The sequence below is a fragment of the Rhopalosiphum maidis genome, chromosome 4 (genome assembly GCF_003676215.2).
Source record: "Rhopalosiphum maidis isolate BTI-1 chromosome 4, ASM367621v3, whole genome shotgun sequence".
Lineage (NCBI taxonomy): Eukaryota > Metazoa > Arthropoda > Insecta > Hemiptera > Aphididae > Rhopalosiphum > Rhopalosiphum maidis.
Window position 1 is genome coordinate 26,281,991 of NC_040880.1, and position 57,106 is coordinate 26,339,096.

A 57,106-nucleotide genomic window follows, 5' to 3' on the forward strand; every position below is an offset into this window, starting at 1 on the left:
CGCATAGGGTCGGTTAGAACTCTTTTTTAAACACACCGCATGCATCCCCATAAATACCTGAGTATGTAAACCTAATTAGTGAATTAATATGCAATGATTATCCGCGTTGTTATAATTGCATACGTTTGGGGTATTTATTGAATTACGTCGAAATTCGCGTGTATCGTTTACTCTGTCTCGAACAACATATTACTACTACGACCGTCTATACCGAAATTTACACCGCCGCCGTCACCGCTTCATTATTCGTATCAGTTTTAATCCGATCAAACGGCCGAGCAATAAATTTATTAATGCACATATAATGCGATCACAATAACGCGTCGGTTATATTGTTATTGGTCCCGGTCCCCCGTGCCGCGTTATAGAACTCTACCTATATATTTCGTGCTTTCTTTCCACCGCGTGTAATTTATATACATATATATATACACTACACCTATACACGTCTCGATAATTGCAGTTATGTAAATATCTCTAATATCATTGTACGCGTCTGATGTTGTTACTGCACGAGACGTATACAACGCGGAGAATTAATTATGATCCGTGGCTAATTGCATCGAGATAGATTTTTTATTTTACGCGCCTTTAATCAGCCAGCAAGACATTTTTAACATTATTGTTCATCGAATTAGACGTTTCAGAGCCGTATAGTTGTACAAAGAAACGAATCTATTCATTACATGTTTTAATCTGATTTAGACGCATATAATAAAGTACAGAGTTGTACGGTACAACTGGTACAAGTGTATAATTATTAAGTATAGATACAATTTGGAATAATTCGACGATTGTTATGACTGAAACTCAGTTGTGTTTTACGTGGACGTTGTTTTGTTCGTTAGATAGCGTGCAATAACGCATGACATGCGTACAGTTTATAATTGATAAAAATTGCGCACACAACACAGCGTATTGCGTGTAGCGCGTATACAATGATCCGTTTTTAAGCGACTATACTTAGCACACGCTCTATACGGCGGTCTATGTGTGCAAACTAACCGACTTCCTAGTTCATACACATGTACGTAATTTATGAGAATACAATTAATTACGACGAATAATTGATAATATAATATTGCCTAATCGATTTGTATTTATAATATTAAAACTGTGAAATTAGCATTAAATAAAATAAAGAACGAATATACCACAGAATCTGTCCAGTGTCGATATTGCATTGTCGCCGATAACATGGAACGTACACTTAATTCGGAAACGTCTAAAGTGTATATCGTTTACAACTGATAAATTGTCCACCTGGTGGGTGGTCCTCTGTGTAATAGGTATAGCAGATGGATAAGTTTACACGCGATCGGTATAACATATTTTAGTTTATATGGGCAAGACTACGAGAACCACATACATAGTTTTGTAAACATTAAAATACTCGAAAATGGATATAATGATCAAAAATATGATTTCGATTATGCGTCTAATCTTTAGCTCCGCGGCTGCAACGTATAATATTTTATTTGAGTACCTATAATAGTACTGTACAGGGTTCATCTATTGGCTATTATAGGTACACCGTCGAATAGCAGCGAAAACCATTAAACGCGGCACACGTGTGTATGAGTTTTCGCCAGTTTCTTTCTATTTTTATTTTTTTTTTTTTTTTATCTAGAAAACCTTTCATTGTTCTTGTTTCCTTATATTACTCGCCCTCGTGTTTTTTATTTGCAATTGCCGATTTACTGAAACCGGGTTCAAAAGCGTATAATAAGACAAGGTTTTAAACGACCTATCCCTTTGGGAAATATCATGATCGTGGCTTTTGTGTGCAGTAAACCCGTCGATGGTAATTTACAGTAAGCTGTAAAAAAAAAAAAAAACAGGGGGTATTTTCTGTGTCGGGGTACAGAATATTACTACATAAAATCATAAAAAACGATTCAATACGTCAGCAGAAGAAATAAACTATATATATTGTCGATAGTAAATGTATATAAATATATATACATATAGTATAAGCCATAAATTATAATTGATAAGTTACTAAATAAAATAATCATGCTTCTATCAATAATTATCATAAACATGTATACTAACATATTTTTTATTTTTATCAAATTGTATATTAACATACATATAACATATTTACTATGGTTTTTATTTTTTCATATCTATATTGACATTTTTATTTTCATTTAATTATGTAATACCTTAATAGTGTATTCAATATTGTTATAATACTAAGGATTTTTTTTTTTTTTTTAATGGTTTTCAAAGAATAGTACATCAAAATAATATATTTACATCAAACTGCCTTTAAAATCTAAAAGAGGTTACGTAATGTAGATTTTAATGTTAGTTTAAAATAATTTAAAAGAATTCCTGTTAACATTTAAGTACACGTCATTTATACGATATACTAACCATTGTTAAGTCTTGCGTTTTAGTATTTTTAATTACGCTATGAGATTTAAAATTGAAGATGTAGCACAATGTGGGATAATATTTTGCAGTAACAAAATACAAGAACAATTGAAATGTTTTTATAGTTCTGGATTTTAAAATGAATGAATACAAATGATTGCATTATACAAAAAAAATTCAGATATTTTTTTCAAATTACAACATAAATTCACTAGTGAACAAATAGTAAAATAGTACAACTAGTATTGTAAACATTTTGTAAAACGCTATGCATATATTCATCGTATTATTATGGTCATTTTTTTAAATGTATTACACCGTGTTATGTTATTTTAGGAAAAAAACACGACTGCTCTCATATTCAATTTAATTTCAACTCCTAATTGACTCGTTTTTTAATTATTCTACATTACATAATAACGAGCAATGCCTTTTCGTTTTTGCTGTCTGATCATTCAAATTAGTAATTAAGTATTGTTAACACATTCGTTTACTATAAATTATGTATAAAATGTCTTCATACATAAAGTAAATGTATAATAGCTAACGGAGAACATATTATTATCTTCGCGTATATTAAATCGTAATTATCTGTATTATTAATAATTTATTTTATGTATCTAAGTCTGCGGACAAAATTCCTGGTAATGTATCTTCCTGACTAATACATTATACATTCCCGATATTATGTGATATCTTCAAGGAATATAATATTAACTTTTCGCATGATAAACTACACCGATTGTATTATTAATATTAGTATTATAAACGAAATTATTATCCGAAAAGTATTTGTCATCTTTATTATAATAATCTGATACAAGCTAAAAAATATGCGATAATTAAAAAATAAAGAACAATAGCACTTGGTTATCTGGGTTAAGAGGATGACTGCAATGTACGTGGATAAAATTTGTAGCTTTGGATGCCTACCTACCTATATATACTGTTGCTAATTAAACACGATGATGAATAATTTGCTTACAGAAATAAAAATTATAATAATGCAAAATTAAGCGTTGCACACATTATTTTCTTCATATTAAGTAACATTATTATACATTTATTTGTTTGATTAACAAATTTTAATAAATCATAAAATAATTTAAAAAAAAAAGATCCCTACCCTTGAGAATTAAACGCAATTTAAGTTTTGCATAGAAAATTAAAGGCGACAGATAACAATATTATAGTTATTATTATATTATAAGGACTACCATAATACTTATCATATCTTACTTATTATACATTACAGTATTTGTACTCATCAACTAATAAAACTGTTTTCATAAAAAAAGAGTCTAATTGAATTATCATAATATTATTTTACCGATAAAATATTATCTAATCGTCGAATAACACTCTTTGACCACATAATATAGGTTAATAAAATTATCTACTACTATTTTAAGTAAGTTATATATACTTTAACAACTTATTAGCTAAAACATTTTTATTTTTCGTTATTAATAACAATGCTGAAAGAGAATGATAACAAATAAAATTTAAAAAGCAAACGATTACTTACACGACAGTACAATTAATTAAAATTATTGTATACAATTACAAAAATGGAACGTTCTGTAATTATTTCTATATTCTATTATATTATGGTAAACTATTCATAAGTGTTACTGTAGTAGATACGTATTATATGGCAAAATCTCGTGTTGTATAAATAATTGCTTCAGTGCATAAGTAAGACAATATACTACAAACTTACCCACGTTAATTATAAAACTTAGAAGACTTAAGTGTAAGGCAGCATGTTCCACGTGTACTAAGAAAACAGTTTATGATTCGCCTAAATTTTCTTGCGTACGTTTGTACTAATTCGCAAACAGTTATGAAATAATTAATTTATTTGTTATTTTGAAAATTACTAACTATTTTTGATTGTGTTCTCCCGGCCCTCAAAACACCAACCAGATCCAATTAGTTATCAAAAATCAACTTCAAAGTTGAAGGTTGAAAAACTTTTACTGCTCTAAATAATAATTATAGACACATACACGAAAAAAACTCATAACATCATTGTATAAGCCCTATCGGTACGATAAGTACATTTATAAGAATCTAAAATATATTAGGTATCTACGTCGATTGTTCATTCAATTATAAAAAGGTGAACAAGTTATTGGTACCGATCTGCTGTGCGGTAGGTATGTAGTGGATCATTGTAACAGATGTATTAAAATTGAATTCAATGATAAATTACCATTGCATTCGAAAGAAAATTGTGAGTGGAGATGGCTTATTAGCCTATATCATAAAGTTTATTTCATATTATATTTTACTATTAGTAATATGGTAGGTTGAAGAAGTTAGGTCAATCCCAAAACCACTCTCAAATTTGAAAATAAAAGATTTTTTTAACTACTTATATATGCAAAAAACACATATTGTCAAATAAATACAAAATCTGCAATATCTAAAATACAAAAACAAAAAAAACAAAAAAAAAATCCATGCTATCTTATAAATGTAAACATGTTAATATAGTACATTACATATTTTTATATTATAAACATTCTATATTATTTTTACTTTTTAGTATCTACGTTAATAAACATTAGGTATTGCAATAAAAATAAAATAAAGCTATTGTCATATTAAATTATTCATTATGCACAATTCGAATTAGGTCATGATGGAACCTACATAATCACCTAACCTATTTGTATATTATTTTATTTTTCACGTGATCAAATAATTATTATGGCAATCAAAAAAACAAATAAACTATAATTACTTTAAATTAAATACTAAAATTCTCTAATATTTGAAAAATGTATGTATATTTTAACGCCCTTTAAAAGCTGATGATGTATATTTTTATTCGTTTTCGATTTCAGGATACATATTTGATCAAAACGTTTAATTTCAATGTAAATATTATGACAACACTTCTTATTTATATTCTATATTATATCGATATTTAATATTTATGACATAGGTGTAGGTATGTGAAAAAAAAATGTGAGATAACTCCAAACACCAGGAAGAATTTTCGCAATTGTATAATACATCACACACATTCATAGGTATTGAATTTCACATTTTTTTTCTCTCTTCACATATAACATTTATTATTCATCTCGCGCGTTACTATACAGGACATTTTTTAACATATTAAAAAAAAAAATCAAACGATATTGTGTAAAGGATTCTCATGTCAGTCCGCCGCGGCTGGGTAATAATAATAAATGTTTCTGTTTTATTTATATTTATCATCATAACACATATTGTAATACATACAACCGAATGGCATCCGATTCGTTTCATGTATCATTGTATACGTTTTACATAAAGGAAAAGTCACAAAAATAACGTACCGCGCTGACCGTATGTGGTCTACGCGTGTGCATATACATATATATGTATATGTATATTTATGTATCCGTATGCACCTATCCGTTACATCACGAATAGTAATATTGCACGTATGTACACTATACATTATATATATATTACATATATTAATATACGCGAGTGTTTATTGTAATACCGTTCGTGAAAAACGTGAAATTAATTGTTCGATTTTCGTCGGCGTAAACAAATTTAATATATCGCAGTACGGCCGTAACCGACGTACCCGAGAAATAAATATGTATCTATTATACATCAAATATCATCGTACGATGTCCCGCTGCAATGATGCGCGAGTATAGGCGCTATGGCGTTGTGCATATAATATATCGGCACAGTTGCGGACTACTGCGTGTTTGTTTGGGACGCTTTTCCTTCATTATAGCACACACACACACACACATACACACACGCGCGCGCGCGTCTCGATATATACCCGTCGTAGTCATCTTCGAGTGAAAATCAGTCGACGTCGATCGAATTGTGTTCTCGATGGATAACTTCGCGATTGTATATCATTTAAATACGGTTATATTGTATAGTTATACGCATGCTGTACATGTGTAGGTACATATTGTACATTTATAGGCATATTAGCAAATCTCTTTAGTGGTGCAAATAGTAAGGGTGTTTAGCACCGTGCATTTTAATGCGAGCGCCCCGAATCCCGTTATTATCTTAAATAATAATTACAAACTTCGGACACATACTACAATAAGTCGAGGTATACTAAATTTTAATACCATTTTCGTCGGTCCCAAGACACAGATGACGCTTGCTACTTTCGATCATACTTATTAATATTACTATACAGAGTTTGGAGCTTATTTCACCAAATGCGTTTGAAATATGCAATTGAAATAAGTAAATTATCAGAAAAACCTTTAAAACATAGATATTTAAAAATTAACACTAGTATATGATACAAATAATTATTAAAAAATGCTTTTTTGTGAAGAGGTAACGAAATATAAAGTCACACTTTGTATTAATTTCACAATTTCATAAAACAAATTTGTCTTCTCTGGAGTATTCTACAAGCGCCACAAAAAAAATATATGTTAATGCAAATAGTTCCGAACCCTATTGATGACATGTAAAATGCATATGTAAATTTAACGTAGACTTGAAAAGTAATTTTTGCTATATAATACGACAGACAATCCACTCGTAGGAGAAGTTAATTTTGTTTTTATAAATAAACCAGATAGTATTATAATATCAATAGGTATTACGTGAAAAGATTCGATGAAATTCGACCCATCACTGTTTTTATCGAAGTATAAAACAATTGGTCCCTGACTTCATTTTAGAAAATAGAATCAGCAATCGTGGCCGATCGCGTATTTACGAGCAAAGGTGTGCAATGTGAGCTAGAAATTGTCCCCTCCCCGCTCCTCATAACACTAACAGTGAAGTTTGTTTTACAATGATTTTTATTTGTTTTTTTTTCGATTGAAACTTTTTTGGGTTCATAAAAAAGCTCAACTCAAACAGTTTTATGCAACTACAAAATAGATTGGATATCGAATACATATACTTTAAAAAAAAGTCATTTTTATGACGGTCAGAATATGTTCACGGTGCCAAATAGCTTAGTTTTCGAATAACAAATCGTAAATGGTACAAAAAGAAACAGTGAAAAAAATATAAGCAATCAAAAGTTTTTATCCATAATATAATATTATTATATAAGCCTTTAGTTGTAGCTCAGCAACAAAAACTATTAATTTAAAATAATGAGGTATAATTTTCAATTTTCGTTTAAGAGATGAACTTATTTACGATAGTAGTACGCACACGATTAAAGAAAAACGTAAGTATAGTAGTTGTAGGTCGAAGGTGTACGAGTGTGTATGATAATTTATGAATCCCAAGTAGCGGGTAGGTATACGATATCCATACTCTAGAGTATACTGTATACTGTATAATATATGTAAGTATAGTACTTATGTCTTATATCCGGTTAATCTAATATCTAGAAAAATTCTATTGATAAAAACTAGTGGAGTGGTGAGTTTTACGCAACATTTTAATGATGCCTGATAATAAAAAATAGTTGTCATCATTTTTACAACAATTATAACGTGAGTATACACTATTGTTATTTTTATCACCATGAAGAATGAGTTGATTTAATGTTTAATTTAAGTAAATTTAAATCAACTTTAAGGTAATTAAGTACCTAAACCGTGTGCACTATGAAAGTTTCTGACTTAATCGTAAATTATTAACTTATTTAATCATCACACTATTATAAATTAGGAAACCAATGTTGGTATATCTTATGTACATATAGAGTATAGGTATAGGTACTCGTTTTTAGCATACAACCTCTTCCTATTTCCTACATAATTATATTTTAAGAACGACAATATTATAGCTCCGTGTTTTCGAGTTGTTCCGATTGTTAAAATTTTTTTCGAGAATGCTTAAATCAAAATGATTAAACATAAACATCTGTAACGTGGATGATGATTAACAAGCTTGTTGTAATACGCCAATAAGTCGTATTTACTATAAACATTTTAACTAATCATTACTAGGGTAGTAGGGTATTTGTAGTTTGGCCTTATATATAGGTTATCGAGATTCACCAATTCCAGATTACGCTTTTCTGTTTCTGTTTACATTTTAAACCGTTATCGCCGGAAGTAAAATATTCACCAATAGTGTATAATAGATTAATTGGTGATGTATTCAGCAGCGTGTATAAGCTGCAGTCGCGCGTCGTTAAATCGCGTTCGTCGTCCACGCGAACGAAACAAAATCAAGACGCATAATAAAATAATATAATAATATATAAGACGGAAATGGCATTGGCGGCGGGGAACTCGACAAAACCACCATGGCGGAAACGGTACTCATTCAAACGACGGGAGATTAAAAATGAATTTTTCATCGCGGCCCGTCTCAAACTCAGCGCTGCATATGTGTATAATATATATTTTAATGTTAATTTATGGTTTACGGTTTTGGGCAGAACACACCGAGTCAATGGGTAATTTGATGGTCAAGCGATGTCCCGCGTGCGGTGGTTGTGTATAGAGTGTTGCGCAATCGCGTCGTACACTAATAGATTAATTTGTCTTCTAACGGCAACAACGAGTGCAGAACGGACTGCGGAGATAATGCGCACGCAGTGAATAACGGTTCGCATCCCAAAATGGAAAATTAAATGCGCAGAATGTGTGTTGTACGACACACAGTGAATGCTTTGAACCTTTTCACTTGTTATTTTGGCGTGTGGGCGAACCAAAGAGAACAGCCGGAAATATTTAAAAATAAAAATAAATAAATAAATAAAACCCATTATCTAAGCTATTCGCAGACATATTATACTTGAGACGGATAAAAATGTTGCACTATATATCATACAGGTATAGCGATGTATTTCGTTTTTCGCAAGATGACTATTTTTTTTTCTTGCAATCGCTGTACGCCGCATTATGACTCAATAGAAAACATTTAATTTTACAATATTTGTTCACGAAGAATTGCGAATACTTATACAAATTACTGTACTCTCGGTGTACCTATATATATTCTGTTTATAGGTGGACACAATACGTACAATTGTTCGTAATTCGCCTGGCGAGTAAATTGAATACAATATTCAATTGATAAATATAAGAGTACACAAAGTGGGGAAGATCATCATATAACCGTGCATGCATAACTAATGGGAAGTAGAGAGGCGCCCGCCGGCCGTGCGCGTGTCTCTCTTTAGTTTTGAAAGTATATAATATACTTATTACTTAAGCATCTAATTTGAATTTTTTTAGAAAAGACAGAATAATAAAACTAATTTTAAAATTCAACGAATATAATTTTTGAAATCGCTTAAAACGGAATGGTTTCTTCGGCAAAACACGTGGATAATATGAATATGGGCGATATTAGCTTATATCACTAATTCTATACACCACACGCATTATCCGTATGTACTATGTGCTTTGCTTTTATTATCACTTCAAAACCAAATTATGTATAACTTACTAAAATATATATTATTTACATAACTTTAATCGTGTTTGATATATTTTAGTTTATGATTTTATAACGTGAAACACGTTATGAATTTTATTTGTTTCTTACATCAAAAATATGTTTTCTCGAAGTAAGCGAAAATTATTCGAAAACAAAACAAAATATTAATTTTATATAATTAATTTTATAAATACTAAATAGTAATAACTAAAAATGATGCTCGTCCAAGATGAATTAACGTTAAAGTCTTTTAGCATCAATACAAAAAAAAAAAAATATAGAATAGTTATTTCATATTTTTCTTTTAAGAATATAATTATTTTTCCGTATAACTTTGTAAAAAAAAATTACATAAATAATGCGTTTTTTTGGCAAAGATAGATACTACTTCCCTTTAATAATACACATAATATATTAACATTATTAAATAAAAGATGATAATAAGAAGAATTACATTTCCATAAACAAGCTTTCTTATTTAAAAAAATTATTAAATAATATTAATTTTATTGTTTAATATTTTGTATGTGGATATTATTTCCCTGGATGTTTTTTCATTTGGTTACCTTTTTACCGGATATTAGTTTGTTGATATTATTTCCGATTACCGATGAAAATTTCAAACCCTTTGACTTTTTTTTCTCTGACTCCATGCTTCATTTTAAAGACATTGGTCTTTAAAAATCAATTCTTTCCGTATGTGGGATGAAGGTACTGCAGACAGTAGTAGTAAATACTTATCATTATTATTTCTTTTTGCGGTAAATATTATTAAATAGGTAGTAATAATGAGCATCAGTTGAAACTCGGTTTTAAGTACGGATGAACGACGGACGTATTCGGTGAAATACGATAGCGATCGACGGAAAACAATAATAAGTATCGTATATTCGTATGCAATTCTGTACTGAATTATTTAGAATAACGACGAGTACTTTAAATCACAATATTATAATTTATATCGTTCTACCGTATCTAATTGACAATAGTTCTATACTATCATCGACCGATGTTGATATAATAATATTATATTTAATTGTTTATGATATGCTACCTGATATACTACAGACGCATATAACATGAAAAGTCCAAAAACATCACATCTGTCGACTACACAGTCAGTAGGCACACATTATTATATTATTTTAGAGGCACAACTATAAAGATGACATTTTGAGGGTACTAAATAACAGTATAACATTCACAAAACCACTGGGGCTTATTATCCTACACCATTTTGTTGATTAAAATCTAAAAATACCACTCTAACAACGGTAATATAGAAGTAACTATGATATTATACAGGGAGATTAGGTACTCTCCTGCCTATAAATTAATTAATTTTATTTCTAATTTCAATTTACAAATTATATCACGCATAATTTACGGTGCGTTGTTGTACTCTATACACGTTTAGGTACAATAATACAATGTGCTGTACACTTATTTGCTTAAAACATGTACAATACGGTTCATTTTGTTTGGTTAAATTACGTTGGTACTGTATTCGTACAAGACTCGAATTTGTAAACCGTCGCTGGTCCTTGGTCTGTTTTTTTTAATGACAAATTACAGTATGTCAAAAAAGGGTCTTTTTACAAGTGAACAAATTCACTTTCGATTTATTTATTTATTTTATACAACACGAGTAAACCTAATATACAATATTAAAATAAATAATAATATTTACATTTTTGGAATAATAACAGGAACAGATGTGTTTATAACGATGATAGTTTGAAATTATTTGAAATAGTTATGGATTATGAAACACTTCATGGATGTCAACATTTTTTTTTTTTTTTTTTTTGTCAGATGCTGCTAATTGATTTTCGATGACCAGATATTAGATATAGTTTATAAAATTAGTTGGCGCATAGCTTAAGATATTACCATTTATTTTATCCATATAAAAAAATCAACGGTATCAGTTAAAAATGCCGCAACTACACGAAGGCGCATAGAATTTTGAATATTAACATGCGTTGTGATAAATTAAAATGAACGGTAATCGTAAAACAAATTAACATATCGCTGTGTTCGTATTTATGTGTTTATGCGGGATAAAAATACATATTTTTATTTTTTTTTTGATTTCTTAATATCTAGTAACTGGATAACAATACCCCACAGTATCCTCCCCCCACTCTACCATCCAACACCGAGAAGCCAGAATGTACTGTAAGTATAATTGTGTGGAAATCATAATGCATTACATATAGTGATAACAGTCCGGGAGAATTATATCAAATATCTGTATTCTTTTAGTAATATAAAATATATATATATATATGTATATACATGATCTCAAGCTGTATCACGTAACTCTGTAACTATATTATAGTATTAGCGTTTTTCCCAACAAGGTCGCCACCGACACCGCCACCGCCGTCACCAGCATAATCACTTTCTTCTCCCTCTCGTCCCTCACAAAATCTTTCTATATAATACGAATTTTCTACCGTCACCTGTCTAATATCCATTTGTAGCCACTATGTCGGGATCGAAAACCGTCGAATTCTCTCTGCCGTCCAAAAGCGTTTGATTGCTTTTCGTTGTTTTTTTTCTTTCATGTTTATTCTCGTTTGCGTCGCGCTCACCGTTTGCCCAGTGTCGTAACGAACGATAAAAATATAACTAAAATAGGTACAACACGTACCGTTATTCTGCATTTTAATGAATGTTTGATTTTTATTTTATTTTCGCGTCTACAAAGTTAAAATATACTTAATGTGAACCAAGGATAACCTAAAAGATTCTTAACAATAATTTGGATTAGACATTTACAGTGAGTATACAGTTATTGAGTTCAGACTTACATAAGTAAACTTGCTATGATAATATATTTTAAACTTAAACAATCGACTACAAATTGATTCTCTAAAAGTTTTTTTTTTTTTTTGAAGATTTCAAGACTTTATATTTGTTTAAAATATTAATTATTACTACTTTACAGCCAAAAATATTTTACTCATATTAAACTGACAGCAATATTATCATACATTTACTTTTGTATATTATTTTTTATTTTCAACAAATATAATAGTAAATGCAAAAAGGTTTTTAAATTATAAATTTAATCTATTGAAATATAGGTAATGCCCGCGGTCAATAAATATTTAAAAATATTTAAAAATTAATCATTTTATTTAATATAATATTACATTGAAATATAATTACAAGTCAAAGTATATTTTCAAATTGGAAAAAATGTATTCGTTGATATAAAGTATTCATTAATTTAAATATCTATTAATGAGTGTATTATTAAAAAATTGACTAAAAGAGAAAGGTGAAAATTAATTATGATGCATAAAGAACTGAATAATTAATTATTTTCAACTGGCTCTTATTTAATTTAATGAATTTAAAAAATCACTCCAATATTTTTAAAGTATCTCACTTACATTTATAATATAAAGCGATTTATTTACATTTATAGAGCCTTTATATTATGTATAATATTCCATAAGTTGATAAGTTATAACTTTAAATTAAAGTAAGACATAAATCAACCAATTATTTTATTATTACATCAGAAGACTTTTGTTATTTTAGGAGTAATAAAGAAATTGTACTTATTTTGACATATTTTATATGTTATAAACAATCAACTTAATATTACTTACGCGTAATTATCTATTCTTTTAATTTTTAAATTTATTATGAATAATTAACATTATAATTCGACAAGTGAAGTGTAACTAAAAAAATATTTAACACAACAGTATTTCAATTCAACTCGAAACTAATACATAAATTAAATATTTGACAACATAATTGCATTGCTAAATATTATCGTACAGCAATTCTCGTAGCTTACTGCGCCACAACATGACGTTCGGAAACGGATAATCTGTGGATTATATCATAATTATTTCTGTATACGGTCCAATAAATAATTTGAATCAGTATCGTTTTAGGTTTTTTTTTAGTAAATCCAAGTTTTATATAATCAAAAAGGAGGTTAGATATAAGCGCTTTCATTGTCAGTAACTCACGTTCACATTTAATCGAATATCAACCTTCCTTGTGAGATTGAGCTTTGATTTAAATTAAAATGAAACATGATGATAATAATTATTATTATTGCTATAATATTATATTAAAATGAAATAAATGACAAAACTCATTGTTTTAATAAATTGTTCTGCTTAGTACCGAAATATAGAACGATAGGTACTTATTCATTACTCGTATTATGATCATGTTTAGAAAACAATCGATAAATATTAAATTATTATTTTATGCTGTATAGGAAAGTGCGTGAATATTCTTTAAAATTTCAGTAGACATTAACAAAAATTTGTTTAAAAAAATTACTGAATAATTTAAGTGTATCGGATGATTTTAGTGTAGATTTAGAAAAATAGAAAGTGGAAATATTCACTTCAACTAAATCTAATTTTGTTTAAATTTTTAGATGAGGGCGTATTTGTTGGCAACGGCATGTGCGATTTTCTTGAACTTGGCTTTAGCAGTCTTACCGAACAAACGAGATGGTGAGTACATACTAGAACCGTTTAAAAAACTGCTTAACTATCGAATTTCTTATCTTTCTCAAAAGAAAATCCAACCAGCTTTTGGGAGATCTATTTACTAAGATTTCATACTAAATAACTAGTTTCAAAAAATTTAATTACCTTTACTTTTATTAATAATCACTTTTAAATTGTATTTTTAGTTTATATATAGGCATGCTTTTTAATGTGAATTATTATCATTTATTATAGTTTTTATTTTTATTTTTTTACACACACACTAAGAAAATTGTAAAAAAAATGCGAATTATGTCATTAGTGTTAATAGATTAGGTAATAATTGAAACTGAATTAAAATGTACATAAATAGTATTTTCATTTAAGATTAACATCAATAAATTGTTTGAAAAATATGTGCCAGAATATTATTACTTTTGTTATTATATTCAACCTAACCAATGATAATATACCATTATAAATCAAAAACATGTAGCATATATTATATTATAATTTATATCTATCGTCATTTTATGCAAATTTAAGCTAAATTTCGATTAACAGCTAAATTAGTTATTGTCGTGATTGACACAAAATAGCGTAAATCCGATCGTGTATAAAACAATAACCGAATGCTAACGTACTTTACAGCGAAAAAAAATGATGAACATCACAATACCATACTATAGCATTAACAATGAATATTATTATACAAAAATTCGATGGTAAAAATACAAATCATCTGCAATTATTTTCTCCATACCTATATATACCTATCTCGTGATTGATGACAAAAAATATTTGTTCGTTCTAATGAAATGCTTGATAATAATATATAACACGCATCTCACGATGTGTTACTATGATAATATTATACGTCACACAATTGGAAAGTCTTACTAGGTTGAGAAATCTACACTTTAAATCGATTTCTGGAAACTTAGCTACTTGTATTTAATCCTCAATTTTTGGTTAATTTTGTTTTATCTCACCATTTCAAAAATCAAAATGAAGTTTTCGTAAATTTCAAAATAACAATTTCAAATTTATTAAGTACTCTGCAAACTTAATAAAAACCACAACACGTCAGTCCGTTATTCAATGAAAGTTATTATTTTGAATTATTCGATTTATTTAAAGGTTAGTTAAAAACGCGCAGCGGCTTGGATTCGACAAATGCAAGCGATTTAAGATAGCATTTTATTGTAATGATTAAGCTAAGTGTGAGACGTGAGTACTGTAATGTTTATATTTGTATGGATTTGGTATTTGATAAGAAATCTAATTCCATATCCGTTAACGATTGGAAAAATTAAAAACAGTGTTAGGTAACGTTAAAAGGGTGTAATGAGTAATTTTCTGAGCAACCCAAGTTGTAATGTTCAATTTAAACCGTGACTTATTCACATCTTTTTTTCTATAGACAATATTAAAATCAGTTTAAAAAATTGTAAAAATACATACTGGATTCCAAAACGATTACTGATGTTTGAAACGGCGGCCGGCGGGTTTTCCGGAACATACCATACGTATTTTGACAGATTATACCGAAAAGCCATTAATTTCCCAACTGCAGTGCGTCGATAAGGCGAGCGTGAACTACAGACTTTCCAATTCTGAGGACGTACCGCACCGCAATGCGTGAGACGTGGAAATACATATTATAATAACGCCCGATGATAATAAGAATAATAATAATAATAATACCTATGTAATCTTCGCCTTCGGGGCGGACAAATGACAACGTGACAATAACGTGTATAATGTGCATACGTTGTAACCCATTTATTACCCATATTTAATGCACAATAGACGTCACGACAACTGCGACAACAGCCTGTGCGTTTTCACGTACCTATACATAAATATTAGATATACATAATAAATATATGTATCTGATATACTATACTGTATACATACATAATATATATATATGTATTATACACGTATTACATACAAGTAAGGTATATATATATATATAACGAGTGCAATTGTATTATTATTACTGTGAGAACTGTACGATTTGACACGGGACGGATCGCTACGGCGGCGTCACTTCCTACATTCGTTTGGTGTGTGTGAACCTGCTAAACGTGACAATAATGCACGAAATACGCGACGACGGCGACGGTGACGGTGACACGAAGCCGACCCGTCAGTAAATAATAATAATTGGTCTTACGAAACAATAATAAGGTGCATCGGTGACCGGAAAGCCGCCGCCGAAAAATTCAATTGTCGGAAACTGACCGCCGTCGCGATACCCGAAGAGACGCGCCGTCGTCTGGACGGTCGCCTGAGTGGGTCACACGCCGCCGATCGGCGAGTCACGGTCCGTCGCCCAAGAGAGGTGCTATTTTATAATATAATAATAATAATAATATATGTAATACTATGTAACGTTCGACGCGGCGGAAGGCAAATATTACGACCGATTATAATAATGTAAATTAGAATATAATATAATACGCGTGCACATTTTTCGGTAGAGAGTCTAAACACGATAAACTGCACCGGCACTACAATACATATCAAAACCTCTAAATACCGAAAACTCTCTGTCGCCAAAATTTTGTTTGCTGTTCGGAGGGTTTGGTTAGTTGTTTTTCCCGAAAAAAGTCTGCAATTGTAGGTACCCGCTAGAGGAGGTTTCACTGTACGCGTTGTATGATTATAGCAGGAGATTACAATTATAATTGCATCATTTCAGTACTTGTGTGACTATCGTATAGAATAGGGCAAAATTATCATACGATAAATTAAATTATCCGTCAAGCCGACTGAATCGCTTTTAAAGTCAAATGATGTATTCACGATGCACGTATTATTATTATAATAATGAAACGATCTAAAATCTTGACTAGGGTTTGGCGAAGAACGAATGCGATTGATTATTTAATATTTTGTTAATTGTAATAAACAATTTATTTTCTAATTATAAAAAATTATTTAAAAATTACATTGATTCTATAACTATTTGAATTTTTAGCGGTCAAAGTTTGATCGATAATTATAAAATGTAAATGGTTTGACTTATTATAGGTAATACCGTTAAAATCATTGAATATAATATTATATAGTATAGTATCATGCTAAATGATAATATTAACTTTTATACGAGATCTTACTAAATATTTGTTGATGTGATGTTAAATCAATAAATTTCATAAGACCAGTGTTATAGATACCATCATACAAAATTATTGTAGGAAATATTGTTTATCAAAAAACTAATTTACAAAACCTAATGTTGGACGAGAACAACGTCAATTTAGTATTGATACAGATAATTTATGTCGCCAATAAAAATTAATCCAAATTAATTACAATAAAAATGGCGTATCAACATTGTTAATGAATTTGATATTGAAATTCATCGCTATAATAATATTAATAAAAATCACACCGATAACTCAAAACTTTCATATAGTTTATCTCAATTAAAAAAAAAAAAACCCGCGATTAGCTGTTTACAATTTGTCGTATTAAAAGTAGATATAACATTACTTGCTTTTTGAGTTCATACATGATATATCATTTTTATATTTTTGTGTTTACTACTATGGCATGCCGCATGTCTGCGGTGACGTATACATTTAGTAATTATTGGCATTTCGGGTGACTCATGATGTTTTGTACGAAATTTCATATTATGTTATATTATGCAGTTAATTTTCGATTTTTCATTTTTTCTCCGCCCTCTGATCGATGTTACAGCACGTTCCGCATTTTCTCGACTGATCCAATAACAAACGTTTGTCATACCTTAAATAAATACTATATTATAAGATCCCTAAACTTATATAATGATTGTTCAATGATGATGCACGATTCTCCGTCGGTCAATCGATATAATATTACCTATTGGTTATTATAACCCAGTCACTTGACAAAATCGATATTATGAATTATCTTCAATTTGATATAATTTTCTACATTTTGAGATTTTAATTCATCCATGACAATATAATTATTGTCCAACTACTAAAAGTCATCGTCTACCCGCAACGGTACATTATTATAATGTAATGTGATTATTATTCCTAACATATATTTTCGTATTTCAAGCAACAGTCTTTTATTCATAGCAGTATTGTATTGATCGGTTGATTTGCTTGCTATGTTGTTCCGGTATAGGTACAACCATTGATTATATAAGCCTGATAGGTTAAGATCATTGTATACCAAGTTATACTATTTCTCTGGTAAACGGTATGAAAAACTCAAATTAATTTTGTGTGAACGAAATTCGTTGACAACAATTCAAAGCTGAACTTCAGTATAAATTCGTTGCTTTTATTTACTTGTAAAACTGAAAAATGTATCCTGTATGTTATACTATACGATATTTTATTCCGTCATAATGTACTAGTCAAAGTGCCCTACTTACTACTATAGTACTATACTATAAATATTATGTACTATATTCATTTTCATATGTATCTTTTATAATATTTTTCTTTCGTCCTCTGCGCTGCTGTAATTCATCGCCAGTTTCTTCTGGATTAATGGTTTCCGTATTATGGTCGTGCGTGCGTCTATATATTCATTAAAAATATGATTTTTTTCTCTCTCACGTGAATAGATACACTCTATGCACGTTCAAGTAATAAAATATAATACATAACATATGTATACATACCTATCTATTATACTTATAAGTAAGATTTCATTCGATCGTCATTCCAAAAAACAGCGTATGATTACAGTGTTTGCAGTGAAAAGCACGCAAGTCTAATGTTAAAAAAAAATCAATATCACAAACATACTTTTAATGTAAATGGTACAAATATAAAACAACAAAATATAACGTATAATAAGTGTCTCTACACAGGCTTTAAATAATTAATATCGTTACGTGAGAAAAACACTACCTACTTGCCAGTGATCGTTAATTTCCCAGTTGTGTTCCGCCGTCTCTGGAATAATTCAAGTGTATTTGCCGGTGGAGAAGGGGATTATGGTAACTTCACGGTATCTACCAAGGAAAACAAAAGTGCAAACACCGTGAGACGACCTACTCAAAATTAACGTATAATAATTCATATTATTTTTTTCCATTTTCTGTGAGTTTCGTAATCACGTAATATTTACGTATTAATAATGTACAGGTCTAATTTTAAATTAGATAAATTTAATCAATCGAGGTTAATTCATACCAACGTTATACAATAATGACTACGTTTAATTTAAATTTATACTTAACACTCATAACAGTAAATGCTCAGTTAAAAAAGCATTCGTGATTCATTATCTATAAAATATAGATAGCAATAAACTGTACAACTACTTTTTATGATTTTATGTATTTATTTTAAAAATTATACTTCATTAATTCTAACACGTACATCTTTTTAAACCCTCAAATATAATTTAAAATATAAAACATCAATAATTATATTTCCTTATTGGTAACTTAAATTTAAATAGTTATATTAAATATTTAATTAAACATCATACTAATTGAAAAACTATAGTTTGAAAGTGTATAGTAAAGCAATTTTTTTAAGTTTAATTTTTACTTCTAAAATATCTTCAAACTGAGAGAAGTTATATTATGACGTGTTGGTTTTTGATAAATGAAATCGATCATTTTATACATTTATGGTCGTACCTAGATAAAACAAGTCTTTATAGTTAATGATTCTTCACAGTTCGTAGTTTTATTTTTCGTAATATACTCATACCTCTTTGAGTTATGATTATTATAAACTTATAATTTAAAACACATTTAACTATAAAATTCCTTTACTCAGTCATTAAATGTTATGGTATTTTATACAAACTTATATATTCCTCTTACTCTTAAAGCTGGTTATTTAGAGAAAATTTTCAAATTGACTACCTACTATTTGTTTTTATGTTCAATGACGAGAATTCTTTTAAATCAAATACAACTTAATTATGCAAAATGTTTTCAATAGTCTTTAAAAAATCTAAAATGTATTGCTCTATTGAAACTTAATTATAAAAAGTGTTAGCTAACGTAAAATTAATAATAAATTAATATTGTTTTAAAATTATTTTAGGCATCATAAGGACAATAATTGTTTTTTATTAAAAACTTCGATAAAATATTTTACAGATATAATTAAACCAGTACCTAATCACTAGTTTTTACAACATACATTGTAATTTATAAATAAAATTGAATTGTGTTTTTAATTTTTTATATTTTTTTTTAAGTGTATTAAGTAATTATGCATCACTTTAATATTGTTTTAATATTTAAAACCAATATAAAATTAGTTATCTTGATAAGCCCAATACTTTTGAAGTAACGCAATAATTAATAATTTTAATAACTTTCTTTTATATATAAATGAAAAATATTGTATTTAAATTAGATATAAGTTAATCTAACCTAACCTAACCTACTAATTAGAAATTATTTTATATTTATTTCAGCATCATCTTATACTCAATCACTTCAAACTCCTTTTCAAAGTCAACCAACAGTTAGCATATCATCTAGTACAGTTGGTAATGGACAATCTTTTGATTTTGAAAATTTTAACACACAAGACACCCAAGGTGATTCTTCTCAAGCACAGTTGCAGTCATTGCAGAACTATGGACAATCTCAACAAGTATATACCTCTTCACAACCTCAACTGCAGCAAAGTTATAGCGCTCAAATACAAAGAATAATACAAGGTTATAGTGCTCCACAACAGCAGCCACAACAACAGCCACAACAGCGGCCTCAACAAGGTTACTTACCACCACAACAGCAACCTGCGACGCAACCGCAACCAAGCTATGGGGCATCAACACAAACACAGCCACCAGTACCACAACCACAACAACCAATATCACAAACTCAACCAAGTTATGGACTATCACCACAACAACCATCGCCTCAGCCCCAGCCAAGTTATGGACCTCCACAACAACAACAACCATCTCTACAGCCCCAGCCTAGTTATGGACCACCACAACAACAGCAGCCACAACAACGACCACAACAAAGTTACAACACACCTCAATTTCAGCCAAGTTATAGTCCTCCTCCACAACAACAACCAGTGTCACAACCCCAAACTCAGCCAAATTATGGACCTCCTCAACAACAGCAACCAGTGTCACAACCACAACCACAATCTAATTATGGACCTCCTCAACAACAACAACCATTGCCACAACCTCAGCCAAATTATGGACCTCCACCACAACAGCAACCATCACCTCAACCCCAGCCGAGTTATGGACCACCACAACAACAACCATCGCCTCAACCCCAGCCGAGTTATGGACCACCACAACAACAACCATCGCCTCAACCCCAGCCGAGTTATGGACCACCACAACAACAACCATCGCCTCAACCCCAGCCAAGTTATGGACCACCACCACAACAGCAACCATCGCCTCAACCCCAGCCAAGTTATGGACCACCACAACAACAACCATCACCTCAGCCCCAGCCAAGTTATGGACCACCACCACCACCACAACCACAGCAACCATTACCACAATCACAGCCAAGTTATAGTCCTCCTTTACAGCAACCTCCACAGACAAATTATGGTCCACCAGTACAACAGCCCCAATCGTTTCCACAGCCAAACTATGGACCACCACCTCAACAGCAGCAACCGCAATCGAATTATGGTCCACCGCAACAACAGCCTCGCCCCAATTATGGACCACCCTCTCAACAACAACAACCATTACCACAATCCCGACCAAGTTACAGTCCTCCTCAGCAACAACAACCATTGCCACAACCACAACCAAGTTATGGACTTCCACCATCACAACAACCTTTACCACAACCACAACCTAGTTATGGACCACCAATCCAACAGCAACAACCAATACCGAACTGTAACTATCCACAGCAGCAACAGCCATTGCCTCAGCCACAACCAAACTATGGATTACCGCAACAGCCACTTCCACAGCCACAGCCTACTCAACCTTCAACATCATATGGTGCCCCAGGACCAAGTGCAATAACTCCTCAACAAAATTTCGGTCAACCAAAACCATCCAATACTAATATTCCTCAATCTAATCAACCAACTGTAGTACAGTCAATCAGTTTTGGAATACCATCACAATCGTTTAACACACCAAATCAATTGTTGGGAACGTCACAAAATCAGAATGGATATTCTTATAGCCCCCCAGCTACTCAGCAACAAAATAATCAATTTCAAGGTTATTCTTACAACCAACCAAGTACAAGGCCAAATCAACAGCCACAACAGCCACAGCAACCCAAGCAGCCCAGTTTTACTTACACTACATCTCAAGTACAACCTCAAAATATACCTCAACAGGTCGGTTATTCATACAATCCACCACAACCAGCTACACAGCAAAATAATGCAAAAGCCCCCTCATCGTCACCACCTCAACCAACGTATGGGATACCACAACAGCCTCAAACATCCCCTCCGTCAAACAATTATAGCCCTCCCAAGCCACAAGCCCAACCAAGACCACAAGGCAGTTATATTTATACTGGTGTTCCGGTATCGAGTACACCAAGACCACAACCACCTCAGCTAGGATATAGTTATAGTCCAACTCAAATTCAAATTACTCAGGTGCAGTTTAAACCACAGCAGACCACAGCAGGACCAGGAGGATACAGCTATAATACTCCATCAATACCGTTTCCAACGCCGGCTTCGCAAGCAAATCCCCAGTTACAATTCCCGTATAGCGGACCGACGCAGTCTCCATTACCGACGTTCACAACGTCTTCACCAACACAAACTTACAGCGCGTCTGTAAACTCACCTTCCATAGTGGCACCAAACGGTCGTAACTTAAGCTATCAATCGTCGCAGCTTACGGTACAACCGAACGGATCACCGTCACAGTCGTCTAGCAGCTATTTGACGGCGAAACCGGGCCAGTCAAGCACACAGGCCCAATTAGCGGGCTTTGGGTCGCAAACACAACAGCCGACGAAAATACGATTTGACGAATTTGCGGCTCCACAATCCGAATCACAGCCGCAACCTACGTACGGCTGAGAGTAAATTCTAACCCGTACCACGAATTGGTAGTGTGCGTACATGGATGCAGTTTACCATCTAGTCCGCCAATATCATTAGACTGTTTAAAGAAATAATTTTTATCAGCCATAAAAAAAAATATTACATATTTATAGCATTTAATGAAATTAAGTAGTTTGTGATGTTCCACAATTTTTAATCAACGCATTACAGTAAGAACATCGGCTTTTAACATGACATAAATTTTATTATGCTACTTATAACTACATATCGACTAGACAATTCCATTGTAAATACATTCCACTTTAATATTTCATTCTAATTATAATATTATATAACAACTTTTTTGTTACTTGTAAATATTACGCTAAATTGTCTGTCTGTTTAACGATATACATAATATATTTAAATATGTATAAATATTTTGTATATCTTTCACTAAAAAAAAAAAATACAAATAGGGGGCTTAAAGTATTACGAAACTGCAATATAACAAAATGTTTCGTTGTGTGCTGATATGTTTATGTTACTTAAAACTGTAATATAAATTATCGATTTGAGGATTCGGTCGCTTCCAACTATAAATTAGTTCATCTAATTTGGCTTAATTTAACATTTGAAAGTCAAACAACAGTAAAATTATTTAATTATAATATTATGTGTGATGAACAATGAAACCGACCGAATATCATCAAGTAAAATATTATTAATTATAAAAGATGTAATAATTCTAAAATGTATTTATTTTATTTTTACTATTTTTCTAAAGGTCAGTCATGTATTGAATACATATAATGATATGTAATTGTCAATCTTAACAGTAAGATAAAATGATATGTATCATTGTACAAGTCCTTTAACAAATTCCCGATAATAACAATAATAGTGGAATTTTAAGTTTTATGCTTAAAAATATACATAAAAGCACATAAAATCTCTGATTAAATTTAAACGTTTTTAAAAAAAGCTCAACAATCACATTAACAACTTTATCAATTAATTAATTAACATATTCGAGTTCTAAAATACTAGTACTAAAAAAACCGTTAATATCATAGTGTAATATAAATTTATCTTGTTAAATTTAAATGCCAATTAATTTATTTCCAACTACAGACCATTTAAATTGGCGTTTTTATTTAATAATCCTATATATTGTGTTTATTCTATTCTTTATAATTATTATAATTATTATCATTTAATATTAGTTATTATTTTAATTAATTTTTTTTGGAAGAATCGACAATAAAAGTATATTATAATATAACCTTATAGATCTCAAACGTGTAACAGGTACAGTGTTTTCTAATACTGATACATTAGGTATTCAATTTCTAATTCTATATTCTTAAACAACAGTCAAACAACAAGTGTTGTAGTGCCCATGATATTTCACTAAGAAAAAAAACCACGCAGGGATAAATAGTAGCTTGGGACAACAGAATTGGACACAGTTATATTATGATTTATTGATTACAACACATTTGGGTTCATAACAAATTTATACCAACCAATTTATAAAACGATTAGGTACACGTTACATATTTGGATACGCATTAATGCAATACGTTTACACAATTTAGGATGGTTAATATGACAGCATTTACATGTACACTGCTGTATAAAAATCAATATAACTAAAAAAATTTGTTTAATAATTAAAAGAAATCAAGTACAGATTTTAACTTTAAATCTGTGACGAGTGAGTAAATATTTTTCATACGATACAAAGCCAACATAATTGTGGTGTCTCCTATTGGTATGCATGGGTAGTTAACCAATTACCAAACACTAATTATTGATGATCTTATATCAAAAGTCAAAAATATAATTGTTTGAAAGAAAAATATTTAATACGTGATAAGTTAATAAATAGTTAAATCTTTAATATGTCATCAGTTCTATAATGCGCTATAAGTTATAACGTATTTTTTCGAGAATCATGGTGTACCCAAGCTTATTGGATTTATCGGTAAAATTATACGATTGAACATATTATTTATAATTTCCAATCACTTTTTTTGCACTATTATCGTTGCACACACTAAATTGTTAAAAATTTCAAAATATTTTCAAACTCTTTTTTTTCATACGAATGGTTGAAAAATGAATTATAAATATCTATCAATTTGCATTCTTAAATATTATGATATGAATTTATGTTTTTATTGTTATTTACTCTTATCAACTTCAGAATCATAAAGATTATATGATGGCAGTATTATTAACAGTATGAGTACACTTCAGATTTATTATGAAATAAGTAATAACCCAAACAAAAAATTATTAAAGATTCATTTTTTGATTTAGTAATACAAGTTTAAGTTTTTACTTAAATGCCTACTTGGAATTATGTCCATTAATATTCTTTAATTATTAAATATTTCGAAGTATATTATTTCCCGTTTCTAAAATGTTTTGAAAGTTCAGTGTATACTATCTTTCATATCATTTGAGAATGATTTAATGTCGTATGTATATGTATGTCTGAGTTGGTAATTTTTTTTTTATTTTAAATATATATTTAATAACTTTTTGTACGAAATCGTACTCGACCGTGTTGTTTAATTATGGTATATATTGTGCAGCTAATAATTATTTGTCGCATGCTTAATATGTAGTACTCGAAGTAGTAAGTACACCTAAAAAATACGGATGCGTTCGATCGTACGATATATACGTATTTTTGTTTTTTATTTGTACCAATCGCATAAGTACCCAAACGTGTTGCAGTCGGTCCACTGTTGCGAATAAATAGATGATATGGTTATATTAGACTTAAAGGGTTTTCGGTTATACAATAAATTGCGAATAGAGGGCTACTACGATAATACTCGTGATCCTACCAGAACCGAGGTACGACCGACTCAAAATCCGGTGGTCGTCTGCTCATACCCCTGCTTGTACACCTTTCCCACGACGCTGGCTTTCCTCTGAACCGCGGTTGTGGTATTAGCGACGTCGTCGTTGATGTCCAGCGCCGGGTTGATTCTGCCGTTCCGTTCGTCCTTGCCGACCAGACCGGTGGTAACTGCAGCGCCGTACTGTGCCCCCATCGGACCTGCAAAATAAGCGTGCGAATAAGCGACCGCGCCGGTAAACGAAAGTCGAATCCGTGACGATAAATTATTTATTATATTCCCGATCTTACCCGACGTGAGCGTGGTCATCTGTTCGCCCTCATGCGGCTCTCCGACGCGCACCGCATCCTCCGGTATGTTCACCACGCAATGGAACCAATCGTAGTGCGGTGCCAGCTTTCCGTTGATAAACAGCCACCTGCAGGCGCAAAATTCAAACGCGATGATGTATTCACATTATTATATGTAATGAACAGAGTGACGTGCATATACGGAGTTCGAAGTACGAATAATTTAAATACAACGTTATGAATGTTTTTTTTGTAATTCAATCATTTTTATTATGCGTAACTATTATAATATGTAATTTTAATGGGTTTTTCGTCTTTGACCATGTTATTCGTAGTTCGTGTAAAAATTGTACAATTTTAATACTTAAAACTTTCATTAAATAGATTATTATTTTTTTTTCACGAGTTCCATTTAATTATTTTACAAAATATTAGGACTATAATTTCATGCACGTTCAACATATTATTATTTATTATGTTTAAAAGGACTAATTTTTATGCGTCTATCCATACTAATGGATAAATGTCGCTTATATACCTACGTGCCTATAAGGCTATATTATGGTATAATACTTAGATAATTATAGTAACATATTCATTATTCAACCATATATAAGTATATTAAATGTGTAAAATAGCAATAATTAAAAAAAAATAAAAATTGCCAAATATTGTTTTTATTTATAATTATCAGAAATGTCTAAACACATTTTGGATAAAACATCGGAAAGAAATTTTTAGTCAGTCAAATTGGTATTTAGTATTTACAGTAAATAATTTTTTATCGCATAATGTCCTCCCCCCCTTCTAAATTTTGTATAGCACTGATCGTGGATATTGGAAGTGCCTACGCGTTATACAATAATAACAATAGTATAGTAATATACTCACTTTGTAAACCACGAGACGAACACCAGTGTAAACAACGAACAGAGCATAGCTGTGGTCCGGAACGGGAACAGTTGCTTTTCACCGTCCCATCCAGGGAAGTATATCATTGGCGACAGGCCCAACAGAGGTTCGCCGCCAGCTATACGTATGTAAAATGCGACTATGTACGCGGCTAGTGACCCGTATGTATTGCAATAGTGTTTGAAATGAACTACCATAGTTAACTGTGGGAATAGGATAACGTAAACTAGGTCAGAGCACATGGACCACAGGCCGTAAATGGACGGGATAGTAATTGCCATAGTCGTAGCAGAAATAGCGACGACTATGATAGATAATCGCATGACCCACACAATCTCCATTTCTGATGCCTAAAATGATTAAAACGATATTTTATTATTAGCATGATACATATATACGATATACCGCGTATTTTAATATTTCTTACAACCTAATCACCGTCAGAATTTAATCTGAACACAATATATATATATACATAAAAAAATTATTGTAATAGGTAAAAATATAGGTATTTCATATAAACATATTTTATTTTATAATAATCATGTGATATTAGTAGTGGCATTTGAAATTTGCTGCAAAAATAGGTAGGCATATGTACTGGCCAAGTATTCGGCTCGGACGGTGTTCGTTATATTATTATTAGAGGTATGATGTTATGAAGCGAAATACTCCAGCAATATACAATTTAATATATTGTATAAAATACAATCTGTGCTTTTAAAATGTATATTATTAATGTATTGAAAAATACGTGTATGTAAAACTTACGCTTTGTCGTAGTAACATTCGATAAATGTTTCGCGCAAACATAGAACTGGCTGACAGAACACTGGAATCGGCCGAAGACATTATAGCTGCAGAAATCGCGCCCAATGCGAAGAATGCCACCCAATCCGGAGTTAAATACTGCATAACCATTGGCAACACCATGCTAGTTTCCTTCTGAGTCATTGGCATCGGTCCATCGTATTGTGTTTGATTCCAATCTGTTTTTCGTGGACCAAAACATAATGTATGACTTACTAATTATGATATATAAGTGTTTTTTTATTATTATTTACAAAATAAACAAAACGACTAAATAATGAAAAAGTGATATTTTTTTTTATATTATGACCCAACTACGTTAATAAACAAGGAACACGTTATCTAAGATCGAATAATACTCGAATACTACAATGTGTAAAATTGAAATTCTACCTAAAGATCATCTGTTTGGTTTCACGTCTATTTACAAAATAAAAATAAACGATTGCGATTATAGCATGAACAATAAAATCATATTTTTTAATTTTTAAGAGTTAATGGGTAATGAGTCATAGACTCGTTGAACCCCCAAATACTTTGAACTTTAAGGTATTTGAGCTGTTCGAGTTAGTGCAAAATTAAAATTCAGCTAATCCCTGTTTTTTAAATTAAGTTTATTATGTAATTTAACACTAAAATTTAATTATCTTTCAAGCTGTAGTCAAATCAATAGTCATCATAAAAATGTATCGATACTATATTGTACTGTTCAGTCAACTATACTGACATTTAAAATTGTATTGAATTAAATATACACACCTGTAGCCCTTGCTACCATTCCAATGATTACCGGTGGTATTGCCATGATGAAACATCCAAAAGCAGCGACAAATGAGAGTATCTGGGCTTGTGCAGCAGATTTACTGGACAACACCCTCTGGAAATAGACTTGCCACGGGATTCCGCCGAACACCAAGAGCAAAGCGTAATCTATGTAACTTAACAAATCCTTTCCCTGGATCTCTCCGACCATATCCAAACCAGGCTTGTTAAAGTCTACTTTCTTGTTATACCACGCAAACGGCACACTCAACCACTATAACATTTATAAGTTTTTTATTATATTCGTGCAAGTGCAACATTTTCGACATCATATTTATTTATTTGCATATATATTTTATAACTGTACAGGTAGAAGCCCAATGAAACAATATAACCATAATAAAAGGTAAAATGTATGAAGTAAACAATATGACTTAGCTAATAATTTAAAATTCAAAAAGAATAACTAGGATCCCAACTCTTTATTTTCTAATTTCATAGTGAGTCTACTAAATAATTAGAAAAGCAAAAGGGAACATAGATAAGAAAATTGGTTATCGTTGGACGAGAGAAAAATCTGAAATAAATATTGGATAACAATGTACGGGAATCAATATTATCTGCTTGAAATTTTCTTTGAAAGTTTAAATAAGTATATCGTCTTCGATCTGATATAGAAGATAGATGTAAAGCTTTTTGAACGGAAGAGTAATCATCAGGAGAGCAAACAGTTTCCAATATATAAAACTTTGTGATTTATATTGTACATTATATATACCATATTAAATTAGGGGGCAAACTAATGAAGAAAAAATAGTTTTTTTATGAAGAACGTATAATTTAAATTTGCATAATATTATATTCAATGGGTAAAACCAAAAACTTTGATCGCTGCTGTTATATTAAATCTATTATATATAAGCTATATTGTTGGTTTTTTCCTTTTTATGTTGAAATAAAATATTAATGTGTCATACCAGTCCAATGAATATGGCGAACAGTTGAATGACATCTGTGTAAGCAACACTGGCCAGTCCTCCAAAAATGGTGTAGAAAACGGCAATGCAACAACTCAAAATCACACTAGTAGCCTGGTCCAATTCGATGATCACGCTCAACGTAGCCCCTGTATATTATATTATGTATTATATAGATTGATGAAACGATATCAGAAAATAACGTACATTAATACCTAAATGTTTGCATACATACCCATACAAATAACGTGCAACGTGCACTTTTAAATATTTAATATTTTAATATACTGTAATACGATACGTACCCAAAGCAGACAATATTCCGGCGGACCAAAACACTTCACCGCACAGAGCTGGTAAAAACAGCAATCCTCCCATACGCTCTCCGAAACAATCTTGAAGCGGATCCAACATGGTGACATACCCTTGTCTGCGCATCGGATCGGCGAAAAATATTCCACCTGATTTTTTTTTTATATATATATATATACAATTTTATCATCAATATTCTAATCATCACACTATATTGTACAGCATATTGGCATACCAATAATACATTTTACCGGACTTAAGTATTAAAGAAACGGGTAATCAAATTGTTTGCTTTTTATTCGATTTAAATATATACCTATACGAATCAACTATGCATAATATGTAAAAGCAAATTTATATAATCACTCTAGAAACTGTAAAATCCTATACGATCAACTTAAGTGAGATAATATTTTATCGAGTATTAACGCAACATTGATTGAAATAGATAGAACAGTTAAATAGTATTCGCCACACTAATATGACTATAAATTTGAGTAAATTGTCTAACCAGAGTAATTTTTTTAACTATATGGTAAAGCATCATAGACACTATGCAAAATTGAATGCTGAAGACCATTTATAAATAGAGTGATATCGGATAATATAATACTATTGGGTACATAATATAGTTAGTTTCGTGAACAACGTATAAATATGATAATTATTGCAAAAGCATATCATTAAAATACTGCATCTAAAATGTATTACTTACCGAAGACCAAACTTAGAGCATATCCGAACGGAGCTTGACACCATAACAGCCCTGACGTGTAAATCGCTTCGGCCGTCCCATTAATATACCCACCACCGACCCAGGTTGCTGAAACGTGGACAGTGTGTAAATAGCACACGTTAGATCGTTAGGTTATACACTCGTATAAATAATAAATGTGTAGTTTTCATTTTTTTTTTTTTTTTTTTCATCGCTATAGTTTACTGGTCAATATTTTATTCGGATATTAAATATTATACTATTAAAAATAATTGTTAAAGTCAATCATATTTGAACCACAGAATAGTGTAGAAAAGCATGTACACTTAATAAATAATAATTTAAAAAGTTAAATCGTATAATAGCCGGACACGCGGTATTGCGATAAAGAAAAAAAATCGTCCTGTTTATTTTATAATACTATTCGAATATCGCGATTATAGTAAGCAAAAACCTCACCCGTCATCGTAAATATTCCGACGAAAAGTCCAATGTTTCTGCCAGCCAACATTACTTCTTCCTCCGAGTTCCCGGTGTGTTTCTTCTTGCCGGCCCATAGTCCGACCGACAGGATTAGGCAATAGAAGAAAACTATAGATATGATACCCACGACGTTCATCGTCTACAATTGCAACGTTAAAACAATCATAATATTGTATGCGAATTTTTGTACCTGATTTATTATATCGTACAAGAAACGATTATTCGGGTTAAACGATTAACACTCACGGATGGATTTGTTGGACGATTTGGTTTTCTATGTAATTAAATTGTCCTCTGAACGACTGTTCTCGTTTTTGTGTTCAAATAGTACTCTCTGGTTCAGCTTTTAATAACACATTTCCGGTAACAATATCACCAACGAATTGCTTTTGTTAGGTATTTTTTATTTTTTCAACACAACAAAAATATATCAATAAAAATGTATTTAACAAAGTTTAAACAAATATAGGATATGTATATCGAAATACTTTTTGTTAACAGATTAGTAAAGGTAACTCTTATGAAACGGAAAACTTGACTCGTAGTAACAAAAATAAAAATAAATGTAAGCCGATTTTAGTTCTCTATAGGCTTTTAGTGCAGTTGGCTCAAAACAGCGGACAACAATCGCCCCAACGCAATGACGTTTTCTGCGATGGACTATTGCGTGTTGTGAACCCTAGGCTGCACATCAGTCCGATTTTTTGATTCGATCTTGGACAGGAACATTTAAAATAGATCCAAGGTCCCCTAAATATGAAAATAATAAATAAATATATTAACATTATGTGTATATATCATGTATGAGTACTCGAACCAGTTTAAATTTATCATAAAATAGTTAAGTGATTCCATTTAGTACATTAGTTTATAATATTATATACAAATGTATGCAATTAATGATTTGGTTTCCCTCAATAAAAATGATAATACTTTTAAAAAAAAAGAATACATATTAGTTGTTTTTTAATATATTCTTTAGAAAAAAAACAAATTATCCTAATTTTAATTTTAGATAGTTACAACGTTTTAATTAGATGCAATTTGATGACAATATAAATTACTCAGATATACAATTATTCGAAGTCACAATTCTTTTACATGATATTCACAATGCCTATGTATAATAATAATACAAAAAACATCCCAACAAATTAACAATATTTGGATAATTTATTTACCAAATAAAATAAATTTATTTTATCGGAAAAAAGGTTTAAAAGAATAATATATACTACAGCTGCATAAAAAAGGGTACCTAATGTAATGACTACATATAATTCTTATCGAACATAATTTTACTTTATTATGATTGTGTAGTTTTATTTGCCCTAATTGTAATGCAAAGTTAACACGACATATACCCTGACCAACGTATATGAAATGTATGAGTACGTGTGTTATGTTGAATGTGCCTTACATGATAATTTTATTTTAATATGTTTATGCTTTAATTATTAATGTGTTTAAAAAAGATTTTCTACGTTTGTACCTACATGCGTATATTGCTATGTGTAGGTACATTATTTCAATGTATTGTACACATTTATTTCCATTAATAAAAACCTTAAAATCATTACATTTTTAAGGAATTTATTTCTTACTTCAAAATACATGACAACTAAAACATCCACCAACACATATACTGTTTTATTCAATCTAAATATGCATACATTTTTAATATAAAATCCAAGCTAATATCTATTGTAAATTTCTCGCCAAAATAAATAAGCAATTTCAAGTGTATAGTATATAAATTATTATATTAGTATTCGTATACCTAAATGTGGCCAAATAATAAAAAAAAACAGGGATTGTAACCCTACTACAAAACCACAAGTAAACCGTAAATATATAACCCGTATAAGTGTGTAACGATTAGGTTAGGTTTATGTATTTATACTATAATTCGTTATAATTCTTACTTAACAAAAAAATTAATAAGATCCAAATCCTTACAAAACACGATCAAAAATATAAGCCTAAACCTCGATAAAACAAAAAAAAATCGAACAAATTATATTTTAGTATCACCATAAATAAAATTTAGTAAAATCTCTACAAAATTACGTGTCTCTTCGTTTTTAATAGCTGCGTTAATTTTTAAAAAATAAAATAGATAGCAAAAAATCAGGATAAAGAAATTAATTTTAAAAAACTTTGAAACTCAATATTTCTTCTATTTTTGGATAATCGAAATACGTAGCCAACAAAAAGTCTTTTCGGTTTTAATACCAATCAAAAGCGCTCAGACATTTTTAAAAAAAAAACTACTAAAATGTATTATGTATGAAAAAACTTTTACATGGATCATTGACGTCATAAAAAAAAGACACTAATAGATTTATAAAAAATAAAAATCTAATATCCCAAAAGTTTTCTTCTTTTTTTTTTTGCTAATAATCCACTGCCAATATAAAGTAATATTGTAAAATATATTTGAAAATACAACACTATTGGCTCAGATTTTAGGAAAAAATTTGGTATTTATTTTCCATCTCATATAAAATACAAACGTTTTTCTTTTATTTCTATAATATTATTATATTCTCCGAAAAAATAACTATCAAACAACGTATACAATTAAAAATAATAAGAAATGTTCACATCAAATGAAAATAAAATGTATTGTAGTTAAGGCTAGATAACGGTTTATTATCCGTCATCGATCAAAAATCACAAATCTCAAGCGTAATACTCTGATTTGGTAGACTGAATATGGATAAAAACACCAAACTATATATCGTATAGCGAATAATGAGTATAATGTTTCAAAAAAAAAAAAAAAAAACACTGAGTTAACTCTAGTAAGTTATCAATTAATAGCATCCTGTAAACGTCTCTAGACGACGTGTTTCAGTGCTCGCTTTAAAGACAACGAAGCATTTCCGATGGGAAACGATAATGGTATTAGAATAATTATACTCAGAAGATTTAATTTCAGACAACCGTATTATATACCCTATAAATGAGTTGTCTAAGAATGTGTAGATAAAAGTATTACTATTGTATGGAGTTGATTGTAAAACAATATTGATGTTCCAAACATAAAATAATTCCACAGACAATTTTAAAGGTGTTATTTTGATCAGTTCAACTATGTAAGTCTATCAACCAATCGATTCTCTGAACCAGTATAACTGTAGACATTGATTTGCTTTTCTTTTTATTCATTGTTGTTTTATTAATCTCATTCAGAAACCTTATAAGAACGACATTGGTCAAAACCTGATGAAAAATAAAATTTTATAGGTTCGTGCTATATTGCATGGGTACTGAAAAAGTATTAAATAAATTAACTATATTATATATTGTAAACATATAAGACATAATATCAGATAATAATTATCTTATTAATGTTTCGATTATAATAAATTAAATACTTTTATTATATTAAAATACAATTTTGAATACATTTGAGATGAAGTATTCAAAATGTCTTGAATAAATCATAAATAAAATGGTTAAGAAAATTGATATTGAACAAAATACGTAGAGATATCTATTTGAATTCATTTTTAAAGAAGTATTATTATATTCTCAAAAATGTTCACTCTGTTTACTCCAACATCATAAGATATTTTAAATAACAAATCCCAGGAAACCGCTTTACGTAGTGCCTAAAAGTTTCACGTTTCTACGAATAATATTTTTAAATTACAAGAAAATTACAAAAATCTTTAACCAATATAAAATAACACTTTTTTGGTAATTATTTTCATGGATAAATCAAATAATAAAGAAAAATAAGTAATAGAGTATCAAAAAATACTATAAAAAGTGACATTTTTATAAAAAAAACTCAATAATACTCATATAACTAAAGTTTTTATTTATTTTACTTTTATGACAACTCTTATAACCTATAATGAAATGTTACTATCATAAAAAAAAACGTTATAAAAACTGTCCAAGAACTAGTAAACAAAAAGAATCGATTAGATATATTTAGGATCTTATAGAAATTTATATTTTTACCTATTTCATATTTATATTTTTAAAAGTCTTATATTAAATACAATTGTCAAATTTTTAAATAATATTTAAAAAAATTTTTTCATGATTGTTATTTTTGTATTTAAAATATTTACCTAATACTCAATACAAGGTAATTAAAAAAAAATCAAGTTAATATTGTTAAAATAAAATGTAGTCAATGTGTTCTAAATGCAATATATTATATAATTTGATAAATTCCAATAACTCAAAATTGTTTTTTTTTTTATTATTATTATTTTAATAAAATGAGTAGTTTTTAGTAGTAATACTTAAAAGTTATTAGTTAAATAAATGTAGCCAACCAAATTAATTAAGTATATCCAAAATATTGACTAAACATCTTAGAAAATAGATGTGTGTTATAATGTTTAATTATGTCGACGTTTATTAATTTTACAATATTATTTTTGTATGTTATTTTATTATCCAGATGTATATTTTCAGTTATTAATTTTGAAATTTTGAAATATCATTAAATGATACACTTTTTAATTATGGCCTTTTAAATATTAAAATTTAATAGTATCAATTAGAATGTGCAATATATTAAATCTATATTTATACCACTATTTTATTAATGTATCTTAAAAACCATAATATAATTATAATTTATTTTTATAGACATTAACAAGTAACAATAATAATTATAGTAAAACAAGTTCCATTCCAGACATGTTACAAATAACAGTGATCGACATTTATGTAAGGTGACTCACATTTAAGTGTGGCTTTCTATCCCAGTCTCTAAAAAATGTATATGATCCGGCAAAATGTACAACTTATAATGGTGATATACTAATTAATAATTATTATTCAGATATCACGTTTTAAGAGGACGTCGCGTCGTTTCACTCGTACACGCGAGACATGTGTTGTCTCTCTCTCTCTCTCTTACAAACTCAATATCAAAAATGTTAAAAATTACAATTTTTCAGTTATTATTTTACTGAGAAAACTTTTTAAAATAGTTTTTAGATTCTGTGAAGAGTAAGGTAACTAAAATAAATATCTTATAAAAAGCCAAACAAATGTTTATTGTTATTTTATTACTACCAACGCACACACAATATTCACATAACATACATCTCCTAATATAGTTTTTTGTATGATATGTTTTGCTTAACCAGGACAAACATTTTTGTATATACTAATTAATGCTCATGAAAAAATATCTTATCGTTCTTCCGTGGTTAATCACCAGCTCTAATATATTTTTTCGATTCTAACTAGAGTACTATGCACAGTGGTCATATACGAAGTACGTTTATATGAAAAAAATTTACTCAATGTTATAAATCGGCATGATAATTGACAAAAAATATGTCTTACGGGAACGCTAAAACAGTGACCGTATTCATCAATAATGGTCGTCACCAAGCCGCGAAAATAATTTTAAAATAGTGCCATTATTTATATCAAGTAATCAACTTGGTTATATTATCATTTAGCAAACATTTTTTTTTCTACTAGAAATATTTAACAAAAGATAAACTATTAACTTTTTATTAATATTAATTTTTGAAGTTTGATTTTAGAACAACTAACGGTCCCACTTTAGCGGAACAACAAGACGCAATATTCAAAACAGGTTGACTTCGTGGCAACACTAACTTAATAGCTTATAGCTAGCTTCTTATTAGTTTCTATCTATTCGTTAATTACTATTATGAATTCTAACGTACAGTTATATATTATACCTCGAGTTTCCTATATATTAGGTGTGGCTATAATATGGACTCCTAGACAGTATCAAGACGTCCCGATTTTTAAAGTTTATTCGCGATGCCTAAAAATCTTTATCGAAATTTCGATATGTTCCATAAATATAATTTATTATTATAAATTTGTTTATCACCTTTTTGTGGTATCTTCCGTTTTTGTCATACCTATTTAATTATATTTAACAAAGAAATTTCGAGTATTTAAGACTTTTTTAAATGTTAAAAAATAAAAAATGTATTTAATTGAATTTGTTGTATTATTTATATTTACTCAATAGTCTTTTCTAAAATTGTTTGGTAACATTTATTAGTAATGTTATTAAATTTTCAGCTTCCCCCCTTGATATAGGCTACCCATATACATACCATATTGCACGTCTGGCCATCATTTTTAAACTCGCTCTAAATTTGATAAGTTAGTGGCAATTTAAGTGCTGAACTAAAGAAGAAGATCTAAATTCTAAAGAGATATACTATAGATAGACTTAAGATATCTGAACAACCAAACACTTTAAATTTAATACAATAATTAAAAATTAAAAATTCAGTGGTTAAATATAGTTTCTTTTATGAAGAACAGACATTTTATTTGCAATAATCAGTGTATTTGATTTTGAGTTATATTTTTATTTTAATATTATGAACTTTTACAAAGAGTTAATAAATTTAAAACTGTTTTAAATAAAACAATTCCATGTATGTACAATGTGCATGGATATCACGTCTAAACATCTACTGTTGATTTTCTTAAAAAAAATAACCGTGTTTTATATGATAAAAATTGAAAAAGACATTTAAATTATTTACAATGATAGCCCCATGCATTCTTGTTCAGCAAACATAAATTATGTTATATAATTCAACGAAAATTATCTGTACAAATAAATACAATATATCACGCACAACTTAAATTTACATTTGAAATGTTTGTGAATGAAAATATGTAGTATATTTTACGGCATTAAATATGCATCAGAATCGATAATGCGGGAACGACAATATATTTTTTAATAATAACCCTTATTTCTTAACAAATATGGCCCGCATAGGCATTACAGTATTAATAATATAACCGAATACTTAACATTATTACTTCTAATGCGTACTTTTTAAACGTTAACTAGTTACTTGTGTTATATAATTTGAATTCTATTCTAAGAAAATTGATAGTAATTAACAACTATGGAACGACAAGCTTTTAGATCTTAAGCATTATACAAGCACTCAATTCGTTCAAGAATTTATTAATAATGTCATGTTGATTTGTTACAGAATTATAAAATATATATATAGTTCATACATGAACTCGAATTTAACCATTTATCTTAATATTTTACCATTCTAAAGTATAAAAATCTTATTAAATTATTAAACATCAAGCCTTTTATGAAAAATTGAAATAAGTTCTAGCAACTTATTATGAACTTGCTAAATGAATGATACGTTAAATAATTCAGAAGTTTAGAATTAATTTTCTATCTTGACGTTTATAATATCGTAAATTTGTACCTACCAATTAAATCTTCCCCATTCGAGTTTATTAAAACTAATATTTACATAATTTTTCAACGCATTTATAATTCTCTGAAATAATTGAATCCAAAACCGAATTCATATAGTGGTTTATCATTGTTCTAAACATCTTCATTTGTATAAAAATAAATCGACTTAACTATACAGCGGAATCTTATTTTGATTACCTATCAAAATTATAAAATTAAATCAATTAATAAATTCTACAAGTAAAAAGTTTCAGCATGTTCAGTGTAGATAGAAGCTCAATAGATATCAATGAAATGGAAAACGATTATAAATGTATCCGATAAAAACCAAAATAAATATTCTATTCTACTGCCAATATAAAAATATTCTTATTTATATAGAATATATTAGGTATTTAGTACATATAAATAAATAGTAAGATACATCTAATACATATTTGTATACATCGTGTTACGATTTCCTTATTTTTTGTATAACATATCAGTCAGTTGCAGATTACGTTTGGATTTGGATAATTCAAATTTTACTAATTTATATCTTTGAAATTAATAACATTGAATAACTAAGGTCATCATTGTTACTCGATATTGTTTTTAATCGTTTTATGATTGAATCGTTTGGTGTATATATTTATAAAAAAAAAAATTGTCTATTAATTATACGCCACTGCATTTCAAATTGAACCAGTTGAAATGTTATTTATCGATAGACGTGTACATTATGTTGTTTGTGGTATAGTATTTTATAACGCATAACCTAAAATGTGTATTCTTAAATTATGACATTTTGGATATCAATATCCAAGCCCTGATCAAGAGGAGTGTGTGGAGGACGCACGATTGCGGTACCCATGTCTGTCTGCAAAATGCTTTTTGTATTGTACAAATTCAAAAGAAATTAAAAAAAAAAAAACAAAATAAATAATGGTCATACAACTAAAAAATAGTAAATGATAAATATATAATACATTGATGTATAATAATATGAGAGATTTTTTAAATAAATGAATATATCAGTTGTTAACAATTTAATTTATGTTACGGTATGACTATACTATTAAATAATATTGAATTACGAATTAAGATATTGTTTTTGATATGTTTGCATTAAGCAGCAAAATCTAATAATAGTGTCATAACAGTGATTCTGGAGATAGGTACTATAGTTAATATCATTCATAATAATATTATCATATTATATGGATAATTGTTTTGCATGTCTTCATATTTTTTTATTATTATTTTTAATTTAAATAGTTAATGTTAAAACGATTATATTATATACAAATATAAAAATTTAATTAAATTTTTTAAAAGAGAATGGTTTAAATTTTAGTAAGTAAAATAACTAACTAAGTATGTGATGTTCCGGAGCTCAATGGATCTGGCCGTCCTAACCTAACCTAACCTAACCTAACTTGGAGCATGACTCGTTTATTACCATATACTCGTATTGTCTAATCAATTGTCTGTTTAAGAAAGTTACACGGGTAATATGAAACACGTTATTATATCCTAAACGTCGAACTATCAAACGAGTTAAAAAATGTACGAAAAACCAAAATATTTTGAAGGACTTCGGCGTCCAGTAAAAGGCGGCCGTTGAGGTAGCTAACCCGCGATCGGTGAACGATAAGCTGTTACAAAAGTTTACGCCGTGTACCTACAATATAAGTAATAACTAATAACAATAACGAAGTCGACATATACATATATACACGTACAACATATTAATAATATAAAGACGATACAGGTAAATAATTATTGGACGTTCGAACTCACCTCTATGACGATATGACGTGCTTCAAGCGCCACGCACGATGGCAATGGATGGTTTCTTCTCTATTTTTTTTTTTTTTTTTTTTTTTATTTTATTTTAAATTAGTTTTTCGTTTTTAAATATAAAATTTTTATTTTTGTTTTATCACTGTACGGTCGCCATGCTCGCTAATTATTATTGCTAACGCCACGGAGCAAGGCAGACTGGTACGACGGTCCCGACGACGGCCGAACTCGTCACGTCATATTGATCGGCCGCGTCGCAGGGTCCTCCGGAGGGCCGAGTGCGCGCGCGCAGCTCGCACACGGGCACACACGCAGGCACGGACACGCGGGCACGCGCAAGCGGACGCAGCGAAAGCGCGCCATTGGCTTTCGTTCGGTTTCTCGAAACGCATATATGACATCGTTATTGTGTGTGTACCTACATGTATATATGTGTACGTAAGCTCGCGTGTGTCGCGCGGACAACGGGCGAGGGATATCGTTTTATCCGCCGCCGCCGCCGCCGTCGTTTTAAAAGGGGCGGTGTAAATACGTCATGGAAACCCGCTCCTTTTTTTCCCCCCGAAAGCTCGGGCCGCCGCGGTCACCTGCTGCAGGTATATATGCCCCATGGGCGTGCGGAGCTTTGCGCGGGCCGCGCTGTGGTCGTCTTAGCGCGCGTATATTATTATCACCATGGACGGCGGCGACGCGCCTTTATCGCGCCCTCTCCGAGACGAGCCCGAACGACGATGATAATAATGCGACGGTGCTCGGGAGACGGCGAGACAGCAGCTCTTGGGCACACTACTATCGTCGTTATAATATTATTACATCATAGCGCCGTGTGGAATATTATTAATCGTAATGATAAATTATTAAAGCGTTTATTATTATTAGTATTTATGCAGACTTTGTGTACCGAGTTCGTCTGAGATATGACGTAAGCATAATAATATATATATATATATATACGATATATTATATTGTTGAACAGAGTTCAAGAAACTCGATCGCTTTTTTTTTCTCGGATTAATTAAATTACCGTCCGTATACACTCGTGAACGAAATAAACGAGTTATATAATAGATGTGTGTCCGCCGTTATTGTGACGAGACTTCTCTATACGGTCGTGACTGATCACCTCGCAATTATCCGGACCGAAAAATAAAACACACCATCGGCACTCGGAGTGAGTACACCTCCCACGAGCGAACATTATTTGAGATACGAAAACGAGTACATCGAATTTGATTTAAATACATATATATATATATATATATATATATATTATGCCGTATTAGTTCCCCATAGGATTGATAGGGAACTAACCCTACAAACACCAGTGTCACTGGATCCCTCGAATACAACCATAGCAGACGAATCCGGAATAACTTTTTACGCTTAATCGCCGTGCCACAGCACATGCTGTGTAAATCCAACAGAAACGGTAAATCGTTTTCTACGACATCGCACGCGTTAGTGTTAAATACACAATTAATATTTAACAATAAACACATTTTAGTGGCAACAATCACAAATGTTGTCTACAGTGCCTATTCATATTCAACCATTAGTCGCGGGTGGTACAGTGAGTAAACCAAACCATTTACATGCTTACAATGCCTAACAAACTATTATTATAGAGAGCTATATCTACCTCTCGTGTAAAAATTATGATCTGCAGTAGTGACGTAAACATTGCAAGCCATTAACTCTGAGCGGCGAAATTCTCGTTCAATAACAAGATAAACCCTGTAGTTTTACGCGGTAATCATGGTCATTCCGCTTGTATAAGCTCGATTCGAGTACGGTTATAGAATCAGTGCACGGTGGTGGTAACACCAATAAGCGCGTAAATGGTTTTTGTAGTTATTGCGAATAGTGGTATTACGTCACTACAGTACTACGTATTTAATATCGAATTTTTATTAATACTTTGTGGAGCACAAAACATTAATGAAAAAAGTTATATTTTATCACAAACATAGTACGTAGTAATTATGTAAACGAGCGTCCTGGCTGGGAAAAGGATAATAAATGAGTCAGATACTCCAAAACATTTTTTTTACTATTCCAAATAGCAGATACTTTGAATATCGGGGTATTAACGTGTTAAGTATTGTTCATCGACTTTTACTATAGATAATATAGTAGCAAAAAATGTGTGATTTTTGGTTTTGATTCATTATCATTCTTCATATTTTTAATTAACAAAATATTTATGCAATGCATTACATTTTTCTTTGAGACAAGCTGCTATCGTTTAGCTAACAATATGGAAATCAAGACTAAAAGCAATTAATCTTAAATTTCCTATAAAAACTACAAATACTTTACGTTTATAATAGTCATTCAATATATTTAACAATTGGCTAAAATATTGTAATATTAAATTATTATTACATCAATACTCAATAATTATTATGTACCACACTAATACCTATGTCAACTATACTGGAAAAACGTTTTAATGTCATATAGCTTAAAAATAAAAAATCTAACATTATGCTTTCAAAAATGACTATTATATTTTATTTTTTTGAAATTTAAGCATAGTAAAAATATTACTTATTGGAATTTTGTATATTATATTTTATTGTTAACGGTGTCTAGGGGAATTAGAGCTACAACCCCAATCCTATGGCTAACTTTTTAATTATTTTTTCTATCCCCGACCATCTTAAAACTCTGAAAATACCACTAATAATATAATAAGTACTGGCATTGAACGAAACAAAACAATATGCTCAACAAATAAAACACCAATCTAAAATATTATTTACAGAACAACAAAAAAGTAATTTATAAGTATAGAAGAAAATGATTAATTCATTAGACATGTATTGATGTTTTTTTCAATATTTTCAATAAAAATCTATGTACAACAAGAACATGCGCTTTCTCTATAAAAAAAAAAAAGAAAATGCAAATAAAAAGGATAACTAAATCACATATTTTGATAGAATGCATCATACGATATATAATATTACAACGGTAAAATATGTATCGAAATATATTTGGTAAAAGAACACGGCAAACAGAATATCAGAGCATAACGAAAAAAAATTTTTAAAAAACTTATTCAAGTACATATTATATTATTAAAAATAATGGTATTATTAAACAAAAGAATGAAATGCAATCCAAAACCGTTTTTGAAATGCTCAAACGCAGAACGGCGTAATAAATAAGTACAATTATGTAGATTATAATAATACGTTGCAAATAATTATAATTAATTAGTCATACAATTATTAATATATTTAATAGCATATATAACTGTTAATTTATTTACAAGCATGCATATATAAAATTAATTACGTGACTACCGAATAAAGTCAAGGATACACTTATTTTTCAAGTTCAATTTCGATTTTAAATAAATCAGTATATTTTTTTATAATTTAAATTGTATCATTGTCAAATTTTATAGTTATTATGGATATTTAATTGAATAAGATTTTTTGTTCTTTTATTCTTATTAATTTTTGTTACTTTTTTTTCATTATACTTTGTCTAATAGCTAAAATATTTTCCTAGTGTAAATATAAAATATATTTATCAATAAGCTGAAAGATATAACTATATTAACGTCTAAATAATTGTAAACATATTTTTATTACAAATATTAAAAAATATCAATAGAAAATCAATATTTAAAACGCTGTGTTTGGTCATCAGCATAATAGTCGAAATATCATTTAGATATCTTATATTTGATTCGTAATTTTTCCATCAGATATTTTAATTCTTAATATTAAATTATTCAAATCTTTCAAATAATTAAAATTGCGTTTATAGTATTAAATGGTTAACCTACAAATTAGTACAGTATTTTTTGACCTTTTTATAAAAAAAAAAAACGGCACACTATAAATTTGAAAAATTTTACTAAGTACATATCACAATCATAAATAACTTTTTCTTCAACAAAGACCTTTTTTTTAATCATTTTATTTTGTACACCAAATTATAAAAACAAAATTATACTTTATTATAAATTAATATAAATTACTTTATATTTTACTATATATATATATATATTATTATTATTATTATTATATGAAAAAAAACGTTCAAAGGCTATGGCACATTGGTCGAAAACCTCTAGCTTAGTATCTATATATATATATATATATATATGTGTGTGTGTGTGTGTGTGTGTGTGTGTGTGTGTGTGTGTGTGTGTGTGTGTGTTTTTATGATACTCGTACATTTTACTGAATTTTATTATCTACAAATTGTTAATCTAGATATTATTCTGTTGAACAAATACAATTTTAGCTGTTATAAGGATGAGATTTTTATTTTCACATAAATTCATTTCAATTACCTAGTGTGTTAAATTTATGTAAATTTAAAAAAATTCTAAAAAACTCCAAGGTTTACGCCTTTATAATTAAATATTACGTTAAAATATCTTAGTCACAAATACGATTAATATATTATTGTAGATGTATAAAATAATTAGTGGTGTTTTTATAACAATATCTATAACAACTGCTAAATCATTTTTACTGCCTTCATAATATTATGTACGTTATAACTACACCAGATTAGTTAAGAATATATAATTTGGTTATCATCAATCCACGCATATTTATCAAAAAAAAAAAAAAAAAACCAATAAAAACTACCCTCGGCCTAAACATGGTTGAATGTAGGTTAATTGAAGAGCTATGTGACCTATTTCCCAGCAAACAGCCACTCGATAAAAAATAATAAAGTTTATGAATTTTACATGGTTTTCTTTTTATACAAACTTAATAGTTAATAGTATTCAAAAATGGTAAAATACATATGATAATAATTTATAACAAATAAACTAATATATATTATTTTTATTATTAATTTCAATTTTTTATTAAATATAATTAAATAAACATATTTTAACTACATATACCTCATGCATTACATACCATATCTACCTAATAATTATATGAACAAATGAACATCTTTATAAATAATAGTTATTTTAATTGAAATACTATAAAATAAATATGAATAAATAATATTTATACATTAATAAATAATAATTAATATTAATATAAAGCATTATACACAAATCATAATCACCAAAACATAAATACCGTATACCTTACTAGTAAATACTCATAAAAAATAAAACTCAAATAATAAGCATATAATATACAAAAATAATTAAGTACATCCTAGACGTGAAATTAGCCAGTCGACATCTGTAAAATGTTCCCTAATAACATTTTAAACATTAATTGTTGTTTATTACGACGATTATGAGGTACATATAAATTCATTTAAAAATATACAGCATAATTATATATTATAAATATTATATAATAATGTAAACAAATTAATTAATTGTATAAAAGCGATAAGTATCAGTCGTGTCAGTAGGTATATCATAAAATTTATTAATTCTTAGGATGGGCTACGGCTGTCGAATTATTTCCGTTCTAGTGTTTTAGTATTGCTAAATTCATAGGTAATATCATTTGAAAAATTAAATTATATAAAGCTTAATATACTAAACCAATAGATACAATAATATATTCAATAAAATATTATATCATAAAAAATAGTACATTGTATATTATCAAAATTCAAAATTCATTTTTTCCTTATCATAGCACCCCAGCTAATGATTTTTTTTTTTAACAGAATTTAAATAGTCTATAGATAATATTATTTATAATTATATTAATTATTCTCATCTTCAAACAATTTTAAGTATAATACCACTTTACTATAGTAGAATAATAGAATTATTGTAGAATAGCTAGAATATAAGAAATTACGTACTGTTTCTTATTACTCTGACCTGAAATCAAAAATAAGATCGACGAGGTAAAATTGATATAAGTTCATGTAACTTATCAAATTAAAAAGCAATCTGAGATTATCTATTATAAAAAAAATATATATTTTTTTTTTACATTTTCAAACGTCATTTTATTTCAACATTTTTTTTTCTCTAACGTGGTTTTTATAAAGCTCGATGATTTATGTTTGTAGTCTGTATGTAATAGGTATACTTATTCATTTTTTTCAGAAATTCTAGAAATTTAATTATATAAGAACATGTATCGATTTTTCTAAAGTACTAAAAACTATGACGATAAGATTCATAAGACGAAATTTTTATAATTTACAAGTATTTATTTCCTTTTTTTTTCAAGTAAAAAATAATAAATTATCGATAAGACTCGATTGAAAGATGTTAATAAATATTCTAAATTGATTTTAATATATATGTGAATAATTCAAATGTGTAATACAAAAAGTCATTAACACAGTTTCATTCAAACAATATAATGAAATTATATTCAAAATTTCAAACCAAAACGAGAATATTTGTATTATTACTGTAGACAATTCTGAAAATTTTTTATTCTCTGCATACAAATATTCTATTTTGATTGTTAAATATACGACACGCAATATACAATATGTGACAATTATTACTTAATTGCCTTATTAAAAAATATTCCGATGGATTAATAATGGATAACGGACTAAAAAAATAATCACAGTGATAGGTGAGATTACTTCATCCCGCAATAAACACAAACTCTACACATAGCCGCAGTTGAAAATCAAAACAAAGTCGCGGCTTTATAAATAACCACACATCAAAATCAACCACTATTAAGATCCAATAAATCCTTCAAAACATACATGTTAACAAAATTTTAATCTTTCCCGATTATTCACCTCACCGATTCTACTGCATGGTGTTCAGATTCGAAAATCTCCGTAAGTCCCAAAACAAAATTATCTGTCACTCGAGATTTGTTTAATTTGAATTATATTCATAAATAGTATTATTAAGTTATTAGTCAATATAATACCTTATATATTTTTCGCGATTTATTTGTATATATTCAATGATTAATATTCATATTAATGATTATTCAACAAATTTTAACAATATTGTGTTAATACTTGTATACAATGAACTAAAACAAAACTCAAATCGAAAATCCGAAAACATTTCGCTCGGATATGCAATATCAAATTAAAATATATTAGTGCTAAGAAATAATACTGCTAAGCAGCAAAAATATATTATTATATTGTATTAAAAATTATCATAAATTCGCTTATTTTAAAAATGTATACAAAATAATTTATTATTATTCCTTAGACTACTGTCTACATTTTCGGCACTTATATATTATAATTTTAAGATGAGCAAAATTATACAGAAGTGCCTATTTGGTTATATTTTAATAATATTTATTATTTTTGATTTTGTTTTATATAATTTCAAAACGTGTCAGTGTGTAGATAATATGATATGACAATACACCTTCATTTTGTTCCCCGATGTTATATTACAGTTCCATAGTCTATTCAGCAAAGTGGCTGTTGCTTATTGTTTCAATTAACATTTCTTTATGGTTGGCTGTGGACAGACAACCCTTTTAAATGCATAGGGTTTCATCGAATCTCGCATGGCCACTACTCCATCTAAAGTTATCAACTTGTCATTTTCACACGCACACAATAAAGCTTTATCGATTTTCGCAATTTCTTGATTGTTTGAAGTGTAACCAAGACAACATGTACTAAAAATTGATAAATTAATAACAATAATATTATTTTATAAAAATATTCATTATTTTCACTTAGTTTTTAGTTAAATTTGTTTATTATAATATAATCTCGAGAGTTATGTATAAACAATAGGTATATAAAACGCTTAAAATAAAAAACAACCTAGATTATAAATACACACAAAATAAAAGAAAATGTTGATTTTACTTGTTGATTTTTTTTTTTTTTTATAAAGTAATAGTTTTATGTAAAAAAAATTTAAGGTAAAAAGGTAACCACTATGTGTATATGGTATTGTTTCAATAAAATGGAATTATATACCATATTACTTGTACATGTTAGGTCATTAGGTGTATAATTTCCTATTATGTATATTATAAACAGTACACGTAAAATTCACTATCTTAATAATTGAACTTAATTTAATCATTATAATATAATGTATGATGTTCTATATAATATGTACAATATGTTATAATAAAATAATTAAGGTATATAATTTGTTCATACAAGTAACATAGCTTTTACTAAAAAAGTATTTAGATTTTAATCACTTATTTTAATTACTTTGTCCGAGGTAAAAAGTTTAGACCATAAAAGGTGCTACACGTACAGTTAAGTTCAATCTACTTCTAATAAATTAGAATACTTTGGAATTCTAAACATTAGCCCGGAATTATAAGTAACGAAATAAAAATTTCATTAAAGCACATTGCACGCTATAGGACGATTGGTTATTTTTTAAAACTCAAAATACGATCTCCTTGGATTAAGTTTGGTGGTCCATCAAGGCAAAATTGTATTTCATAAGCAAATAATAATTATTATAAATATTATACAGTGTTTACTAATTTAGCTATTGATACAAAGAGTCGAATTGATGATGTTCCGTGAGTAAATAATCCAATGTGTAGGTTAATATCTTGGAATTTGGATATTTATTTTTATTATTTTTTTTTTTTTAGTGAAATACTAACAAAAATACATAACATTTCAATCATAATGAATTAGAATAAACATGTAAACTATAAATTGCAAACATATGTTGATAGTTTAAAGCCTATATTATGTATTATATTTTAAATTGCATAGGAAAAATAAAATTTATAATGGATTTAATAATTATGATGAGACTATTAGATGACAAAGAATTGATTTATAATAAATTGATGTAAACAGAAGATAAATATTTTTTAATAACTAAACAGGTAATTAAACTTTCTGATTTTCCTAGAATGTCGATTTTCCCGAGAACCAATCAAAAATAGAGTAGGAAGATAAAGAATCGAGGGAATTTTCAAGATGATTAAAAATGATAACATTGAGAGTGAGAAATTACTGAAAATAGTTACCAAGGGTGAGATTTGATACAAACAAGAGCTTCTAAAATAATAGCACCGCTGAATACCATATGAGAAGAAAAATTAGGCATGATAAAAGTGAATTGAAGATCGAATTTAAATTTCTAGAAAAAATTAGTCGATGGCCACTTCATAGAATAAATAAAATATGATAAAATTAATACAATGATCTAAAATCTAAATATCTATTTTATATGGTTATTTAATTTTAAGACAATTCACTTGCCTGTAACATGATAAAAATGAAAATACATCTCATAGTGAAGATTGCTTATGACGTTTTTCTTACTACCGTCTACCACCTGTACACTATTTAGAGTTATAAACTTTTTCATCAATAAAAATTACTCTGCTTCCAAGAAAAAAAATGACTGGCGAATATTTTAAAATACGATTCTACAAGACTACAATATGATGTACACAATTTAAGAAATTGGATAGTGTATAGTGTTTTCAAATAAGATTAAAATCGAATAATTCGAGCGGCTCATATTTTCATAAAAGTACGCATTTCATCCCATCTTACGAGAAAAAAATATATTGGTAAAAATAAATATTCGAAATTCTTTATACTTTCCAATATCTATAAAGTGTACGCGGTTATATATTCGTGGTTCGTTCGCCTATTATAAGAGGTTAAATGTGTGAATGTCAAACGAGGTTACAACACACTATCAACAGTAAAATAAAAAACGACTTTACACTATGACCTAGCTTTTATGCACGGTTTAAAATAAAGGAACTAAACATAATTCCAAAAATCGCGATGTAAACATCACCGTACCTATGTTTTTAAACGAAGGTGTTGATTTCAAATTAAATAATAATTAATAAATATATATATATATCATGTAACACAAGTTATTAATAAACGCTGTTTACCCGTTTTTCCCGTTTGACAAATTAAAATGTTAAAAAATATATTATATACTGTAAGCACTATGTGGGCGTGTTACCTACACCGAAAGTGTTATATTTCAAATATAAAATATAAATAATAAATAATGAAAAATATAATGTATACATACGACTACAGTGTAATTAATGTTGCATTAATTACACTGTAGTCGTATGTATGCAATGTATTTGACAATTTAACATACATGGCCATTTGGGTCGACAACAAAAAATACTAATAAATTATTATATTGTTTTGTAAAACTCAAAAGGACATTTTCAATTCCGAATGTATTAAACGTATATGTATATATTATGATTGGAATCACTATATACTTCCTTTGTACCCCAATATGTATTATATACACATCCTATTGTATGTATAATAGCTGGTAGGTGCCGCGAGGTGTGGTGTATACGATGAGTTTACCCTGCGCAGCAATCAATAAATTCGAAATTCGCTAGACTACGTTGCATATATATTACCTAATATATTATTACCCACGCAATGACTCGAGTATAATTTTTAGATTCTGAACAGAGTGATGAATGCATAACAATTTTACAACGTTACGTGATGTTTTTCATATCTATTTCTTTTTGCGCCTGCTTACATACGAATTATAATGGAAAAAATGCTTCAAACTTTAACTTTCTACATCTGGTAGAAAATTGCATCTATGTTGGTTCATATTGGAAGTCAACAATAATAAGAAAAACTGAAATGTTTACGTGATTCTAATATTTGACAAAATCAATTTTATTTTTAGTTATTTTTTTGTAATTTAAAAATATTATTAATATTTTTACATATTAATTATTATATTTTACTATTTATTTATACCATGAACTTAATCACACGATTCTACAATAAGTCTTTATTTACCTAAAGTTAATAATATTAAGATATTATATTATTATAACTTTTATAATTAATACTATGTTTTCGAAAAAATGTATTGAACTCAAAATATTACTAATAGTCAGATATAAATGGTTCTGATAACAATTTAAAAATCAAGAAATAATATTATTATAATACTAAGTAAATCACTCGTGAAAAACAAGTCAAACATATAATTAAAATAAGTTTCCCGATTTTGTAGGGTTTTTCACATCATTTATCACTACCATTAGTCACGGAAAATTTTTTTTATTCTACAATTTTCCATCCTGTCAAAAAATAAAATAAAAGCGACGCTGTGACATTTGAGAGAGTACCTAAACCTACGTAAAACAACAAGATAAAAATAAATAAGTAATCCTTGATCGCATCACGGAACCGAGACATACATGCTATAATATTATAGCTGCATACGAATTGCGTCACTAAAATTGAAACGTATATACATGATATACAAGATTTATATATTTTATATACGATTGAAAACTTTAAAAACAATTGGTGTACACTTCAAGTCGTAGGTACAATATGAAATACTATGTATACCATGTTCAATAAGATAATTAGAAATAAACGTAAAATAATATATTAACAGCATGAATAGTATAATATACTTTGGTATAGAATAGTCTTAAATTTACACGAACTCGGTAATGTTTGATATTATACATTTAAATATTAATAAAATTATGTATCATTTAAATTAAGATTTCTCCCCAACTTTTTTTACGGATGAGTACTATTTGTAATTATACAGAATTATTAATTTAATCTCACGACTCTCGCCATAAATATGTAAAATGAATGTACCTATAAACTGCAAAATTTATTTTATAAATAATAAAATACACAAGTAAAAATTTCAAAATTAAATATTCAGTATTTCTACATTTTAAATAACAATAGTTGTTGAAAATTCTTTTCAGTGTTGAATACTTAATAATATTTAATTCGAATAATTTCACTAGAATACTAACTAATGGTAATAATAATTAAAATCGTATATATTCAAATAATAAGCTGAGGTATACTTCAGTAAGATATTAAATATATATAATATTTTACGCTAAGGTAAATTTATAATACATTTATTTATGAAAATAAATTAAACAATTTTGAGAGTTTAACTTTAAGATTAATTAAAGTTTTACCTTTTTTTCTTTGAATATGCATAACCATGTTTATTGTCATTACATAAAATATTTGTTGATTGTTGTGTTGAACCAATCAATTGGCTGCATTAACTCAAATACCCGTATTAGGTATATTGGCTGCACGTGATGAATAAGTAACAAATAATACTATAATAATCATTAATCGTTATTTACATTTACGTAGAAAATAAAACTATTTATAATTTTAGTTGTGATTTATTTTTAACGGAAGTCGTAATAGATTGAATGTATGATTTCATATTATCAACAGATCAATATTAGTTTATAATTTAAATTTAAAATTATGTTTTCTTTCCTACATCGTGAAAGCTTATACTTACAGCGCAATCTACGCCATTATAATTACACTATAGGTATATAATATTTTACTGTGTAAACATGAAACTGTTTAACCGAAACTATACATTTACTTACTTTGTTATGTGGCCTACAACGGAAATTTCATTAGTACCTAGATTATCCAATGGCTTAAATACAATCTGATGAATAAATGAAGTAATAAATGTCCATTCAATAACATAGATATTTTCAGTATTTTTAATCGATAGTGACCACTTAAATGTTAATATGCAAATGGTTTTAATGGAAAATCTAATATAATACATAACTTTAATACACATATATTTGGGTAAGTATATTCCTATAATTATAAATCACAAAATAATACTTTGAAAACATAGATACTCTCTGAATGAATAATAACAATATAATATTATATAATCGGACTAGCATATAAATAAAGAACAAAAAAGAAACTGAAAAAAAATTATTTTTTTTTTTAATATTAAAAGGTACAAGAGTCAAGGAAAAATACATAATTTCCTAACAAGTCGTAAACCTAGGTAACTAAACAATTTTCAGCACTAGTATGAAGTATTACAAAATGATTAAACGGTTCTTACGATGGATCTATCTCACTAATTATCTCTATATTGTCGTTTTAACAACTAATAAGATTGAACAATATCTTTGTCTTAAATTTCAAAACAATAATAGGTATATAAATATATAAATGACATACCAACACCAAATTATTGTTATAGCTAACCATGTCTGCAGATGACACCACAATTATTTTATACAAATCAAAATCCTTTTTTTTCAGTTTTGAACTGACGGCGCCGTGGGAACTACTTTAGCATTACTTCCACGGCGCCGATACAAAACAAAATCCTAGAGTTGTCAATAGAAACTCTAAAATTTCAGGGATTCCCAAGACGAAAAATTATCCTAAATTCCACAAAAAGTGAAGCTAAAATAAAAATACTAGTCCGGTCTGAGAACAAATTATAACTAAATTCAATGGAACAGCAAAGACAATAAACCAATAAATTATTTAAGAACACACTTAAACGAGAAACTAACTTGGAAAATTCACAAAAAAAAAAAAAAATTAAACCAAAGATACACAAGGATAAAAGTTCTTTATCCTCTATTACACCACACTTCAACCCTGCTGATGAAATACTCTCTACTGCTACGTACAGTGTTAATAAGACTTCTACTAACTTTCACATGCTTAGAATGAACTACCGCTTGCCCAATTAAAAATTAAAAATTCTCCAAAAAAAGTTTCTAAGAGGCTAAGTATACATTCAAAGCTCCTTATTAGTTCGTGCAAAGCAAATAACTGTACAATGAAATGGTATTTCCCTATCTGTCAACAAAGATGATAAAACAATTCAAAAACTTTGACTAATTATAATTTCAATTCACTAAAATAAAATTAAAGAAGCCATTACAAGACTAGCAAAAAACAAAGACTAAGATAAAACCACGGACTATTACAAGACATCTTCCAAGAAGACCAACCTGCAAACAACTAACATAAAACATATTTCTTTGTTGATTTGTGTTTATTAATTATTTATATTTAGTGTAAGTTAATAACTTTATTGATTATTAAATTATTATTATTTAATTATTATTTTATAATTCACATTTGATATGTTTAAACGCTTATACCAAGAATAAAATCTGTGGGGTTCAACTTTCGAAAATACATTGTGGTAAGTACTCATAAGTATTTGAAGAACACAAAACAAAAGCATAAATAATTTTAAAACCAGTAGATAATTTATTCTCCTTGGGCCACTCAAAAAAATTCATATTCCCAATAAAAATCAATAAACTGAAAGTGTAAATATAATTTAAATTCAATGAATAAACGTCAATAAATATACAGCGACAAGGACGACATATATATGTACATATTTATGTACCTACATAAATACTTTATAAACAATGATCAAAATTTCAATTTTTTTTTTTTTAATTTTAAATTTATAACGTTAGATAACAATAAAAGTGCTTATTATGTTTATTCGACTAAAACATTGTAATATGTATTCATGAATACTGCAATATAATGCCTAGTAAATAATAGATATTATGAAATAATGCAGAGATCATAATGGGGAAATAAAACCTAATGGTCACTACTCTTTTTAGTTTACATGTTTAATCTTACATCTTATTTTATCTTAAGTATCTAATATCCCTTTGAGCATTATAATTTTACACTGTTAGTATGCATTAAATTTAATATCATAATAAATAGTTTTACTAGAAAATATATGATATTTTTAAGAAGGAGTAGGTAGTATAATATTGTATAGATATTAGATAGTATTGTAATTTTAATAATCACTACTTATTTTAAACTACTTTGAGAATAATGTTATAATATATATAGGTACTTAAATTCTGAATGTAGGTACGTGAAATATTAAATGCAATCAATGTACACTAATAGAACTTGGGGGTGTATTTTATTGTTATTTTATTCCACGGGTAAAATCAAAATTATACATAGATATCTGCAACAACGCTTTTACGTGAAAACGAATGAGCTCGAAGCATATATACATATTACACAAACTCATCGCAGCATACGCAGCTTAACTATAGCCTATGGGTATGTTTTTAAGATTAATTTCGAAAGAAAAATGACCTCTGGGACGCACAAAACGTCGTCACGTGCATAAAGTTAACTACGGTTTAGTGTAGGGATCACCAATTAATATTTTTGAAGGAACGCATTATGAAAATGAAAAATTTTCACGGGCCATCAAAATTCTAAGTACCTACATATTTTTAACATATAATAGGACAATAGGTATTATTTTAAAATTAAATTTAATGAGAACATTATTTTATTTTATTTATTATTTGCTATTGTTTATAAACATTAAGAACATATAATTAATAATACAAATTAAACTAAACTTTAGTGTTTACGTCGACTTTTGACCGTGTACTCGTATGCCTAGGTACAATTAACAAGAAGCGACGAGGAATGTCGAGAATAGTTTGTGGCTCCGACTGTTGTGTAAATATGACTAAACGCATAAGTTCTGCAAGATCCCGATATATACAACGCGAACTTGGGAGATGCAGTCAGTATAGTATGTTTTTTTAAATAATTTAATTCAATGAAAAAATATAGTATTGATGTGTGTAACGAAAAAAATTAAACGTAAATAATTAAAGAATAAAAATATTTCATTAATACTGATCAATGATAATAATAGATATTAAGATAATATGTGCGGAAATTATTATCCAAAAAGTTATGACAGTCTGACTAATAATTACTTTTTGAGTTTCTTACAAAATTATCTTCTGTATAAATTTTCAATTTTAATTATTTAGTCAAGTAACTGCTAAACTGCAGTATAGTAATTATAATTATATAGATAAATGTATATTAATATATAATTCTATTTTTTTTTAACATTATGAAACCATCCAGGATTTAGGTTCACTTTAATAAATTACAAAAGTTAGTAATTTTAACAACATTTATTGAATGTGGTATATTATTTTTCATTCATGATTCATGGTCTTGATAATTTTTAAAAACTTTAGTTTGACATAGTTGAATTTAATGTAATTATAATTTAAATAATAATAATAATTTATAGTATACGGGTCTAGTATATAACACATTAAATTTAATAAGTATAAAGTCTGTTAAAACTTCTAACGATTACTTACAAAAATAATAAGCCATGTAATTAAAAATAAGGCATCAAAGAGTTTTCAACAAAATGGTTTAAACAAAACTCCTATAGTCACTTCCCAAGATGTATTTTACCAAAATTAAAATTCTGATACCCTTACGTAAGTTTCATCACTATTACGTGTGTATTATTTAATATTTTAAAGAAATCGTCGTACAATATATTTTTTATTTAAAACTACCTGACGTGATTTTTGACAGTACAATTTTTGAATGATTCATTTTTATCAAACGAACATTTCCTCGCGGTTATAGTACAGGCACATTTGTTGTGTAGATCCATTATTTTTAAACTGTAAAGAATTAAAATTACTCGAAATTTACCTTAAAAATAAAATGTAATAGTTTAGAAAACTTTTAAATGTTGACTATTTTAGATATTTTAGTCTATTGTCTATTGCTTTTCTATTAAATAAATAATACTCTATCTCTCCTGTCTCCATAACAACAAATACTAGTGTTTATCATTTATTTAACACAACAAGCAACAGCTAAGTTATTAATATGAAATGATTGATCAGATGGGGTGGGTCAACCTCTATTTTCTATGGATATTATTTTTTCATAATTATATACTAATATACCTATAGTTATATTTTTTCTATTAATAATACACTAATACAGTAGGTTGAACTAATTTTTGCCCAAAACGTCTTATATATTTTATTAAGATTATAATATTATAAGAATGATGTGAAACTATTAACAGCATATTTAACTTACATTTTACAATCAGTATAATTATATTGAAAAAATAGTTATTTATAAATATTATACCTTCCGAAATTAATTATGTTTAATTGTAATTATTATTTTTTTGAATTACAACAAAATGTGTAAGTATTTTTTATTCACCCTATATTAGTATACTGATATCCATGCCAGTTGTAAGAGTAAAACA

General features: G+C 28.6%; 2 protein-coding genes across 4 annotated transcripts; one reads left to right on the plus strand and one right to left on the minus strand.

Moving 5' to 3' along the window:
* Positions 1-9,555: 9,555 nt before the first annotated feature.
* Positions 9,556-23,246, plus strand: LOC113549943 (extensin-like). 2 transcript variants are annotated; one of them, XM_026951479.1, is made up of 3 exons: positions 9,556-9,691; positions 14,165-14,243; positions 20,628-23,246. In XM_026951479.1, the coding sequence occupies exons 2-3, from the start codon at positions 14,165-14,167 to the stop codon at positions 23,210-23,212; spliced, it is 2,664 nt and encodes an 887-aa protein (XP_026807280.1). In that variant the 5' UTR covers positions 9,556-9,691; the 3' UTR covers positions 23,213-23,246. The 2 variants fall into 2 exon arrangements, with proteins under 2 accessions (XP_026807280.1, XP_026807279.1); XM_026951478.1 differs by lacking the exon at positions 9,556-9,691 and adding an exon at positions 12,236-12,529.
* Positions 23,247-23,335: 89 nt separating this feature from the next.
* On the minus strand, positions 23,336-40,532 carry LOC113549945 (high-affinity choline transporter 1). Of its 2 annotated transcripts, XM_026951480.1 has the most exons (11): positions 40,321-40,532; positions 31,563-32,066; positions 31,293-31,455; positions 30,834-30,941; positions 30,112-30,267; positions 29,807-29,955; positions 28,827-29,103; positions 28,029-28,246; positions 27,237-27,607; positions 26,346-26,473; positions 26,062-26,255 (listed from the first exon to the last, which is right to left on the minus strand). In XM_026951480.1, the coding sequence occupies exons 3-11, from the start codon at positions 31,450-31,452 to the stop codon at positions 26,062-26,064; spliced, it is 1,761 nt and encodes a 586-aa protein (XP_026807281.1). In that variant the 5' UTR covers positions 31,453-31,455; positions 31,563-32,066; positions 40,321-40,532. The 2 variants fall into 2 exon arrangements, with proteins under 2 accessions (XP_026807282.1, XP_026807281.1); XM_026951481.1 differs by lacking the exons at positions 31,563-32,066; positions 40,321-40,532 and having other exon boundaries at positions 23,336-26,255; positions 31,293-31,452.
* Positions 40,533-57,106: the final 16,574 nt, after the last annotated feature.

Coding starts and splice junctions, on each gene's coding strand:
- LOC113549943 (XM_026951479.1), top strand. CDS start 14,165: ATGAGGGCGTATTTGTTGGCAACGGCATGTGCGATTTTCTTGAACTTG. Junction 14,244..20,627: donor CTTACCGAACAAACGAGATG/GTGAGTACATAC, acceptor TATTTATTTCAG/CATCATCTTATACTCAATCA.
- LOC113549945 (XM_026951481.1), bottom strand. CDS start 31,452: ATGAACGTCGTGGGTATCATATCTATAGTTTTCTTCTATTGCCTAATC. Junction 30,268..30,833: donor TGCTCTAAGTTTGGTCTTCG/GTAAGTAATACA, acceptor AAAAAAAATCAG/GTGGAATATTTTTCGCCGAT. Junction 27,608..28,028: donor GAATGTTACTACGACAAAGC/GTAAGTTTTACA, acceptor TAATCATTTTAG/GCATCAGAAATGGAGATTGT.